At 41.9% G+C, this 59,647-nt stretch overlaps 1 protein-coding gene across 15 annotated transcripts; it reads right to left on the bottom strand.

The window, feature by feature from the left end:
- Positions 1-1,666: 1,666 nt before the first annotated feature.
- LOC138835113 (protein FAM114A2-like) lies at positions 1,667-53,855 on the bottom strand. 15 transcript variants are annotated; one of them, XM_070033780.1, is made up of 12 exons: positions 53,627-53,855; positions 48,612-48,765; positions 45,614-45,778; positions 39,360-39,439; positions 38,199-38,664; positions 36,541-36,683; positions 30,859-31,054; positions 12,973-13,107; positions 12,295-12,449; positions 10,218-10,339; positions 8,682-8,720; positions 1,667-1,982 (listed from the first exon to the last, which is right to left on the bottom strand). In XM_070033780.1, the coding sequence occupies exons 7-9, from the start codon at positions 30,976-30,978 to the stop codon at positions 12,438-12,440; spliced, it is 267 nt and encodes an 88-aa protein (XP_069889881.1). In that variant the 5' UTR covers positions 30,979-31,054; positions 36,541-36,683; positions 38,199-38,664; positions 39,360-39,439; positions 45,614-45,778; positions 48,612-48,765; positions 53,627-53,855; the 3' UTR covers positions 1,667-1,982; positions 8,682-8,720; positions 10,218-10,339; positions 12,295-12,437. The 15 variants fall into 15 exon arrangements, 14 of the variants coding, with proteins under 14 accessions (XP_069889881.1, XP_069889880.1, XP_069889879.1 ...); XM_070033779.1 differs by lacking the exons at positions 48,612-48,765; positions 53,627-53,855 and adding an exon at positions 39,912-39,979 and having other exon boundaries at positions 45,614-48,160; XM_070033778.1 differs by lacking the exons at positions 48,612-48,765; positions 53,627-53,855 and adding an exon at positions 4,219-4,334 and having other exon boundaries at positions 45,614-48,160.
- Positions 53,856-59,647: the final 5,792 nt, after the last annotated feature.

Here is a 59,647-nt window from a genome sequence, read left to right as displayed (position 1 = left end):
CTAGTCCAGCTCAACCTATGTCCCCCTGGGAGCTTTGGCATCCCAGAAAATCCACAGTCCCCCAGACCCCAGTTAAATTAGACAGAATCCAGCATTGCCTTTAGTCATGTGGTGGGCAGAGCAGAAAGCATCCACCACGTGTGCTACCCAACACCTCTAATCCACACCAGTGCCACTTCCATACTCCTAGCCACATGAGCAGCATTGTGTCACCGTCGCTTGCACTGGCATAGGCTTCCGTGGTCATCAGGACAGATGTCCTGAGAGTTATTTCATCTGCATAAGGTGACATTTCCTGGGTCCAGGTATATTGCTGATCTGGGAAATCACTGGCATTGGAGCAAGCCAGGGCTGCTGCAACCGCACTGTAGGATGCATCTCTCTGCAGCAAAACCTGAGGCCCTTCCTTCCTAGACACAATGGAGATCCTAGAAAATTCCCTGCTTGTCCCTAGATAAGTCCATGAATATATCTACAGCCCTCATCTGTCAGAAATGAACAAAGAGTACAGAATTGTTCAAGTCATTTTCCTTCTTCACAGAAGGGTGCACTATCATCCTGGCCCCCCAGAGCGAGACAGCACACCAAATGGGGGGATCCACTTGGTTTTCATCCCAACCTAGGAATGATATTGTCCCTTCTCATGTTGCTAAGGTGTCAGGATCACATCTTTGTAAACAATCGGTTACCAGGGTAATAGGGTCATAGAAGGAAGACAAGTCATTCTAACCATCAGTGGACCATCCCTAGTCAGGAGGCAGTGTACTTTGGGAGGCTATTGCTCCAAAACAAACATCCTTTTTACCTGTTAATGAAACTGCAACTCCACTGCACCTCACCTTTGTCATTACAACAACAACAACAAAAAGAAAAAGAAAAGGGTGTTTTGGATTTTCTTGTCAGGACTGGCTTGAAACCACAATCCTCAGATTTCAACCTCCTGAGTAGTGCCAAGGTTTTTTATGAGACAATTCTCTCAAATTAACCACCAAGAAAGAAGCAAAAAGGAATAAAGTCCAGGACTTGAGCTGAGGCTCAACTGGAAGATCATGGACAGCACCCATGCCCTGATTTCAAACCTATGACCAGCACATCATCATCATCATCATCATCATCATCATCATGTGAATAAAAAGACTGTAAGAGCCTATTAAGAATATTAAAATTGAGGGCTGGGATGGTGGCTCAGTGGTAGAGCTCTTGCCTTGCATGCATGAGGCCCTGGGTTTGATTCCTCAGCACCATATAGCAAAAAAGAAAAAAGCCGGAAGTGGCGCTGTGGCTCAAGTGGTACAGCACTAGCCTTGAGCTGAAGAGCTGAGGGATAGCGCCCAGGCCCAGAGTTCAAGCCCCATGACCAACCAAAAAAAAAATATTAAAATTGAGTGAGCCAGGCACTTTTTGGTGGCTGACATGTAATGCCAGTTAGGAGCATGAAATCTCAGGATGGTGGTTAAAAGCCCACCTGGGCAGGAAATTCCATGAGGCTCTGATCTCCAACTAACCAGCAAAAATGCCAGAAGTAGAGCTGTGGATCAAGTGGTAAAGCAACAGCCTTGAATGAAAAAGCAAAATAACAGTGACCAGGCCCAGGTAGGACTACTACTAATTAATCAATTAAATACAAATACACAAATAAAAATCAGAGTGGAAGATGAGCACAAAAGCCAAGAGAATTGCTGGTTTATACCTGGAGCTCAAGCTACACAAAAGACAGAACTTGAAGATCTGGGTTCCAAGGCAACCCAGGCAGAAAAGTCCCTTAGGAATTTGTGAGTATGTATCAGGTGTGGGTGTTGAACCCAGGGGTTGAAATAGAATTTTTTTTTCTTAAAGGTAGCATTCTACCACTTCCTTTCTTTGGGGGATGAAATGGAGATAAGTTTTATGGACTTACCTGCCTGGGCTTTCAACCCCAATCCTCAGATTTCAGGTGCTGATACAGTACTCTTATCTTCTATGAGATTTTTATCTTCCATGAACTGCCAAAAAAGTAAAAGAAGCCAGAAGTTGATCTGTGTGGCTCAAGCCACAGAGACTGCTTGCTTTGAGGGAAAATGAACAACAAAATCCCTCATACACAGTGGCCCTGCCCTGGTTTCAAACCCAGGAAGTGACCAGGCCCTATGTTCAAGCCCTAGGACCACCACCACCAGCAACAAAAGAATGACTCAGGGACAAGGACTAGGCCCTGAATACAAAGCCTAGAAACAGCATTAAAAATAAAAGAAAAACAAATTCAGAGACTGTGGCTAGGCTCCAGAGTTCAAGGGTCTAGAACCAGCACCAGGACGGACACACACACACACACACACACACACACACACACACACACACACACACACACACACAAAGAAGAAGAAGAAGAGAGAAGTCAATGAAATATTTTTAAGTAGTGGCTCATGCCTATAATCCTAGCTACTGTGGAAGCTGAAATTTTAGGATTGTGGTTCATAGTCAACATGGGCAGGAAGCTCCATGACACTTGGTTTTATGTGTGCTAGTCCTGGGGCCTGAACTTGTGCTGTTTTGCACAAGACTAGAACTATTCTACTTCCAAGCTCTTGGTGATTAATTGGAGATGAGAGTCTCAACAACTTTCCTGCCCTGGCTGGCTTTGAACCACCATCCTCTGATTTTAGAGCCTGGCTAATGTCCCTGTCTTCCCATGAGAATCTTTCTTTTTTTGGGGTTGGTCATGGGGCTTGAACTCGGCCTGCACACTGTCCCTAAGCTCTTCAGCTCAAGGCTAGTGCTCTACCACTTGAGCCACAGGGCCACTTCTGGTTTTCTGGTGATTTAGTGGAGATAATTGTCTCATGGACTTTCCTTCCCAGTCTGGCTTTGAACTGCAATCCTCAGATCTCACCCTCCTGAGTAGCTAGGATTACAGGCGTAAGCCACTGGCACTCAGCTTTTTTTTTCTTTTCTTTTTTCTGTTTTATGGGTTGTGGGGCCTGAACTCCAGCTCTGGATGGTGTCCCTTAGCTCTTCAGCTCAAGGCAAGCACTTTACCACTGAGCCATTTCCCAGCTCCTCCATAAGAAACTTATCCCTTATGAATCACCAAATTTGTTTTACAAAGCCAGATGTTAAAATGTGGCTTAAGTTTTAGAGCCTGCCAGCCTTGCTCAGGACATGGGAGAGACTCCAGCACAGTGACCTTGCCCTGATTTCAGGTTTAGGAACAGTCACCACTTCCTGTGTTCCAGCCCTAGGACCAGAACCAAATAAATAAATAACTCCCCCATTTTCACTGTATTTGATGTTGGTGTAATTTGTGAAGGTGAAGGGAAAAAACAAATTGTTTAAATAGGGATACAGCTAGACCTATTGCAACAATGAGATGTACAAGAAATTATTTCAAAAAATGAACTTTACAACTTTTGCCTGGTGGGGGTGGTAGAGAACATTATATAAACAAAGCCATTCATGCAGCTGTTGCTCAAGCTGTTAAAGTATGCTAGCCTTGAGAACAAACAATACAAAAAATGCTTCATTCACAGTGGCCCTGCCCTGACTTCAAGCCTCAGAAGAGTGGCCATGTCATGAGTTGAAGCCCTAGCAACAAAAATGAAAATAAATAAATAAATAAAGCCAGAACTTTATCTGTGGCTCAAGCCATAGAGACTGCTAGTCTTGAGAAAGAAAAGGGAAAAACCTCAGACACAGTGGCTCTGCCCTGATTTTATGACTAGCAAAAGTTCAGGCCCTATGTTCAAGCCCTTGGACCAGCAATGAAGAAAAAAAAATACAGCAACAACAAAAACTCGGCAAAAATGCCCAAGTCCTGAGTACAAGCCATAAGAGCATCACCTAAAATAAATGCAGAAAGAAAGAAAAATACATAAAGAGCCACAATTTGAACTGTCTTGAGGTGGGAAGCCTACTAGTCTTGAGAAAAAATTAGGAATAATGACCAGGCCTGGAGTTCAAGTACTATAAAAAGCTCAAAAAAAAAGAATCTGTTGGGAGCCAAAAGGAGTCTCTCAACATGAAGATAGGCTTGACTATCTCACTGGAACATCTTGTGGCTGAGTTTACAGAACCACTCTCAGAAATCCGACCCTTTCATCCTGCCTTATGCAAATATCCTGCAGCTGCTAATGACCACCCTTTCACCCTGCCCTACGCAAACATCCTGCAGCTGCTATGGCCAATGAAAAAGCTTCCTTAATGGCCAATTTAAAAGCTTCCTTATTCCAAGCATATAAATACCCCTGTGTGAAAAATAAAAATTTGCAGCTTGATCAGAATCCCTGTCTTGCTGTCATTCTTCATGTCTCTTGTCCCTTCATTCCTTCTCGTTTAGGTTCATCGCCCTCGTTGACATCCTGCAGGTTGGGACAAAAATCCACAAAAAAACTTCAAAACAAAAACCCAGAAAGAGTGGCCAGCCCTAATAATAAGCTGGATGACCCAAACTTGTGAAAAAGAGAAAAAGAATAATAAATTAAGTGAAAAGAAGGACAAAAATATTAGAGCCAATTCAAGATTTTAAAAATATGGTTCACACCTATAATCCTACCTCCTCAAATAGCTGAAATCTGAGCATTTGTGGTTTGAATCCAGCCTGGGCAGGAAAGTAAATGAGAATTCTTTTCATTTATGCTGCTCCTGGGCTAAAACTTGAGTTTTACTCAAGGGTAGAGCTCTACTGCTTCCTACCTGTTGCTGGTTAATTGGTGAAAAACGTCTCATTGATTTTCATGCCTAGGATGGCTTTGAACCTTGGCTCTCAACTTTCTTTTTTTTTTCTTTCTTTCTTTCTTTTATTTTATTTTTATTTTTTGTGAACACACTGTACAGAGGGGTTACAATTACATGGGCAGGTTAATGCGTACATTTCTTATCAAGCATTGCAGCCTCCTCTTTGTTTACATTACACATCCCTTCCCAGCCTCCCCCCGCAACCGCCCACCCAATCCTCCCGGCTTGCCCCCCCACCAACATTGTAAAGCTCATTTTCCACATGACAACTTGTACTTCTCATTGTTGCAACAGGTCTACCTGTATCCTTAAACGACTTGTTTTTTCCCATCTCCTACACAAGTTATACTGACATCAAATATAGTGAAAGCAGGGTTATACTGTGGGGGAGGGACATACAAAGCTACAAAGAGATAATCTTATAAATGCGTTAGAAACACATGCATGAAAGAAACGAAAACATTAAAATACATATCTAAGGATTCATTTTCATAACATCACATTATCTGACCTATTCCGCTTGACTCATATATATATACTAGATATTGCAAATAAGGGAAACCATGGGACCTATGTTTCTTTGGGCCTGGCTTACTTCACTTAATATAATGTTTTCCACGTTTTTCCATTTCCTAACAAATGGGGCAATGTCATCTTTCTGATGGAGGCATAGAATTCCATTGTGTATATATACCACATTTTCTTGATCCATTCATCTACTGAGGGGCATCTGGCTTGGTTCCATATCTTAGCTATGGTAAATAATGCTGCAATAAACATAGTTGTGCTGGTAGCTTTAGTGTGGTCTTGTTTGTAAACATTTGGGTAAATGCCCAAAAATGGGATTGCTGGGTCATAGGGGAGTTCTATCTGAAGTCTTTTGAGGAACCTCCATACTGCTTTCCAAAGTGGTTGAACAAGTTTACATTCCCACCAACAATGAAGTAAGGTTCCTTTCTGTCCACATCCCCTCCAGCATCTGTTGTTGTTAGAGTTCTTGATTTTTGCCATTCTAACTGGAGTGAGGTGGTATCTCAATGTTATTTTGGTTTGCAATTCTTTTATGGCTAGGGAGGCTGAGCATTTCTTCATGTGTCTGTTGGCCATCCTTCTTTCTTCTTCAGAGAAGTTTCTCTTTAAGTCTTTAGCCCACTTGTTTATTGGGCAGTTTTTTCTTTGCAGATTTGTTGTTGGGGGATTTAATTTTTTGAGTTCCAAGTATATTTTAGATATGAGACCCTTGTCTGTTCAATGGCTAGTGAAGATCTTCTCCCAATCCGTGGGCTTTCTATTGATCTTGCTAGCTATGTCCTTTGCCATGCAGAAGCTCTGCAATTTCATGCAATCCCATTTGTCCCACCTTTCTTTGATTTGTTGTGTTTCCGGGTCTCTATTCAGAAAATTTCGGCCTGAGCCAAGGAGACCTAGGGTTTCTCCTATTCCATCCTGTAATGTTTTCAAAGTGTCTGCTTTGACTTCGAGGTCTTTGACCCATTTGGAGTTGATTCTGGTGCAAGGTGATATATAAGGATCTAGCTTTAGTTTTCTACAAGTAGTTAACCAATTTTACCAGCACCATTTACTGAAGAGGCTGTCGTTCTTCCATTCTATTGTTTTAGCTTCCTTATCGAAGATTAGATGGCTATAGGTCTGTAGGTTCATTTCTGGGATTTCAATTCTATTCCATTGGTCCTGATGTCTGTTCTTATGCCAATACCAAGCTGTCTGGATAGTCATCTTGGCTTCCGGTAGTACTTTTTTCCTTTCTGTATTTTTTGACAGTTGTGGGGCTTGAACTCAGGACTTGTGTGCTGTCCCTGGGCCTCTTGTACTCAAGCCTTGTGCTCTACCATTTGTGCCATAGCACCACTTCTGGGTTTTGAGTGGTTAATTGGACATAAGAGTCTCACAAGGACTTTTCTGTCTGGGCTGGCTTCCAACTGAGGTCCTCAGATCTCAGCCTCCTGAGTAGTTACAGCCATAGGACACTTATCTCACTTGTTAGGTTTTAAAAAAAGAGATAGCCTAGTAAGAACAGCACCATGCACGTGCTATTCAGGTAAGGGATAGTAGACCTGCTGGGACCAGGCAAGGTTGGAACTCCACATGGCTGGGAAAGGCCTTGGAATGAGAGAGAGCTGGGAAAGAGAGGAAAGAGAGAGGAAAGAGCTAGAAAAGAGCAGAGAGAGCAGAGAGAGAGCAGAGAGAGAGTGTCTGGGCCTGGGCTAGGCCTTATCTAGGGTACGGGCAGAGAAAGGTGTGGCCACATCAAATTCAGATATGACCTCAGTGGATGCAAATGTGACTTCTTCCAGGTGTCCCAGTTGCCTAGGTAATGCAGTTACTGGGTGGAGACTTTGCTGTGAGGAGGGTGGAGTCTGCTCGCCATCCAGGAGCAGACCTTACAATATTAACCAACAACAACAACAAAAAAAAAATCAAATGAGGTTTAGAGATATCAGTGGCAAGCACACTGACAGTTCAAAGAAGTAAACAGAGAGCCATCTTTAAAAGCACTAATATTTGGAAAATTTTCATCTGGCAGCTCTCAAACATGCTAGTCTCAGGACCTCTTAATACTCTTAAATTTTGAGAGCTCCCAAAGAGCTAATTAAAAAGGTAAGGTGGCTCAGTGGTAGAGTGCTTGCCTTGCATACATGAGGTCCTGGGTTCGATTCCTCGGCACCACATAAGTAGAAAAAGCCAGAGGTGGCACTGTGGCTCAAGTGATAGAGCGCTAGCCTTGAGCTGAAGAGCTGAGGGACAGTGCCCAGACCCAGAGTTTAGGCCCCACAACCGACAAAAAAAAATGTTAGTAGAGCCAGGAACTGGTGGCTGTCACCAGTAATCCTAGCTACACACTCAGGAGACTGAGATCTATAGATTGCTATTAAAAGCTAGCTGGAGCAGGAAAGTCAATGAGATTCTTATCTCCAATAAACTACTTAGAAAACAAAACAAAACAAAACAAAAAAAACCCAGAAGTAAAACTATAACTCAAGTGGTAGACTACAGCTCAGGATCAATGCCTAAGTGCTGAATTCAAGCCCCAGGACTGGCACAAAAATAAATAAATTAAATAAAAAATAGGGGATACACATGCATTTGCATGTGCACGCACACACACACACGAGAGAAACAGACAGATATGTTAAAAAGTAGAACTCAGCTAATGAGCAAAGCATCAGGTATTGAGTCCTAGTTTCACAACCCAAACAAAAGAAAATTTAGAACTCAAGTGCTTATGGTAGTTTTGTAAACTTAAGAACAAAAACACTGGGGATGGGAAGGTGGCTTAGTGGTAGAGTGTCTTGTATGCATGAGGCCTTGAGTTCAATTACTGAGCACCACATAAGCAGAAAAAGTTGTAAGTGGTGCTGTGGCTCAAGTGGTAGGATACTAGCACTGAGCTAAAGAGCTGAGGGTCAGCACCCAAGCCCAAAGTTTACTCCATACAACTCACCAAAAAGAAAAAAAAAGAAAGAAAAGAAACACTACTTATTAATATACACTTATTGAAAAAAAACTGTATTTTCCAAAAAAGGTAAAATTTCAGCAGAATAGTCCCATTGTTTTACATCTTTAATAAATCTCTTCATCCTTTAGCCTAATGAAAGACACCTGTATTCTCTCATCTGCTTTTATACTGTCTGTTGGGTTATGTTGTTTCAAGTATATGCAGAAAATCTACCTTACAAAGTCACTTAGTTAGAAAAGGAAGAAGTATTTTAGTTGCCTTCTCAGATTATCAATAAAGCTAATGCTGGCATACTCCTTAATATTACACTAAAACTCAACTAGTGGTCATCTCTTAAAATTTAGTTGTAATGAGATACATAGCAATGAGCCTGAAGCTATACCATAAGATTTTCTGCTTGGATGTATTAAATTAAAATCAGTTAGTCTTTTCTTTTCTTTTGCCTGTACATGATTTGCTAACATCACACATTAAATAATGGGAAAATACTCACACTGAGTCACACAAATCTTCCAAATGCTGACCAACTGTCCTGAAATCAATGAATATAGCTGTTATTATCAACACAGATTTCATCAGCATAGTCTGTAAACAGCACTGGGAAGCTACAAAGCTCAACAGAGCAATAAATACATTCTACAAAATTGAAACTTAGTTTCAATGTGTATCATGACTCATACATCGTTGCTTTTCTCGTGGTAAAGGCTCATTTCATTCACTTTTAAGAAATGTTCACCAAATAAAATTCTAGTCTCTATGACCACTTGTATACTTCAGAGTGAAAATGTCATTCCATGGCAAAGTAAATAGTTCATTTAAACACTACAAATGGGCTAGGCACTGGTGGCTCATGCTTGTAATCCTAGCTACTCAGGAAATTAAGATCTAAGGATCATGGTTCAAAGCCAGCCCAGGCAGAAAAGTCTGTGAGATTCTTATCTCCAATGAACTATTCAGAAGAAGCCAGAAGTGGTGCAGTGGTTCAAGTGGTAGAGCACTACCCATGAGCAAAAAAGCTTAGGGCAACATCCAAGCCCTGAGTTCAAGTCCTAGGACCAGCTTAAAAAAATAAGACAAAACTGAATTCATTGGATTCCACTTTCTTAAAATAGCCAATTAGCAGATAATATGTCTTAGAAATATATCTAATTAAATGTTAAAATAAAACAACCTTAAGATTCATTTGTCCAGAAATTACATTTTATACTAACTGCCACATTACCTAATTACTATAAAAAATGAGCAGCTTCAACATTCATATTTTCTAAGAGATACAGGCTTTAAATTGTGGAGGCAGGGAGGGGGAAGATTGTCACTCATGTTTTAGGTACTACCACCTTTTCTGCCTCAATTCAAGATGGGATTAAGGATCCCACAAGTCACAAGGCACAGATGAAGTATCCAGAGATATAAAGAAACATCAGCCAAACTGAGGACAAACTCTGAAAAGAGCAATCTTTAACTGTAATCACTGGCAGGGGTGTATGAACAATATCAGTATGAGGGATGCTAAGAGGAGTCTGACAGGGAACAAAAAAAGAAGACATAAGCAAGAGGCTGACGTGTCTGAACACCTAGATGGGGGAAAGTTGCAAAAAGAATTCTACATGAAAATTCTCACTGCAAAAAAGAGAGAGATGCAGGGTGCCAGTGGCTATCCTTGTCAGACTGCTACTCAGGCAGCTGAGATCTCGGGATCACAGTTGGAAGCCAGCCTAGGAAGAAAACTCCATGAGACTCCTATCTCTAATCACAAAAAATAAGCTGGAAGTAGAGGTGTGGCTCAAGTCCTTAAAGGTCTAACTTTAAGCAAAGAAGGTCAGGGACAGCAAGCAGACCTTGAGTTCAAGCCCCAGGACCAGCACAGGCATTGTGCGTGCACACACACAAACACACAAATTACTCTAGTAATAATAAATAATCTAGTAATAATATTAATAATAATAATAAATACCCTAGTAATAATAAATACTCTAGTAATAATAAATACATTGCATCTTCCCACTCCGATTCTGAATTTTCATATTACCTTTTTTCTCTTCTTCCTCTTCCTCATAAAATTCTGCTAGGGAAAATGCTTCTGAGTTGTTCTAATTCAAATATTAGAGCCTCTAATTCTTCTCCACTCAGAGAATTAAGGAAAGATTTCACCTGAATGAAAATAATAAAATATTGTGTAAATATTAATGAAAAAAATCTCATAAGGAGAAAAGACTGAAGAGCTCATGCCAGCACAGCTCTGTGTGTGTGTGTGTGTGTGTGTGTGTGTGTGTGTGTGTGTGTGTGTGTGTGTGTGTTTGTGTTGGTCCTAGGGCTTGAACTCAAGGCCTGGGGGCGTAGCTTTTGTGCTCAAGTCTAGCACTGCATTATTTGAACCACAGCACAACTTCCAGCTTTTTGGTGGTTAATTGGAGATAAAAGTCTCACAGACACTCTTATCTGAGCTGGCTTCCCACCATAATCATCAGATTTCATTCTCCTAAATAGCTAGGATTGCAGTACCCAGTAGTAATTTTTTTTTTTTTCAGATCCTGGAGCTTGACCCGGGAGCTATCCCTGAGGCTCTTTGTTCTCAAGGATAGCGGATATACACTTGGAGCTACAGCACTACTTCCAGCTTTCTGAGTTGTTTATCAAAAATAACCTGTCTGGTGTGGCTTTCAATTAACCTCAGATCTCAGCCTCCTGAGCTAGGATTAGAGCCAGAACTAATTTTTTTAATAACCGTAACACTAAAGGGTAGATATTATAGGAAAATAGACAGAATTTGTATTTCCAAAAGTAATATAGGCCAAAAGATAAATGAAAATTATCAGTGCTTAAGCATGACTTCGAAGCCCAGGCAGGAAAAGCCATGAAACTCTTATCTCCAATAAACCACCAGAATAAATACTGAAAGTGTTGCTGTGGCTCAAGTGGTAAGTGCCTGCCTTGGGCTGAAGAGCTGAGGCACAGCACTCAGGGCCAGAGTATAAGCCCCAAGACCAACGAAGAAGAAGGAGAAGAAGGAGAAGAAGGAGAAGAAGGAGAAGGAGAAGGAGGAGGAGGAGGAGGAGGAGGAGGAGGAGGAGGAGGAGGAGGAGGAGGAGGAGGAGGAGGAGGAGGAGGAGGAGGAGGAGAAGGAGGAGAAGGAGGAGAAGGAGGAGAAGGAGGAGAAGGAGAAGAAGGAGAAGAAGGAGAAGGAGAAGAAGAAGGAGAAGGAGGAGAAGAAGGAGAAGAAGGAGAAGAAGGAGAAGAAGGAGAAGGAGAAGAAGGAGGAGAAGAAGAAGAAGGAGAAGAAGAAGGAGAAGGAGAAGGAGAAGGAGAAGGAGAAGGAGAAGGAGAAGGAGGAGAAGGAGAAGGAGGAGAAGGAGAAGGAGAAGGAGAAGGAGAAGAAGGAGAAGGAGAAGAAGGAGAAGAAGGAGAAGAAGGAGAAGAAGGAGAAGAAGGAGAAGGAGAAGAAGAAGAAGAAGAAGAAGAAGAAGAAGAAGAAGAAGAAGAAGAAGAAGAAGAAGAAGAAGAAGAAGAAGAAGAAGAAGAAGAAGAAGAAGAAGAAGAAGAAGAAGAAGAAGAAGAAGAAGAAGAAGAAGAAGAAGAAGAAGAAGAAGAAGAAGAAGAAGAAGAAGAAGAAGAAGAAGAAGAAGAAGAAGAAAGATTGTCTTAGATTATCAGAGGAGATGAACTAACAGGAAATTATATACAAATTAGCAGCTATAACAGGCTTTTTGACACCTAAAAACCCATGACACTGGAGAAAAAACAGAAAATGAAAGACTAAAGTGAAAGAAAAGGATATCTTATACTAAGACCTCTGTTCTTTTTCTTTTTGCTTATGTGGTGCTGAGGAATCGAACCCAGGGCCTCAGGCATGCAAGGCAAGCGCTCTACCACTGAGCCACCTTCCCAGCCCTGTTCTTTTTCTATAATTTTAAGAGAAATATTTGACTTATTCACTATTTCTAACAATTAAACAGTAGGGGATATTTTTCTTCTATTATAATATTTCCAGCAACCCACATCTCCTTCAGAGACACATTTCATCTTCCAAATATACAAAGTGAAAAGAAACCATGCAACGTTTTTTCTTTGAAGACTCTTTTCAGCTGGGAGTTTGGGATTGGAATTACCTTTATTTCACTTTCTTGGGAAAGCATCGCCAGAACTTCTAGATGTTCTTGAAGTTCATCAAAGGGTAGCTCACAATGAGTTTTCTTGTCTATTTCCATGGCTACCTCATTGGAGGTCTTAGCTCTTCTTTTTCCTTGGCCTCTTACTGTAAAACCTAAAAAGAGATGGAAGCATAGATGCAGCAAATAATAAGAGCTCAAGGGAAAGTTTTTAAGAGTGGAAAGAAGCAAAGCTAAGTTCTAGTATAAGTTCTAGTATAAAGTACTACCCTTCATTCAGCAAGTCAAATTCACTAAGGATCAGGAGCTGCATAGAAATAAAAAAGAAGCTAAACAAAATTTGATGCTAGACAGCAGCACCTAAGGAGCCACATGCATTTCCAAAAGTGGTTTCAACAGTAACCTAATAAGTAATCTTGACAGTGCTCAGGATTTTGTACTGCACTGACAGAGGCGACTGCAGAAAGAAAAGAGCTGGCTGTTTGTCTAAGCATTAGACAAACCCATAAAAAAAATCCAGCCCATAAAAAATGCCTTAATTTTATAATGCATTGATAATTCTTTACAAGAAAACACACTAACAAAGTCCCAAGGTAACAAAGGGAAAAATTCAAATTAAAAAAAAAAAAACACACAAACAACAGAAAACAGCAATCAAACCAGTAAAGGTAACAGTACCTGAGACAGTGCAGAATTCCGGTTCATCAAACCCTTAGTCATTTTAAATACAGGATCCCGTTCTGCTATTACATCCATTGTCTTCTTCCCAATGAATTCTAAGGCATCTAAACCCCCGCTAATAATGTCCTTTCCCTAGATAGCAACATCAATGTCATTACTACTATACTGGGAAAATACATTTGCATATATTGTGGGGGGTTTGTAGCAGTCCAGGGACTTAAAACTCAGGGCCTAGGTGATGTCTATGAGCTGTTTTCCTCAAGGATAGTACTCTACCACTTGGGGAACAGCTCCACTTCCTACTTTGTTTGCTGGTTCATTAGAGAGAAGAGTCTTGCAGATTTTCCTGCCTGGGCTGTCTTTGAACCACAACCCCAGGTCTCAACTTCCTGAAGAGCTAGGTTTACAAGCATGAACCACCAGTGCCCAACCATTTATATGTTTCAATTCTTTAAGAGTGACTTACAATACTAAGTACTGGGAAGAATGTGGAACAGCAAGGGAAATAAATACACACCGCATGTGGAACCATAGTAGGTTCTCCTCTTTGGAAAACTGGCCAGTATCTACTATGCTACATATGTGTAGTGGTTCATCAGAAGACAGCTTAATTGTACAGTGCTTGCCTAGCATGCATGAATCCCTGAGAACAATTCCTCAGTACAACAGGAAATAGCACTGTGACTCAAGTGGTAGAGTGATAGCCTTGAGCAAAAGAAGCTCAGGGACAGTGCCTGGGCCCTGAGTTCAAGCCCCAGTATTGGCCAAAAAAAAGACATAAACAAAAATATTCAGAGCAGCCGTATTTGTGATAGCTACAACACGGAAACTATTTCAATGCTTAACAACTGTGGGATAAATAAAATATAACATAGTGACAAAATGGAATACCACATCCAAAATACAACATGGTCAAATAATACAAAAATGTTGTGGAAGAAGCTAGATACAAAATGTACTATAAGTATGTAAAGTATAAAAGCAAACAAAATTAATCTAAGATAAAAGTCAGGACTATAGTTATCTTCCTAGAAGGGGCATACAGTCTCTTAAAGATTCTGAACAATGCTGGGCGCTGGTGGCTCACACCTGTAATCCTAGCTACTCAGGAGGCCGAGATCTGAGGATCGCGGTTCAAAGCCAGCCCAGGCAGGAAAGACCGATAGACTCCTATCTCCAATAAACCACGAGAAAACCGGAAGTGGCGCTGTACCTCAAGTGGTAGAGCGCTCGCCTTGAGCTGAAGAGCTGAGGGACAAAGCCCAGGCCTAGAGTTCAAGCCCCATGACCGACAAAAAAAAAAAAAAAAAAAGATTCTGAACAAGTTCACATTATGAAAATTCACTGTTTTAATTTTCAGTATGAAAATTAAGAAAAAATATAAAGCATAAAGCTAAAGTATAACCAAATATTGTAGTGTAGTGCATGCCTATAATGCCAATACTCTAGAGACTAAGATATGAGTATTGTGAGTCTGAGGCGAGCCTAAGCTACATTCATATCCATTCAAGGATGCTCGGGCTACAGAGTGAAAAGAATAAAAAGAGAATCCAAAGACACAGTGTATGCCTATAATCACAGCTGCTTACAAAGTAGAGGCAGAATTGTAGTCCAAAGCCAGCACAAGCAAAACCGATGATCAGAACCAAAAACAAACTAGCTATTTCTGCTTTCTAGTTGCCATCGTATGATTGATTCTGCTTTGCCATGCCCTCCCTGCCATTTTGAACTGACATCTCTGAGAATATAGAGCAAAATAATAACTACTCCCTGTAGATAGATAGATGGATAGATAGATAGATAGATAGATAGATAGACAGACAGACAGACAGACAGACAGACAGACAGACAGACAGACAGACAGACAGACAGACAGACAGATAGATAGATAGATAGATAGATAGATAGATAGATAGATAGATAGATAGATAGATAGATAGATAGACAGACAGACAGATAGATAGACAGGTAAATAGGTAGATAGATAGAGGCATGCAGAAGAAAGGACTAAGGATGTGGCTCAAGTGGTACTTCATATTGCCAAAAGAAAGAAAGAAAGGTTCCAATAGCCAGGCAATGGTGGTCTGCTGACTCGTGCCTGCAATCTTAGCTTCTCAGCTACTCTGAAGACTGAGAGCTGAAGATCATATTCGAAGCCACCCAGACAGGAAAGTCCATGAGATTCTTATTTTCAAATGACTTCTCAAAAAATTTAGGAAATAGTGCTGTGGCTCAAGTGGTAGAGTGCTAGCCTTAAGTACAGAAAGGGTCAGGGACAACACTCAAATCCTGAGTTCAAGCCCCAGGACTGGCAAAAGAAAAAAAAATATTGATCTGCACATAGTAAACATTTTTCTAAACAAGGGGAAACTATAGTCAGAAACAGATCAATGGTTGGCAAATGCTGTGAACAGACAGAAAGGTGTGGCTACAAACTGGCATGAAGGAACTCCCTCAGATAATGAAAATATTCTTATATCTCAGTGAGCCATACAAATACAGAAAATATTCTGTATCTGTGCATCACAATATACTGTGATTATACAGTATTAACATAACCATTATTTCTCAACACAAAGGCATATTGCAGAAAAAAAGTTTTACTGTATGAAAATTATAGCTCAACTTTGTCCTAAAAGACTATGCTGATTCTTAGTATGGGAATCAATATACATTACAAAGATGAGTATGTTTCAAGAATAATTAGTTCTGTTTACCTTTAAAAATCTTATACTAGATCAACTAGTACACCAAGTAAGTTTACTATATTATATCAAACACTCTATTATGGAGAGAACTTTTGCTTTCAAGTTCTACACTTGCCTTCCTATACAGCAACTAGAAAACCAGACAAAATAGAAGAAAGAACTATGTTTAGATACTACACAAAAAGACAAAAAAAAACCACTTTGGTCCAGGAGAAAAGAGAAACAAAGTCAACCCCACAGCTGGGCTTTCTGCCTAGAGAAAAGTTCCAAACCCCAACACACAGAGGAGAACCTACAGACAACAGAACACTCACAGGCAATGTAAGTCAGGGATAAAGTCTGGTATCAGGTAAGGCTGAAGCAGCTACCACTTTAAAGTCAAAAAACTTCAGAGGATACAGCTATATAAGTAAAATTTTCCAAGAATCTACAGATGTGCTGATTTGTCTTTATCTGAGTAATACACTGTTCAAACACTAGGTAACGTCACACAGTTGGGAGAAGAACTAGCATAAGTAGTAAGCAACACAATCCCCATAGCTCAAGCTATGCTGAAACATCTGGTTTTTAAACAACCAAAGTGAACAGATTTCACTGAAAACCTGAGGAATAAGAGTGAATTCAGAGGAATCAGGGCGCAGCAGTAAAGATAAACTAGTCCTTAAGATTGAAGGCTAAAAGGCATACAATGGAAGAAACAAAGCCTCTTCAACCACTGGTGTTGGGAAAAGTGGGCGGCCACATGCAGAAAAGTAAAAGTGGACCCCAGCCTATCACCATGCACCAACATCAACTCAAAATGAATTAAAGATCTTAACATTAAACCTGAATCTCTGAAACTACTGCAGGACAGAGTAGGAGAGACACTTGAACTTATAGGCACAAGAAGAAACTTCCTGAACAGAGTCCCAGAGTCACAACAAATTAGGAGAGTGACTCGACAAATGGGACTACCTTAAAATAAAAAGCTTCTGCACAGCTAAAGCTATCGCAACCAAGCTAAAAAGACAACCAACTAATTGGGAAAAATATTTACCAGCAATATATCAAACAAGGGGTTAATATCCAGTATATACAGGGAACTCAAGAAACTAATCCCAGGGGAAGGGGAAAAACAAGTCGTTTAAATGAGGATACAGGAGGACCCGTTGCAACAATGAGAAGTACAAATTGTTATGTCAAAAAAGAACTTTACAACTTGGGGGGGGGCGGGGAGATTTGGTGATGGGGCCGGGGGGAGGATGGGAAGGGATGGGTAGGGGAAACAAAGGAGGAGGCTACAATGCTTGATAAGAAATGTACTCATTATCTTGCCCATGTAATTTTAACCCCTCTGTACAGTATTTTCACAATAAAAAATAAATTAAAAAAAAAAAGAAACTAATCCCTCTCAAACCTAACAAACCAATTACTAAATGGACAAGGGAATTAAAGAGAGACTTCTCAGATGAAGAGATAAAAAATGGCAAAGAAACACATGAGGGAATGTTCACCATCCCTGGTGGTGAAGGAAATGCAAATAAAGACAACCATGAGATACCACCTTACCCCAGTCAGAATGTCCCACATCCACAAATCAGCCAATGACAAATGCTGAAGGGGACGTGGAGAAAGAGGAACCCTATTACACTGCTGGTGGGAATGTACACTTATACAACCACTTTGGAAAGCAGTCTGGAGGGTCCTCAAAAAGCTAAATATTGACCTCCCTTATGACCCAGTCATACCACTTCTAGGCATCTATCCTGAACAACAGGAACCAGTATACAAGGACACATGCACCTCCACTTTACTGCAGCACTGTTCACAATAGCTAGGATATGGAAACAAACCAGATGCCCCACCACAGATGAATGGATCCAAAAATTGTGGTATCTATACACAATGGCATATTATGTAGCCATTAGAAATGACAAAATAATGACATTTGCAGGGAAATGGATGGAGCTAGAAGAAATCATGTTGAGCGAGGTAAGCCAAAAGCAAAGAGACAAATGGTGTATGGTGTCCCTGATAAGTGGATGTTAAATCCAAAATGTTAGGTGATACAACAAAATTAACAAGACTTAAGAAACAAAGAACTGGAGAGGTTCCGGGAAGATGGCGGAGGAAAAGCTGGAATCTGAACAAGCTCTTGCATAGAAAGCAGTTTTAGAGTTCCAGTGAACAGGACTAAGCCAGAGAATCACACCAAGTGTGCCATCACAGGACAGAGAGTTAGACAACAGAGGGGAAGCCAAGGAAACACATCAGCTGCAGCTGCGGCGGCAGGGTCGCGGCGGCGACCACTGCTGCGGGGTCATACCTGAGACACAGAGAGTCCGGGACGAAGGAGCCGGACGCAGCGGACGAGCAGATTCTACTCAACACCAACAAGAACCGACAAGGAGCGGACATCTTCATCCTGCTGTTTGCAGACCAGAGACGACCCAGGATCCAAGACTCGGCGTGAGTACAAGCCCGACGTCCTCACTCCTTCTCAGGGAGCAGAGGAGGGAAGGCCACCCCTCCCCCCCCCCAGCACCGGTGATCTCCATCTTGGATACCGACAAAGCTCGGAGGAGCTGCTAGCTCCAGCTCAGGCCTTGGAATAAAACGAGTCATTTAGCAGGTCACAAGAACTTAACGGCGAAGTGACCTGCCAGACTCAGCTCCATCCAGGGAAAAGTCACCCAGCTCAGGCGCCAGCCATTGGAGTGCCTTGACTCACAGGGTAACCAGAGCCAGAGGCTGCCCCTCCCTCTAGCAGCCACCACAATCAATTGAAAAACAGAAACCCTGAGAATGGCTCCAGGCTGGGCGCTGTGAGCTTTATCACAAAATAGCCCCAGGGAAAAGCTACTGTGTGTTGAAAGGCCTCAACTCTACCCAGAACCTAGCCTCATCACCACATCCCCCTCTTTTGTGATTCTCAAAGCAGATCACCCTCCCAGAAAACTAACCTGGGAGGGGGATCTCAAAATCTTGGGTAAAGCAGAGCATTTTTCTGCCTCTTCCAACCAACCGACTTAAGAAACCAATCAAGCCACAGGACCTCAAGCTGACCAGAGACTCCAACAAGAGACTGGTTACAGACAAAAGGGAGATACAGGATTCTTCCCACTCCTCCCCCCCCCAAAAAAAAAAATCAAAAGACTTTTTTTTCTTTTTTTCTTTTTTTTTCTTCTTCTTCTTTTCTTTTTTTTGCTTGTTTTTTGTTTTTTGTTACCATATATATATTTTTTTTTTCCCTTCTAAAACTTTTATTAATCTTTAATTTTTGCCTCTTCTGAAAAAATAATTGTTTTCCAGTAACTTTTTTTTTCTCATCTTATAATTTTTATTTTAGGAATATGTGAATGAGCGTTTTCCTTTCTTTTCTGTCTTCTTTCTCTTTTTCTTTCTTTCTTAATTATCTTTTTGTTTTTTGTCTAGCTCTACTGAACTTCTGATCTTTTCTTCTCCCTTTCCCATCCTTAAAGTTTTTCACATCTCCTCTATGTCCCTCCCCTTCTCTGAACATATTCACATTCCTCTCTAAATAGACGGTTTTTAACCTCTATAATAACATTAATTTTTATGTTTCTATTTTTTTCTGGTCTCTCTTCATTCCCCTTTCCATCTCTTCTTTTTCTCTCTCTCTCTACTTGCATCCTACCCAACCCATTTCCTGCATTGTGATTAGGACATAGTTAACTCTCCCTGTGCCTCCCCACACCAATCTATTCCTATTTTTTACCCACATCTCTCCCTAATCCTAATAATTTCTGGTTTTCCAAATTCTTTTCTGTGGTTCGAAGTCTAACATATAGTTGTTTGATGTTGAATAGAATGTACCTGTAGACTATTGACTGTACAAAGGCAAACTTTGGTTGATGGTTGCCTTAAGATAGTGTTCTAGCACAAAACTGGTGCAATCTTCATCTCAAATGGGCCGAGTAAGCCGGAAAAACACAAGAAAAATGGCAAATTCGGGTATCTCAATTCCCAATCTTGATAATCAGGGATTAGAACAGATAAAGAATAATCCAGAGGAGAGTTCCCAAATAGCTCTACAAACACTAATAGCAAACATGATAAATGAGAAGTTTGACAATGTACAAAGGACTCTGTATGAGCGTGATAGGGAGAGAGAGGAGGCATCCCAGAAGTTTATACAGGAATATCATAAGCGTGAGGATGGTACTCAAAAACTGATACAGGATTTGCGTGAACAACTTGAGAATACTCAAAGAGAAAGGGAGGAATGGCATGAGCAGGCAGAGAACACTCAAAGAGAACTGCAGGAATCCCACGAATGGGAGGAAAGAGAACTGCAGGAATCCCACAGACGGGAGGAAGCTAATCAAAGAGTAATTCAGGAATTGAGAGACCAGGTAGAGAATACACAAAGATCACTAAAGGCATTCATGGAATCCATTAACAAAGAGCTGAAGGAAGTCACGGAGACCACAAAGGGAATGCTGAATGGAACCCAACAGAAGGAATGGGAGTCCAAAGAAACCATAACCAATCAACTAAGTGATTTGAGAACAAACACTGAACACCAAATTAAGGAAGTAAAGAAATTCATACAAGACCTAAAACAGAGCTTCAACAAAGAACTTGAAGCCATCATAGCTGACCAATTAGAAGGAAAAGAGATAAAAAACAAAGTAGAGAGTCTTGACAGCAGGTTAGACCATGCAGAAGATCGAATCTCAGGGATTGAAGACAGCCTAGATATTATAGAGAAAGAACATACAACCATCCAAGACAAGTCCAAGAAATATGATAGGTCTATCCAACACCTGGAAGACACCATCAGAAGGCCCAATCTAAGGATAATGGGTGTAGAGGAGCACCTAGAAACAGAAGTTAATGGTCTAGGAAATTTGTTTATCAGGATCCTAGCAGAGAACTTCCCAAATATACAAAAAGATAGGCCTATTCAGATACAAGAAGCTTTTAGAACCCCAAATAGACCAGACCAGAATAGGACATCCCACCGTCACATTATAATCCACACAGGATCAACCCAGACCAAGGAAAAGATCCTTAAAGCTGTCAAGGAGAAAAGGGTAATCACCTATAAAGGGAAACCAATTAGAATCACCTCAGATTTCTCAGCAGAGACAATCAAAGCAAGAAGAGCCTGGAATGACGTATGCCATGCCCTAAAAACAAACAACTATCAACCAAGAATACTGTACCCAGCTAAACTCTCCTTCATAACTGAAGGCCAAATAAAAACCTTCCAGAGCAAAGAAAAATTGAAACAATACATCTCCACCAAACCAACCCTACAAAAGATTCTTAAAGATGTCCTACACATAGAAAACCAACAAGACCTCAACAAAGGCCAAGAAACTGCACCCAAACTGAGAATCCAAGAACCTTAGGAAGAACCCAGTTTTCGCAGCCCCCAAGAAGGTGGATAACATGGCAGGAACTCCCAAATACCTCTCAGTCCTATCTCTTAACGTTAACGGACTGAACTCTCCAATTAAGTGACATAGACTGTCTAGTTGGATTAAAAAACAAGACCCTTCTATCTGCTGCCTGCAGGAGTCACATCTTGCCCGTAAAAACAAACACATTTTCAATGTTAAAGGCTGGAACAAAATCTACCAAGCAAACGGCCCTCATAAACAGGCGGGAGTTGCAATCCTAATATCAGATAAAATAGACTTCAAATTAAAATTCGTGAGAAGAGATAAAGAAGGTCGCTACATACTAATTAAAGGATCTCTCCTTCAGGAGGATATTACAATTCTAAATATCTATTCGCCAAACAATGGAGCACCCAAATTTATCAAAGAAACACTACTTTCCCTCAAATCCCATATAGATCCAAAGACATTAATTGTTGGGGATTTTAACACACCACTCTCCCCACTAGATAGATCAACTCGGCAAAAACTCAACAGAGAAACCGCAGATCTAAACAGCTGCATAGATCAACTAGACTTAACAGACATTTATCGAACATTTCACCCAGCAGCATCAGAATACACGTTCTTCTCAGCAGCACATGGAACGTTTTCTAAAATAGACCACATTTTAGGCCACAAAGCAAACGTCTAAATTCAGAAACATTGAAGTTATACCTTGCATTCTCTCTGACCACAAGGGAATAAAATTAGAACTCAACACCAAAAGCCACCAAAGAAAGTCCGGTATCACATGGAGGCTGAACAACACACTGCTGAATCATGAGTGGGTCATGGAAGAGATTAGAAAGGAAAATCAAATGTTCATGCTATTCAACAAAAATGAACACACAAATTACCAGCTCCTCTGGGACACAGAAAAGGCAGTACTCAGAGGCAAGTTTATAGCTCTGAGCTCCTACATCAACAAATTGGAGAGATCTGAAACTAACAATTTAATGACACATCTAAACCTCCTTGAAAAAGAGCAGCAAGATAAACCCCAATCCAGTAGACGGAAAGAAATAATCAAAATTAAATCAGAATTAAATGAATTAGAATCCAAAAAAACTATAGAAAGAATCAACAAAACAAAGAGTTGGTTCTTCGAAAAACTTAACAAAATTGACAGACCCTTAGCAAACCTTATCAGAAAAAGGAGAGAACACACCCAAATTAATAAACTCAGAGATGAGAATGGAAACATCACCACGGAAACAACCAAGATTCAGAACATTATAAGGGAATAATTCTCAAAACTTTATGCTAATAAGTTTGAGAACTTGACAGAAATGGACCTTTTGCTAGCAAATATTGACATGCCAAAACTGAACCAAGATGAGTTAAACCAGCTTAACAGGCCCATATCAAGCATTGAAATAGAAAGAGCAATAAGAGACCTCCCAACTAAGAAAAGTCCAGGACCAGATGGTTTTACAGCGGAATTTTACAAGGCCTTCAAAGCAGAGCTCACACCAATACTCCTCCAACTCTTCAATGAAATTGAAAGAGAAAGCTCACTACCGAACACATTCTATGAAGCCATCATAACCCTCATCCCAAAACCAGGCAGGGACTCATCAAAGAAAGAGAACTATAGACCCATTTCTTTGATGAACATTGATGCAAAACTTCTCAACAAAATTTTGGCCAATCGACTTCAACAATTCATCCAAAAAATCATACACCATGATCAAATAGGATTCATTTCAGGGATGCAAAGCTGGTACAATATACGCAAATCAATTAATATTATTCATCACATCAACAGGAGCAAGAATAAGAACCACATGGTTATCTCAATAGATGCAGAAAAAGCATTTGACAAGATCCAACACCCCTTTATGATGAAGGTTCTGGAAAAATTAGGAATCCATGGATCATTCCTCAATACAATAAAGGCTGTATATGACAAACCTACAGCCAGCATTATACTCAATGGTGAAAAACTAAAGCCATTTCCTCTTAACTCAGGAACAAGACAAGGATGCCCACTCTCTCCACTTCTCTTCAATCTAGTATTAGAATGCCTAGCTACAGCAATAAGACAAGATGCAGACATAAAGGGGATCCAAATAGGGAAAGAAGAAATAAAACTCTCCCTCTTTGCAGATGACATGATCTTGTATTTAAAGAATCCCATAGACTCCACTCCCAAATTACTCAAGCTGATTCAAAACTTTGGCAAAGTAGCAGAGTATATAATTAACCCCCAAAAATCAATGGCTTTTCTATATGCCAACAATGAGAAAAGTGTGGCTGAAATTAGGAAAGCAACTCCATTTGTAATAGCCCCACAAAAAATAAAATACCTAGGAATTAACTTAACCAAAGAAGTGAAAGACCTCTATGATGAAAACTTTAAAATCTTGAAAAAGGAAATCAACACAGAACTTAAAAAATGGCAAAACCTCCCATGCTCCTGGATTGGCAAGATTAACATCGTGAAAATGGCAATACTTCCCAAGGCTATCTACAAATTCAACGCAATACCTATCAAAATTCCACCCTCATTCTTCAAGGAAATAGAAGAGGCAATCCAAAAATTCATATGGAACAATAAAAGACCCCGAATAGCAAAAACGCTCCTCAACGGAAAGAACACTGCTGGAGGAATATCAATACCAAATTTCAAACTCTACTATAAAGCCATAGTAATCAAAACAGCTTGGTATTGGCATAAGAACAGACCTCAGGACCAATGGAATAGAATTGAAAACCCAGAAATGAACCTACAGACCTATAGCCATCTAATCTTCGATAAGGAAGGTAAAACAATAGAATGGAAGAAAGACAGCCTCTTCAGTAAATGGTGCTGGCAAAATTGGTTAACTACATGTAGAAAACTAAAGCTAGATCCTTATATATCACCCTGCACCAGAATCAACTCCAAATGGATCAAAGACCTTGAACTCAAAGCAGACACTCTGAAAACATTACAGGATGGAATAGGAGAAACCCTAGGACTCCTTGGCTCAGGCCGAAATTTTCTGAATAGAGACCCGGAAGCACAACAAATCAAAGAAAGGTTGGACAAATGGGATTGCATAAGGTTGCAGAGCTTCTGCAGTGCAAATGACATAGCTAGCAAGATCAATAGAAAGCCCACCGATTGGGAGAAGATCTTTACTAGCCATACAACAGACAAGGGTCTCATATCTAAAATATACTTGGAACTCAAAAAATTAAACCACCCAACAACAAATCCTCAAAGAAATAACTGCCCAATAAATAAGTGGGTGAAAGACTTAAAGAGAAGCTTCTCTGAAGAAGAAAGAAGGATGGCCAATAGACACATGAAGAAATGTTCAACATCCCTAGCCATCAAAGAAATGCAAATCAAAACAACATTGAGATATCACCTCACACCAGTTAGAAAAGCAAAAATCAAGAACTATAACAACAACAGATGCTGGAGGGGATGTGGACAGAAAGGAACCTTACTTCATTGTTGGTGGGAATGTAAACTTGTTCAACCACTTTGGAAAGCAGTATGGAGGTTCCTCAAAAGACTTCACATAGATCTCCCCTATGATCCAGCAATCCCACTTTTGGGCATTTACCCAAATGTATACAAACAAGACCACACTAAAGCTACCAGCACAACTATGTTTATTGCAGCATTATTTACCATAGCTAAGATATGGAACCAAGCCAGATGCCCCTCAGTAGATGAATGGATCGAGAAAATGTGCTATATATACACAAAGGAATTCTATGCCTCCATCAGAAAGAATGACATTTCCCCATTTGTTAGGAAATGGAAAGGTTTGGAAAAAATTATATTAAGTGAAGTAAGCCAGGCCCAAAGAAGCATAGGTCCCATGGTTTCCCTTATTTGCAATATCTAGTATAGGTATGAGTCAAGCGGAAAAGGTCAGATAATGTGATATTAGGAAAATGAACCCTTAAATATGTATTTTAATGTTTTCGTTTCTTTCATGCATGTGTTTCTAATGCATTTATAAGATTATTTCTTTGTTGCTTTGTATGTCCCTCCCCCACAGTGTAACCCCCGCTTTCACTATATTTGATGTCAATATAACATGTGGAGGAGATGGGGATAAACAAGTCGTTTAAGGATTCAGGTGGACCTGTTGCAACAATGAGAAGTACAAAATGTCATGTCAAAACCAACTTTACAATGTCGGTGTGGGGGGGGCGGGGGGTATCATTGGGGGGGGAGGGGGGAGGCTGGGAAGGGAGGTGAAGGGTAAACAAAGGAGGAGGCTGCAATGCTTGGTAAGAAATGTATGCATTATCCTGCCCATGTAATTGTAGCCCCTCTGTACAGTATGTTCTCAAATAAAATAAAATTAAATTAAAAAAAAAAAAGAAACAAAGAACTTCCACTCATCTGGTCAAACCACTACTAAATAACTCCATGCTGCTGATCACATGTATGGTATATATGTGTACACCAGAGGAGAACCAGGAAGATGACACAGAACTAGAGGGAATCAGGGAAAAACATACAACAGCGGGACCCATCAGCTGCACAGGACATTGACCAAAATGAACTAAGCAACTTAATGGCAATTATGGGAGGGTGGGAACAAATGGGAAAGAGGGAACAGCTGATACTATGCAAAACAAAAGAAATGTACATACCACCCAATGCGGAAGAAATGACTGTATCACAAAGCTCATAGAACTCATAAATGTTATACCGTAATAGACGATTTGTTCCAGGAAAGTTAGAATGTGTTTGTGACTTTAACAGCATCACTATCCCACAATACTGTGAAATTGGGGAAATTATGTAATCAATCACAATAAAAAAATAAAAACTAAAAAAAAAGATTGAAGTCCACACTAGACTCCCTCTAAACAAGCCTAACAGAGAAGGAAATGGTGACACTGTCCAAAAAGAAATGTACTCTTAGCAGGGCACCAGTGGCTCACACCTGTAATCCTAGCTACTCAGGAAGCTGAGATCCGAGGATTGTGCTTCAATGCCAGTCTGTGAGACTCTTATCTCCAATAAACCATCAGAAAACTACAAGTGGCATTGTGGCTCAAGTAGTAGAGCACTAACTAGCCTTGAGCTCTAGAGGTGAGAGGCAGCGCCCAGGCCCAGAGTTCATGTCCATGACTGATAAAAAAGAAATGAACTCTTTACCCACCTTATATAACTGTAACCCGTATCTTTTAGTAACAGTTAAAAAGTTTTTAAGTATGAATCTGAATTGGGAAAGCAGGACAGGGTCACTGGTGACTCATGCCTATGGTCCTAGCTACTCTGGGCTAAGATCTAAAGATCACAATGGAAAGCCACCAGGGCAGAAGAGTCTGTGAGACTTTCATCTCCATTTATTTATCCGGCAAAAACGAGAGGCAGGGTTCAAGTGCCAGCTGTGGAGGAGGGAGACAAGGTAGACTGTGAAGACGGAATTCAAGCTCCAGTGCCAGAACATACACATTAAAAAAGAAAGAGGCTGGGCACCGGTAGCTCACAACCATAATCCTAGCTCACAACCATAATCCTAGCTACTCAGCCTTGAGCAAAAAGGTCAGGAACAGCACCCAGGCCCTGACTTCAAGCTCCAGGAACATCACACACACAGACACACACACACAGACACAGACACACACACACACACACACACACACACACACACACACACACACACACACACACACACACACACACACACACACACACACACACACAGCAGAAGACAACATCCTTAAAGGAACATGACAAAATTGCAAAAAAGATACCAAGTGATTTCATTGGTATCTTTTATCTCAAACTTCTAAAAAAAACCCATCTCCGGTATACTTTCTTTCACAGTGAAATTAATGCTTAGAAATTTTAGATGGGAAAGACGTTAGGATGAAAAAGCCACCCATTCTATTCTGGTACACTTAATATTCAACTAAAATCTAAGTCCATAAAACTTCCACTGAGTAGTGGGAGTTCTCTACTCATGAGACACAAGTAAACACAACCTAAATTCTGTTCTCCATGCTAGTCTTCAAAGGTATAAAAAAAGGTGTATTCTCCCTATCTCCTTTCCTTAGATTTTCATATTCATGATCCATTAACTCTCTAACTTTTTAAGACATTAATACTAGCCACTCTTCCCAGGGTTCTCCATGATTTTTATTCCCCTTCTAAAACATGGCTCTGAATGACAAATATCCTTCAAGTCTTATGAAATCACTGCTGTTTACTATCCAAACATACTTCTAACTCCTGTTTTCCTTGTCCACTAAAAGCAATTCCTGATAAAAATTTCTGAAAATGCCAACACTTTAATCTTCCAACATCTCAAAGCATCAGAGTTAGACATTAAACCATTCTAGCTGCTGGGAGCATGAGGAGAAATGAAACTTCCTGTCTCTGTAACTCCTGAATTTGAGCTTATCTGTTTGAGAATACCATACCTGCACTCACAGCATGATCTGACAACAATTACAAAATCATAAAGAACCCAACAAATAAAAGTGAAGATACCAGGCCCCTACATTCGCCAAAATAACATGCAATACTCTATTTGTAGAGTTCTTCAGGGAGAAAAATAAATTCATTTTTAAACACATAGTGTGTTAGTCACAGACAAAGTAGCCTCACTTATGCAAGCATCATTAAGAACAGTGCCTCATATATGGAGTAATTTGCCATGTCCCATGAAGTTATCTCTCCATTCTACTGACCCATGCACTATGGACCCGAAAGTAGGTCAATCCAGTTCTCTCTTAGGTATTCACAAGTAGTGATAGTGGAACCTATTAGTATCTGATAGGTATGTATGCCAAGACACAATATAACTCTGAAGATGGAGAAAGACAGGTAGAATAAATCTCCTTCCAGAGAAAAATGATAGAGATGAGCACAGAGTATTAAATGAGAAACAATAAGGGCTATGAGAGATGAAGAAAACAAACTGGTTTTTCAAAACTTTTCCATATGGATTAGAAGTGCAGGTTTCCTTTTGATCAATACAAACTTTCAAGACTAAACCTTGGCACAGGCCAAATTTTTCTTAAAAGAGACCCAGAAACACAACAAATCAAAGAAAGATTGGACAAAAGGGATTGCATGAAATTGCAGAGCTTCTTGCATGGCAAAGGACATAGTTAGCAAGATCAATAGAAAGCCCATGGATGGGGAGAAGTACTTCACTAGCCATACAACAGACAAGGGTCTCATATCTAAAATATACCTGGAACTCAAAAAATCAAATCCTCCAAAAATAAATCCTCAAAGAAACAACTACCCAATAAATAAGTGGGTTAAAGACTTAAAGAGAAACTTCTCTGAAGAGGAAATAAGAATGGCCAATAGACACATCAAGAAATGCTCAACCACCCTAGCCATAAAAAAATGGCAAATCAAAACAACATTGAGATACCACCTCACCCCAGTTAGAATGGCTAGAATCAAGAACTCTAATAACAACAGATGCTGGAGGGGATATGTACAGAACCCTACTGCATTTTAGTGGGAGTGTAAACTTGTTCAACCACTTTGGAAAGTAGTATAGAGGTTCCTCAAAAGACTACATAGAGCTCCCCTATTACCCAGCAATCCTATTTTTGGACATATACCCAAATGATCACAAACAAGACCATCCTAAAGCTATCAGCACAACTATGTTTACTGCAGCATTATTTACCATAGCTAAGATATGGAACCAACTCAGATGCCCCTCAGTAGATCAAGAAAATGCAAAAAAGAAAATAGAAAAAAGGCTAGAATGTACCTCAGCTCAATGGCAAAACCTTGTCTAGCTAGTGCAACAACGTGGGTTCAATGCCCAGTTATCAAAAAACAAAAGGCAGAAAAACAATCAAACAAACAAAGAACAAAAGGCAAAAAAATAGCCCTAAATGAACAAAAATACTTTTTGGTCCTGACAGATTTAAATTCACCTAGCCCTGGTTGCCAAACAAAGTGCTAAGCAATTCTTATATTCAACATATATGACGATATAATTTTAATACATAGAAGTCCTTGAAATTACTTCAGAGGCAGAGTAGAGGGATATGAGCAGTTCCAAGACACAGATCTCTAACTGGCAGCTGGATTCACAAGACAACACACCACACCAGTAGAATGTCCCCATGTCCTTAGTATCAAAATTGCACAAGCTAGCTACTGAATCCAAAGTATCCTAGGACTTAATGTTTCCATATATAGACCTCCAGCATGTTTGACTTCAGCTGAAATCTCACTGGAACTAGGGATCCCAAGGGAAGTCTCTGCCTTTTCAATGATATTTGAAGTATCTTGTCCTAAAGAAAAATCAAAATGTGTTGCTCTTTATTACCCAAACTAAACAAACTAAATTTCAAAAATGTAATATCAAAGTCCATGTGTCTAAAATCATGATAGCTATAAGACAGTTTATTTTTAACAATTAGGGTTATTAATCCTTGGAAATATCTCCTTAGTATAACATTTTTTATACAAAAACTCTGATACAACATCACTAAAGAACAGACATTTATAGCAATTCCTAGACTTCATTCTAATAAGAAAATGCTAACAATTCTACATGCGATGTCTATCATCTATCTCATGATCACTTGTCTTCAAACAATAAATCCCTTGAACAAATGTAGAAGGAGATTTATTAACAAAGTCCCTTGTAACAATGTAAACGAACACAGACAGTCATGAAGTGACTGATGATCTTACACACAGTGGCTAATGTAGCTGAGCCTGAGGAGAGCAAGGACTTGTTCCAGGTGCCCCAATATCCCCATCTGGCCTGGGATATATCTTTGGAAAGTTTCCTACTGTCCCAGTAAATGATCGGGGGAGGGAAGACACTAGAAAGTATGAAAGGGCTGGGAAGGTGGCTCAGTGGTAGAGCGCTTGCCTTGCATGCCTGAGGCCCTGGGTTCGATTCCTCAGCACCACATAAGCAAAAAGGAAAAAACTGGAAGTGGCGCTGTGGCTCAAGTGGTAGACCGCTAGCCTTGAGCTGAAGAGCTGAGGGACAGCGCCCAGGCCCAAGAGTTCAGGCCCCACGACCGGACCCAAAAAAAAAAAAAAAAAAAAGAAAGTATGAAAAATTAGAGAGCAATAGTATAATATACGTAAGTTATCTAATTATTAGCCAAAGTATGGGGAACCAAATAATATTTGCTTAATGCACTGCTTGACTGACAGACACTTGCATGTTTTCATCATGTAGGCACCATGCAGCAAAGGTAATTACTGCTGATGGCATTTATAGAACTGAAAAACTATTATTTATGGTTGTAAAAACAAGTAAAGAAGTTCAATCCTAAATTAGCATTGAGCTCGAGTCTCTTAACCCCAACTTCTTTTTCCTTGTACCAGGGCCTCACACGTTTGGTTTGCTTGCTCGTGACTGGCACTCTACCACTTGAGCCATACCTCTAGTGTAGCATTTTGCTGAAATTTAGTTGGAAATTGAATCTGCATTTCATCTGGACCTAAGCATCCTCAGGAGCTAGGATTACTGGTGTGAGCCAGGGGTACCAGGTTAACCCCAATATTTTTAAATCCCAATATTTTATAGAGATTCTAGCTGGGCACCAGAGGCTCACACCTGTTTTCCTAGCTACTCAGGAGGCTGAGTATCTGAGATCTGAAGATCACAGTTCAAAGCCAGCCCAGGCAGGAAAGTTCATGAGACTCTTATCTCCAATAAACCATTAGAAAACCAGAAGTGGTGCTGTGGTTTAAGTGGTAGAGTGCTCACCTTAAGTTGAAAAGCACAGGGACAGCGCCCAAGCGCAGAGCTCAAAGCCCCATGACCCACAAAAAAATAGAGATTCTAGTCAGTGGCTGTCTGTAATACCTGAAAAGGGAGAACTTCTGAAGTCTCAGGGTCCCTGGAAGACCCAACATCTGGTCTTTTCAACTGGGCACTACAGCTTCCATTAACTTTCTTGATTGGCATGTTGGTCAACAGATTCATTAGTCTTCACAGACTCAGAATTCTCCACTGACTCCCAGTTTCCATCTTCAGTTATCACTGGAGTCTCAAGGATCATCTTTATCAGAAAGCCCAAGGGAAAAAAGTGATTGAGGTCAGCTTTTTTAGTATACATTATTTGTCTAAATCTTTTGACACTTTCACAGAGTCACAGGCAGGAACATTAGTAAATTAATACAGACAAGATCCCACAGATCTTCCCCCACGTTCTCCTAATAACAGCTTCCATAACTGAAGCATAATTCATTGTGGCAGAATCCACCAATCTTCAGATTTCAACAGATTTCAACTGAAACTCTTTCACTTCAAGAAGTATAGATGAAATTACATAGCATGCCACTTGTTAAGAATTTTTTACACAGCATTTAAGTCCCTCCAGACCAACTTCTATTGTATTAAGACTTTTTTTATTGTTTCTGAATAGTCCATGCTATAAATGTACTTTGGGACTATCACAGAAATAAGATGATTCAGAAACCTTATGTATAGGTGTTTATGGGAACCAAAGCTTTCTCTTGGGCTACTCAGTTTAGTTTTAAATGTTACTGTTAGGCTGGGCATGTGCCTTAGCAGTAGAAAGCTTGCCTAGCATGCATGAAGCCCTGGGTTTGATTCCTCAGTAACATATGAACAGAAACTGGCACTGTGGGTCAAGTGGTAGAGCACTAGACTTGAGCAAAATGCTCAGGGATAGTGCCATGGCACTGAGCTCAATCCACAGTACTGTCTCAAAACAAGGTATTTTTCTATTCTTTTCCCAAGTAAACTATCACTTCATTTTCCTAGTGGCAATGTATGAATAATCAAGTTCCCCTGAATTCTGATCAACCTTGTGTTGTCACTATTTTGATTGAACCATTCAAATAGGTATGTAGTGGTACCTCACTGAGCCTTTTAAATTGCATTCCTCTAATGGCTGGGACAAAGGCATCCTTTTATGTGCTTATTTGCTGAATATATATTCTTCAGTGAAACATTTATTTGTATCTTTTGGTCATTATCCAATCATTGTGTTTTGGTTTTTATCATTATGTACTACAGAGACTTGAGAACACTGTTTATTAGAGATTTAATTCCTCTACTATATGGCTTGCAAATATTTCACGCTAGTTTATAGTTTATCTTTTTCCTTTCTTCCTAGAGTCTTTCCCTGAGCAAGTTTTTCATTGTGAGGAGGTTCATTATCTATTTTCCCTTTTACTGACTATCCTTTAAAATCTTTAGTAATCACTTCCTACTAAAACTCTTCCAGAGATTTAATCTATCCAAAAATATTTCTGTCAGAACAGTTTTTTAGGGTTTTGTTTCCTATTTATGTGGTGGCCCTAGGGAACAAAAGATGTCCCTAATCCTTTTGCTTTTGTTTTTTAGATAGGGTTTCCCAAACTTGTCTAGGCAAGCCTCAGACCATGAATTTCTTACCTCTGCCTCTCAAGTACCTGAGATTACAGGCATACACTACCATGCTTGCTATCTCTGAAACACTAACTTTTTGTTTGGTCTGCTCTTAAACCTTAATCCTCCTATCTCCTTCTCTGGAGTGTCTAGGATTATAAGTATAAAACACTATTCTGGGCCTTTTGCTATTATTAAAAATATTCATCATAAATATACCAAAATTCTGTTAGTATTGGAACATTTGATGTGACAAAAGAGATGACGATTGACTTATATTTTACACTTACTTTTTTTTTTACAGTGCTAGTGATAGAACTTAAGACCCCACACATACCAGGGAAGAGCTCCACCATTTGGCTATATCCATTGAATTCCTACTTTAACATTTTTTTTGCCAGTCCTGGAACTGGAACTCAAGGCCTAGGCACTGTCCTGGAGCTTTGTTTGCTCAAGGCTAGCACTCTAACCCTTGAGAGACAGCCTCACTTCTGGATTTTTCTGTGTATGTAGTATTGAGGAACTGAACAACGGGCTTCATGCATGGTAGGCAAGCACTATTACTAAACCACATTCCCTGCACCTCAGATCAACTTTTAAGCAACAATTCAATTACCCAATCTAATTCCTTCCAGAAGAAGAGAAGGAGAATCAAATACCATGAGAGAATAAATGTATTTCCTCCTCTTTCCTTCACTCTTCTCTTGTGCTCTCTCTCTTTCTCTTTCACCCTCCTTCACCCATACACACAGGTATGTATAAACTATTTTATAGAGAGATGGATTACATGTAGGAAAGAGCCAATATATGACAACAAATGTTTCAAACAGATTTAAAAAACTTATTAACAACTAAGGCAGAAAGACCAGCACACTACTATAATTAAGATACATACCAAAAATGCTAACAGAAAGGAAAACACCCATTTGAATCAGGAGACATGATTCATACACAAAGAACCAAACACAAGTCTAGAGCTTGGAGTGTCAAATCTAGCCTAGAGATGTTTTTAATTTATCTATATAGTGCCTAAACTTTTAAATGAGTTCCATGTTTAAAAACCAGTCTTCATACAAAAGTGCAAGTGTCCAATTTCCCTTGAAAACTGAAAGATCTAGCAACAAAGGCTATATAGTGACTGGTTAATAACTACTTCATGCCAAATAGCTACTGGTCCTTTTAGGCAATGCTCCTGCACCTCAAAATTGGCACTCGAATTCAATTCACTCATTTATGTTAACTGATTAGCCCTATAGTCATCTGCAAATACCTGCCATGAGACATACATCAGACTGTGACAGGTGAAAATGCCAGAGAGAGTGTTCAAAGGTATAAAAACAATCCATGAGAAAGCTCAAAGGTATACATGATACCAGTTGCCTGGAGCCATTAAAATACCAGAGAGAAAAAGAATCACGAGGCATGAAATCAGAAGGCAACTTTAAGATACCTTGGAGCTAAGCTGTAGGTGTGTGTGTGTGTGTGTGTGTGTGTGTGTGTGTGTGTTTGTGTGTGTGTGTGTGTGTTGTATACTATGTGTAATGCATGCACTATATGTAATACAAAATATATCATTGTAGAAATGTAATTCATTTAACTTCATATGATATTAAGACATACTCTGAAATAGGAAACAATGGAAATCTCTATACTTTGGTCATCACCATCTAAATTTGAATCTACATGATTAAAAATCATTTAGAGGGGCTGGCCAGGTGGCTCAGTGGTACAGTACTTGCCTTGCATGCATGAGGCCCTGGGTTCAATTCCTCAGTACCACGTAAGCAGAAAAAGCCCGAAGTGGCACTGTGGTTCAAGTGGTAGAGTGCTAGCCCTAAGCTGAAGACTTGAGGGACAGCACCCAAGACCAGAGTTCAGGCCCCAGGACCAACCAAAAAAGAAAATAAAAGATCATCTAGAATGTGTTAGGATGGAAGACAAAGAGTTTATATTGTTTATACTGTTAATATTATTAGTAGAAGGAATGTAGATACTCTACTCTCAATAAATTCATCATCTCTCAGCAAACATAAATAAATAACAGGTAGGTGAAAGTGCAATTGCATTATTTAATGGTTTCCTAAGTTTTCTGGGTATTTTATGATGAATTGGAAAAGAGAAATATGCCAGTAAATTAAGAAAAAATAAGCCAAAAGGATTCATATTTTTAAGGAACCAAAATGCATATGCTTTGTGTCTCTCACTCCTACCATCAGGCTGCCTTTTCCCTCCTTTACCCTTCTCAGCAATCAAGGCTTACCAGCAACTTGCTCCTGCCAACCTCAACTTGGGGAGTACCATGCACCCAGCCAGCACATAGCCACTCCTGATGCCTACAAAGTGTGCTCCCAATGCCTGGGAAATACTTCCCCCTGTGGGGTGGGTCTGGCCAGGTATACTTCTGGGTCCGGGTTTTTCTTTGGTCTGAAGTGGCTGGGCTCTGGTTCATTGAGTTTGGGCACCAACTGGGTGGTTTAAAGTTTGGCTGACCATAGTCACTGGAGTGATGTCAGCTGGGAAAAGGAGACTGGGGGTGTCCATCTGCATTTGTGTTTTTGAAGATCTGACCCTCCAACAGGTACTGAGCGCTAAGTAGCCTCCCAACTATCCCGAGGTCAGGGATTACCCAAGCCACTGATTGGCAAGGCCCAAATGGGCAGAACAGGGCTGTCCAGGCCAGTAGCAAAGTGTTTGCAAGGACGTTTAGTTATATGAATTGGGCAGGAGAAGGTGAGGGAGGACTAACTAGCAAATGCAAAGGCCTTAACAAATTTTAATAATCCAAGAAAAGAAAAACAAAAAAATGCTGCAAAAAAACGGGTCAAGGGGATTGTAATGTGGCTTAGTGATAGAGGCTTTCCTGGCATGCATGAAGCCCTGGGTTCAATCCCTCAGTACCACATCCACAGAAAAGGCCAGAAGTGATGCTGTGGCTCAAATTGTAGAGCACTAATCTTGAGCAAAAGAAGCACAACGTCAGTGCCCAGATGCTGAGTTTAAGCCCTAGGACTGGCACAAAAAAATGAGGGGGAGGAGGTTTGCAAAAAGGAGGTCTGGGACTTGAACACCTGGCTCGTCGAGCTTATGAGATGGGATAAAGTTGTTTCTCTCTCTCTCTCTCTCTCTCTCTCTCTCTCTCTCTCTCTCTCTCTCTCTCTCTCTCTCTCTCTCTCTCTCTGTGTGTGTGTGTGTGTGTGTGTGTGTGCGTGGTTAATTGGAGATGAATCTCAGATTTTCTGGCCCCCAAAACATTAGACTCCTGAGTAGCTAGGATTACAGGCATTAGCCACCTATGCCCAGCTCAGGATAGTTTTAACTCTTAATATGGAACTTAATGGGAAAAGGCAGTAGGTTTCTAAGCAGACTAGTAAGATGCTTTGATTTGTGGTTTTTAAGATGAGTCCCCCTTCCCTCATTAAAAAAGATGCATCTCATTATTTATCCTTCAGTAGTGTAAATGTGTGAAGTCTGGAGTTGTGGAGCTAGAAAGGTATAAGTTTATAAATATAAGGAAAATGGAACTTTTCAGAGGTAAAGAGATTGGATTTTTTTTTTTTGGCAGTCTTGAGGCTTGAACTCTGGGGCTGGGCACTGTCCCTGAGCAATTCAGCTCAAGGCTAGCACTCTACCATTTGAGCTACAGCGCCACTTGCGGTTTTCTGGTGGTTTATTGGAGATAAGAGTTTTACAGGTTTTCCTGCCAGGGCTGGCTTTGAACCCTGATTCTTGGATCTCAGCTTCTTGAGTAGCTAGGATTACAGGCATGAGCCACCGGCACCTGGAGAGAATTGGATTATGTAAAAATCCAAACATGTGGCTGGGTATCAAACACAGTGGTTAGATGTCTAGCCTAGCATGTGCTAGGAGAGAAAGGAAGCAGAGAGAAAGAAGAAAAGAAGAACAAGAATAAGGGAGACAGGAGAGAAAAAAAGAGAATCTATGTTTTCTACTGCTTCAGTGGTTTCAGTAGAGCCATCATTCTAAATAAACCTTCCCCAGATAAGTCTCCGATTTGTCTGCCTGGGCTGGCTTCAAATCTGGATCCTCAGATCTCAACTTCCTTAGGTAGTTATAATCGTAGGCTTGAGCCACTCTAGCTCTGGCCTCTTAACCTTCTGTTTTATCTAGTAGCTGCTAATTTCCTCTTACCTCATTTCTGGGGCTTGAACCCAAGGCCTGGGCATTGCTCTTGAGCTTTTTTGTTCTAACCTAGGGCCTAGCCACTTGAACCACAGCTCCACTTCCAGATTTTTTTTGGTGTTTCACTGAAGATGAGTGTCACAGGTGAAAATCTATTTAAAGAGAACAGTAAAAACAATGTAGTTAAACAATTGTGTCAGAACAGGAGCTCAAAGGATCATACTTTGAAGAAAAGGTGCTGGATTCATGGACACAGACTATGACTTTCACCGTCCTTAGATTTAACATAGTAGTAGATACACAGAGACACTAAATAAATGCTGCTTGATACCAGTTCCATTTTGTGTTGCTTATATTAAACCTAACTCACTTTGTGAATGTCAGTTTGGAAGGAAACTATCTTGCAGAAAAGCTTATAGGCAAATCTCCAACATCAGGCTAGGTTCTCAAACAGAACTTGAGGCACTTCACAAGCTGGGCCATTTAGAGATGAGGCAGAAGATCTTGCTGGAATACCAACCTGGCCCATGTCCATCTCAAGCAAAGCATCTGGTTCCCATCTGTTTCCTAAGCTAAACCTGCACAGAGATACTCTTTGAAGAAAATCTCTTTACAATTGAACTATAGACTCATGTTATTTGCCAATTATCATGTAAGAAACAATGGCCTCATCCTGAAAAATACTGGCAAGGATCACCTTAAGTAGATGACCAAAGATACATCCAGGCAATGAGACACCAGAAATTGATATGACATAACTGAGCTTTCTCATTCAGTTATAAAATTGGGCACAAACAAACAAGGAAACCAATATATGCCTAGCTGGGTTCCAGTGGCTCACCCATGGAATTCTAGCCAATAAGGAGGCTCAGATCTGAGGATGTTGGTCCAAAGCCAGCCCAGAGAGAAAAGTCTGTGACATTCATATCTTCAGTGAACACCAGAAAACTGGAAGTGGGTGCTGTAGCTCCAAGTGGTAGAGTGATAGCCTATAACTAGCTCAAAGAGAGCACCCAGGCCCCGAGTTCAAGCCCCAGGACCAGCCAAAGTAAAAAAACACCCACCCAAGTCACACTGGGAGGCTTCCCACAGGATCAGTAGCTGCCCTTTTCAAAAGTGTCAAGCTCATACTAAAGAAAAGACAGTGGAAATGTCACAGACTGGAGGAGGCAGAGGAGGTCTGACAGATCAAGGGAAAGCAGGATCCTGGATGGATCCTGAGTGGGAGTGCCAGTTCTGAGGCTTGAACTCAAGACCTGGACACTGTCTCTTAGCTGTTTTGCTCAAGGCTGGCACTCTACCACTTGAGCCACCACTTTACTTCAGGCTTTTTGATGGTTTGTTGGAGAGAAGAGGCTCACAGACTTTCCTGCCCAAGCTAGCTTTGAAACTTAATCCTAAAATCTCAGCCTGCTGATGAGTTAGGATTACAAGTGCCAGCTATATTTTCTGTTTTATCTTGCAATAAAAATAAAAAGATTGGGGGGGAGGGGGGAGGCTGGGAAGGGATGTGAAGGGTAAACAAAGGAGGAGGCTGCAATGCTTGGTAAGAAATGTATGCATTATCCTGCCCACGTAATTGTAACTCCTCTGTACAGTATGTTCACAAATAAAATTAAATTAAATTAAAAAAAATAAAATAAAAAGATTGTTTTCAAAATACATACTTGGGAGGGAACAAGGGAGAGGCTCTGCTAGTACTGTTGACTCTAGCCGTTTTTGTCTTATGCTACAGCTGCAGGGCAGGCCACATGGGCAGGGTGTGGTTCAGGCACAGGCTCAGCCTGCCTAGAACAAGGAGGTAAAAATGAGGTGTACATAGTTCTGACAATAGCTAGTGGTCTTGTTTGGCCTTCTAGTGTAGAGAGCAGAAGGAAATAAAATGAGGAAATAATAGTTGAGGGCACAGTATGTAATCTCATTATGCCATGACAAGATATTTGTTCTTAACCTGTCAAGCAAAAGAGAAAAGGTATATGTTTCTCATCAAGGATAGATACCACCTCAGTGGTCACTTCTCAGTCCTCTTTGCAAACAAATCCCAATTTTGTCTCATCATCCATTCTGTTGGTTTCTGTGTTTACATGGGATGTCTGGTGCTGCAACAGCCAACTTGGGATGATGAGCTTTAGCCTGTGGAGAATATACCCAGTATGGTCAATTCAAAAGATGGTAGGAATATAAATATAAGAAGACAGACTAGGTGCCAGTGGCTCAGGCCTGTAATCCTATCTACTCAGGAAGCTGAGATCTGAGGATCATGGTTCAAAGCCAGCCCAGGCAGGAAAACCTGCGAAACTCTTATCTCCAATAAACCACCAGAAAATCAGAAGTGGCCCTGTGGCTAAAGTGGTAGAGTGCTAGCCTTGAGCTGAGTTGCTCAGGGACAAAGCCCAGGCCCAGAGTTCAAGCCCCATGGCTCACAAAACAAAAGACAAAAAAAGAAGACAGTACTGAGCCACTGAATTAATGAATTCTACCGTCTCCCTTGTGCTATGGTTATTATTTTTTTCTTTTTTTTTCCAGGGCTGAGGACTGAACCCAGGGCCTTGCACACGTGCCAGGCGTGCGCCCTTCCCCTGGATAACCCCCCAGCCCCACTGTGGTTATTATTATGTGAAATAATAAATCTTCCTCTCACTGAAATGAGTTAGGCCTTCTATAATTACACCTAAAAGCAACCAAAATTATGCTTGAGTCCTAAGGGAAAATAAAAGGCATCTAGAAGTAATACAAGAAAAAAAATATAGGTGAAAAATAAAAATAAAGGCTAAAATGCATTAGGTGCATAGGGCTCTGAAAAATCTCCCAGGCCTGAAGAAACTCACCTGGAGTTTCAGAAGCCAGCTCCAATTTACATTTAACCATCTAAGTCTAGTTGCTATCAAGTTCTTATAGGCAGTGATCCCTGAGAAGAGGAAGAAAAATGAAAGGGAAATAAAATTAAACAACTGCCAGTGGAGAAACCAGCTTTACATGATCAATTTCCTTCCAGGGAATCTCTATTTGTCTGAAGAGAATTTCTTCATCAGATCCCTGGCCCCAAGTCAGAGACAGGTATATGAGGAGGAGACAGGACAGGGCAGCCTAAGATGGACAGTGACTCATCTGGAATGGAAGAAAGAGCTAGCATGTGGCAGAGACTGAGCCCAAAGCTAAGCCTGACTCGATCCAGAACCTTCCCAATGCACTGTCATGCCAGAAATGAAAGCCAAGCTGCAAAGCCACCAAGAGCTGCTTCTAAGCCATTCTGAAAAGTGCCCACATTCACCCAGGCGTCTCACCAGAGACCCCAGGTATAGTCCAGCAGAGCACTTGAAAGCAGAAACCCAAGAAGCAAAGCAGGTGGCCTGCATCCAAATTCAAGAAATGTAACTCACTCAATTGTCACTGTGGCCAGGCCTGAGATTTCCAGTCAGTCCCCTACACTCTAGCCTGAGGACAGTACCTATTAGGATGAGACCATATAATAAGACACGGATGAAGGCCCTGTCTGACTGCCACTGCCATTAAGAACAGCATTATAGATGGGTGCCCATGGCGCATGCCTGTAATCCTAATCAGGATGCTGAGATCTGAGGACCATGCTTTGAAGCCATCCTAGGCAGAAAAGTCAATGAGGTTCCTTATCTCCAATAAAGCAACAAAAAAGCCAGAAGTGGAGCTATGACTCAAGTAGCAGAGTGCTAACCTTGAGCAAAAAGCTGAGGGACAACTTCTAGGATGGTGGTGTGGGGAAAGACTAATACCACAAGCCCCTTTAGGACAGGTGCTCTCACTTATGCCCATTTCCTTCAGAGCATTGCATAGCCCTCACCTTACTGACTTGCCTCTCCCTGTTTTAACACAGGATATTCACTTGGCCAGTCTATCTTGCAGCATCCCTAGCAAAGCAGCTTTTTCTCTGGGGTTTAACCAAGGAGCCAATACTGTCTGTGATTGGTTAACTGTGCACAGTCCAGAATCAATGATACCTGGGGTCCATCTGGCTTGGCCATCTACTGTTGTAGCTTACAGCATATTGTTCAACACTTCTGTTTTCTTATAATAGTTCTTGCTCATGGGTCCTAACGGTCACAATAGAATAACTAATAGGGTTACTTGTGTACACACACACACACACACCACTGCAACAGTACTACAAGGGAAACAAGGCAACTCAACAGGGAGCTTCAGGATTCAAACATCTACCACATCCTAAGTATTTCCTGTTCCTTCTTAAGTAATTATTAATATTATTCCTATTTTGGTGCAAGTACTGGAGAGTGAACTCAGAGCTGGGACACTGAGCCCCACTCAACTGGGGACTGAACTATCCCTAAGCTTTTTTGTTTTTGTTTTTTGTTTTGGGTCTGGTCATGGGGCCTGAACTCTGGGCCTGTGCACTGTCCCTTAGCTCTTCAGATCAAGGCTAGCACTCTACCACTTGAGCCACAGCACCACTTCTGGCTTTTTTTTTTATTACTTATGTGGTGCTGAGGAATGGAACTAGGGCCTCATGCATGCAAGACAAGCGCTCTACCACTGAGCCACCTTCCTAGCCCTTCCTTAAGCTTTTTCTGCTCGAGGCTAGTGCTATACCATTTGAGCCATACCTCCAGTTCTGGCTTTTTGCAGGTTAATTGGAGATAAAGAGCCTCACAGACTTTTCTTTCCAGGTTGGCTTCAAACCAGGACCCTCAGATCTCAGACTCTTGAATTGCTAGGATTACAGTGGTGAGCCACCCGCACCTGGGTACAATCTGTTTTTTTAATGTTTTTTTGAATGTTTTTTATATCTATTAGATATGGAGATTAGGAATCTCTGCTGCTCTCTTTTTTTCTTAGCTGTATTTTCTTTTTCTTAGCCCCTTCCTTAAATGATTCTTTATTTTTTATTTATTTATTTATTTTTATTTATTTATTTTTTGGTCAGGGGTCCTGAACTCTGAGCTTGGGCACTATCCCGCAGCTCTTCAGCTCAAGGCAAGTGCTCTACTGCTTGAGTCACAGTGCCACTTCTGGGTTTCTAGTGGTTTATTGGAGATGAGAGCATCATGGACTTTCCTTCCTGGGCTGGCTTTGAACCATGATCCTCAGATCTCAGCCTCCTGAGTAGCTAGGATTACAGGTATGAGCCACTGGCGCCCAGCCCTTAAACAATTGATTCCCTATCTGGTAAGAGGAACAATGATTTCACCTCCTAATGAGTAGGTTGTCACAGATAGCAGTCTGTGAGCATGAGACCTGTCATATAATAACTACTTACTGAAACAGGCATGACCTGTAAGGGCAGAAAGAAAAGGAGCTAATGAAGGGGACTCCAGGAGGACAAGGCAGCTCTTCTCTGATAACACTAAGAGCTCCCAGAGGTCAGGGATAGTATCCTCAGATCTATGACCCCACATGGACAATAGGCTGATTCTCTACATATCTGATGTCACAGCAATCTTAGTACCAAGAGTGGCTCCTTTGTGCCAGGACAGGAAGGAAGGAAGAGGACAGGGGGGCCCATAGACAGGCAGCTCCTGAAACAGATCACCAGGTGACAAAATGAAGACAAGAGTATAATCAGGAGACCATCACATCCTCTGCAAGCTTCTCCACCAGAGGCCAGCAGCAGAGGAAGACAGACAGCCCACTGTGGGTGAACATGAGCACCACACTGGGAAGGCCCAGAATGGTGAACCAAAGAAATATAGGAAGGGGAGAGCTTTGGAGATGTATATCAGCTCTGACTTTTACCAATCTTGAGATTGCTCCTCATGGTCCTCAATTTCCTTATCTGTACAAGGTGGAAAATTATCATCTTGATCAAATACAAGGACAGGGGAGCCCTTGTTCCAAAGAGAGACATAAATGGTAGTCATGTTATGGAGATTTTTTTTCTGAAGGTAAAAACTAACCTCCTAGCCAGATACTAGTGGCTAATACCTGAAATCCTAGCTACTCAGGAGGCTAAGATCTGAGGATCATGGTTTTCAGCCAGCTCAGAAAGAAAGGTAAGTCTTTGAGACACATAGCTCCAAATAACCACCAAAAAGCCAGATGTGGAGCTGGGACTCAAGTGGTAGAACACCAGCCTTGAGGAAAAACAAACAAAAAACAAACAAACAAAATCTCCTGGCCTTGCATTTAAGACCTAGCCCTGCATTCAAGCCCTAGGATCCGCAAGAAGGAAAAAAGGAGGAAAAAAAAAAACTCTCCTCAAACAAGAATACAAGCTAAGAGGTTTTCAGCTGAATGCAACTAAAATAAAAATGGGAGAGCCCGTTGTTTCCTGAGGATGACTATTTATGAGGCCAATTTCATTTTCAAGTGCTAATGAGTCCCCAAAGCAGACCCATGTACAGCCTGGAGTCCAGAAGAGTGGGAAGACACCCAACCCAAACTTTGTGGAAGCTCCAAGGACACTTGTGGCGCTCAATCAGAGTGTAATGATCAGAGCAATAATCTAAATAATGAACAAGATAAAGTGTGGTGGAGGGGAGGAGAGAGAAGATACAGGTGGAAAGGAATAGTACTTAAGTTTTTTGTATTTCCTCAAGACAAACTTCTGTCTGGAATAGATTAATTCCATCTATATATTAATGTGGATTACTAATTAATGAGTTAAAAATGCTTTCAACACAAGAAGTGCTAAGAAAATGCTTAAAAATAATGAGTCTCTGGGTATGTCTCCAAAAGAAATATGCTAGCTTCTGTAATTTTCTCTCTCTCTTGTAACATTTAAAATGTTATGGTTTGCCAGGCATTGGTGGCTCCTGCCTGTAATCCCAGCTACTCAGGAGGCTGAGATCTGAGAACCGAGGTTCAAAGCCATCCCAGGAAGGAAAGTCCGTGTGACTACTATCTCCAATAAACCACTAGAAAACCAGAAGTGGCACTGTGGCTCAAGCAGTAGATTTCTCGCCTTGAGCTGAAGAGCACAAGGACAGTGTCCCAGCCCAGAGTTCAAGCCCCACAACCAACCAAAAAAAAATATTATGGTTTGAAGGAAATGGAAGGGAATCATGGAAATTCATTTAAAGCACAAAATCAGGAAATTGGAAAGCCTGGTCAGGTAACTAACTTCCTTGAAGTCCTATGAACACTATCAATGCACATTCCCCAGTGCGCTGAGAGCGCTGTTGCACACATCTGAGCTGCAGTTCATTCTTGGGATACTTGAGCACAGATGATGTCTTGAGTGTCTTCATAGCCCTGCCACACAACACTTTACCAGGTGCACAGCAAACAGTCAATAATATGTTACATCACCAGGTCTTCTCAAAAGAGATGGGCATGCCTAACTATGCAGGAAGCTGAGATCTAAGGATAGAAGTTCAAATCCAACACAAACAGAAACATCAAAGAGACCCTTACCTCTAATTCATCAGCAAAACCCTAAATTGGAGGTATGGCTTAAGTGGTAGAGTACCAGCCTTGAATGAAAAAGCTAAAGGACAGCACCCAGGCATTGAGTTTAAGCTCTAGTACTGACACAGAAAGAGATAGATTGGGAGGTGGGGGGGGGAGTAAAGTTTAAAAAAGGAAGAAAAAGATTTTTGGCATTGGAGAACTATGAAGGCCCACGGACTAGGTGATCAAGGTCAAATTGACAGTGAAAATACATCAACTTTGTGCTAAGAATGGCATTTACTTCTCTGGTTTTCTCCTCCCAAATCCATGAACTTCAATCTAAAATCAAAAACACATGAGATGAATCCCAACAGATTCTAAAGCATGTCTGACTAGGGCTCCTCAAAACCATCCAAGCTGCCCCCAAACAAGGGCAGTGTCAGAAGCTGTCACAGCCAAGAGGAGCCCAAGAAGCCATAGCAACTCAATGTGAAGAGGTTTCCTGGAAGGATTTTACAGAAGTAGAAACAAGCCTGAGAAGACCCAGAGCCCAGCTAAAGTCTCACAGACACAGTAGGAACCCCAACCTTCCCTCATATCCACTTGGTGAAAAGATTCTCACTGACAAGCTGATGATGCTTTCTTTACATGTACAGTGACAAGACCTTTGTAAATTTGTCACTGAAATGCAATGCTCAGAAGTGGTGCTGTGGCTCAAGAGGTAGAGCGCTGACCTTAAGTTGAAGAGCACAGGGACAGCGCTCAGGCAAAGAGTTTAAGCCTCACGACCACCACCAAAACAACAAAAAAACAACTAATAATCCTAAAATGCAATTCTCCTTCTCTGGAAACCCCAACTTCTCTTGAACACAAGTCCTGTATAATTTGGCACTGAAGCACCTCATGGACCTCAGAGCATCATGTAGCGAGAGTCAAAACTGAGGCCCAAAGTGGGAGCCAGTGTTTTCCCAATTTCTAGTTTAGGATCTGGTGCTCTACTTGGGCTGATGCTTCAACACTGGCCAGATCCAAAACTCTCCCTTCTATCCTGCACACACCAAGAACCAGTTTAGGACTCTGGGATAAATTCAAAGACCAGCTTCTGGTCTTTGCTACCATTGTGGCTGGTGTGGTGCAAGGACATATGTGTGGAAAGTGGTTTGGTATTTAGCTACATGTCCTTTTGCCATGGGACACTATGCCAGAGCCACACAGAAAGTCCATCCCTGGCAGGGTAAGGATCCAGACATAAACACACAGCTTTCAAGGGGCTAGGAAGGTGGCTCAGTAATAGAGTGCTTGCCTCACATGCATGAGAACTTGGGTTCAATTCCTCAGCACCACATAAACAGAAAAAGCTGGAAGCAGCAAGTGGTAGAGTGCTGGCCTTGAGCTGAAGAGCTAAGGGATAGCACCCAGGTCCAGGGTTCAAATACCAAGACTGGAAAAAAAACACAAAAACAAACAACCACCACCACAACAAACAAAAACAGCTTCCAACTAGGGTGTGTGGAAAAGGCAAAGTTCTGCAGGCTGGCGAGGTGGCTGCATTTCCTTCCCCTGTGTGGGCCCCATCCATCAGCCTCCCTGAGGGATCTCAGCTACTTGTAGGGCACATTTTCTAAATGTGAACCTGTTTTTCTTATGAGAATCAAAGTGCTCCAACTAACTGCAAGATCATAAATACTCAAAAGTGACTGTTAATAGCAGTGGCAGTTTGCAAAATACCAAATGGCAGCAAGAAGTGGATATCATAACTTACCTTCTTTGCTTTCCCATGTTCACAGAGGTGTTATGCAGGGTGTTTTTTTTTTTCCTGGTGGTTCTCTTTTTTGTTTTGTTTTTTAGTGATGAGATCTTCTTTCAAGTAGGTTCACAGGGGCTCCCTGGGACTTCAGGCAGTACCTTGAAAATTACTTAACAGATACTAAAAAGAAAACCAAAGAAGCCTACAATTCCAAGCCTAAAAGCTAATTTTAAAAATATGCCTAATATCCCAATGCTAGTGGCTCATACCTGTAATCCTAGCTACTCAGGAGGCTAAGATCATTAAATTATGGTTCATGGCCAATGCAGGCAGGAAAATCTATGAGACTCTTATCTCTAATTAACTAGAAAGAAATGTAGGAAGTAGAGGTAAAGCTTTCGTGGTATAGCACCAGCCCTGCATGAAAGAAGCTAAGTTTACCATTCTTTTACACATGAAAAAAATCAGGTCCCAAAAGGTCATTTGTCCAGGCCACTCAGCTACAGGACAAATTGGGAGATGTGAACAGAAGGTATCTAACTTTAGAACTCAGGGCTTGGCTCTCACCCTGCTACATTCCCAGTCAAAGCAGACCAGAGAAGGATGGAGGACCTCAGCAAAAACCATCCCTGTGGCCATGTATTGTGGTACTCAGGAAACAGAGGCAAGAAGAACACTAAGAGTATGAGGTAAACATGGGCTACATGGACAGATCCTGTCTTAGAAAAACAATCCTTGTGCACAGGAGCAGCCTAGGGACTATGTGAGTATCACATTATGGGAACCTGTCATTATTAGCTCAATGAACAAAAGGATAAACTTTTAGAAAATAGCCAAGATCCCTATATGAAATGGTGGACATAGAGGCCTAGTTTTGCCACCCACTGTCTTTTTGGCCTTTGTTCCTTTATCACTTAAATGGTGCAAATACCACCTTCTCATTGTTAAGACAATTTTGGTGAGCTCACATATGTGAAAAGTTCTTTGAAAAACACAAAGTGCTGTATAAATTGTGTTATTAATGAAAATCTCTAAAAATTGAGTCAAGTTGCTAAAATTCATTCTCTCAGATCCCTTTTCCAGAGGCAGAAAGTGAGGGGAAAAGAGATGAAAATAACTTGCCTAAAGTTCCAACATTGAGAAGGAATGTCACATACATGGCAGGAGGTCTGGAGTGTCATTTGTTCTTCCTGCCCTCCAGTCCATCCTGTTTACCAATGCACACACACATGCAAATACACACACACACACACACTCCCCTCTTTAGCAAACAAAGGTGCTGGGCAAGTAATTGCTAGGCCTCAGAAGGAGGACACTAGCACTTCTAGTGTCACTGCTGTGACCTTTGACCAAGAGGAGAACTTTCAGCACTAGAACAGAGCTTCTCCCATACAGATAACATTGGGGAGAGCAGAGGGTCAGCAGCCCAGTACTACTGCCAACAGTAAGGAAATAACTCCAAGTTCCTCGTACTTGCAGAATCCTACACACTAGACCATTTTCCTCGGTCCTCATCTCCTCTATTTTCTGACATTCAGTAACATTGTAGAAGGATAAGTTACAGAATCCTACAATCAGGGTTCATAGGAACTCAGATCCTAAGGATTGCCTACTCTAACTCCTCCCATCTGGCATTCCAATTTCCTCCAGTTTCAACTTTGAATTCTTCCAAGGATGGGGAGCTCACTACTTCAGGACCAGCTGACACTCCCCCACACTTACCGAGATTCCATGATAGAGCAAGCACACAATGTAGCAGGGATGAGGCACATGAACCTTCCTCAGGACTAGCCACAGGGTAGAGGGGCCCAGTACAAAGTGACAACACAGCACCTTTTGTTCAAATATTAATACTTTCCAGATAGCAACAGGAGAAGGTTAAACTAAGAATAAGCCTTTTTCTGCGTCAGCCCTAGAAATTGAACTCAGGGCCTGGCACTGCCCTGGAACTTATTTTGCTCTAGGCTAGCACCCTACCATTGAACCATAGCACCACTTCTAGTGTTTTGTTGTTGTTGGTTGTGGGGCTTGAACTCTGGGCCTGGGCACTATCCCTCAGCTCTTCCGCTCAAGGCAAGCACTCTACCATTTAAGCTACTGTGCCACTTCTGGTTTTCCAGTGGCTTACTGGAGATAGGAGTCTCATGGCCTCTCCTGTCCAGGCTCACTTTGAACCTTGATCCTCAGATGCAGCCTCCTGAGTAGGTAGGATTACAAGTGTGAGCCACCAGCACTTGGCCACTTCCAGCTTTTCCTTGGCTAACTGGAAATAAATGTCTCATGGACTTTCCTGCCTGGGCTGGCTTCAAAACAATGATCTTCAGATCTCAGTCTCCTCAACAGCTAAGATTACAGGCATGAGAGACTAGCGCCCACCCTAATTACAAGCCTCTGTGCCTCTGCATTGCTTCTGATATTAAATTCAGTGGGCCTGAATTCATCTATTGGCTAATACTACTAGTCATTTACTTAGTTGAGGTAATGATATCAATTTCTGGGGCATAAATAAGTTAACTATTTAGGAATCTTAGAATTCAGAGTAAACACCATTTTTGTGCCTCAATGTGCAATGAGGGGATGGGAAGGTGGCTCAGTGGTAGAGTGCTGGTTTTGCATGCATAAGGCCCTGGGTTTGATCCTCAGCACCACATAAGAGAAAAAGCCAAAAGGGGCACTGTGGCTCAAATGGCAGAGCACTAGCCTTGAGATGAAGATCTGAGGGATAAGGAGATGTGAGGGGAGGGATGGGAGGGGAAAAACAAAGGAGGAGGCAACAATACTTGATAAGAAATGTACTTATTACCTTGCTCATGTAATTCTAACCCCTCTGTACGGTATTTTCACAATAAAAAATTATTTAAAAAAAAAAAAAAAAAAGCAGAGGGATAGTGCCCAGGCCCAGAATTCAGGTTCCATGTCCAAAAAAAAAAAAAAAAAAGTGCACTGAAATGCATGCTAAAGTTACACACTTAGGTACAGAAAGAGTTTGAGGAGTAAGTAATCTGTACATCACCTCATTCAAAGCTGCAGACTGCTCTTCAGCTGCTGGCTCCTGACACCTCTGCAGACCATGAAGGCACCAGGCAAGAAGAATCACAGCCATCACTGAGGCTGGAGCCAGTTTTGTGGGATCCAGTGTTGAGTTGCTGGAAGGCAGGGAGAGGCTCCTTAAAAAATATGAAATTAAGGCACTGTCAGAATACATCAGTAGCCGGGCGCTGGTGGCTCACGCCTGTAATCCTAGCTACTCAGGAGGCTGAGATCTGAGGATCGCGGTTCAAAGCCAGCCCGGGCAGGAGAGACCGTGAGACTCCTATCTCCAATAAAACCACCAGAAAACCGGAAGTGGCGCTGTAGCTCAAGTGGTAGAGCGCTCGCCTTGAGCTGAAGAGCTAAGGGACAGCGCCCAGGCCCAGAGTTCAGGCCCCACGACCGACAAAAAAAAAAAAAGAATACATCAGTAAGTGATGACATGTCACCCCATCTGGACTGTCCCATTGCAAGATCCCCAGCACCACCGAAGAGGAGGATCCACCAATATATCAGATGGCCAACTGTTAAGAGATTCTCAGAGTGGAAGGAAGGGGGCTCAGGCCTATGGTGAATATGACACTGGCCACCACCCAAACTCAGTGTGTTAAAAGTTATGGATTAGATTGAATTGGTAAAGAAAGTAGAGCTAGATTGGTACTGGTGACTCACACCTGTCATCCAAGCTAGTCAGGAGGCTGAAGGCTGACAATCATGATTTAAAGGCAGTTTCTTCAGAAAAGTCCATGAGCCTCTTATCTCCAATGAAACAGAAAAAAAGCTGGAAGTGCAGGTGTGGCTCAAGTGGGAGAACATCAGCCTTGAGAAAAAAAGCTTGGTTGACAAAGTGATGCCTGGAGTTCTAGTCTCAACTCCTGAAGGGGAAAAAAAGGAAGGAAGGAAATGGGAAGGGGAGAGGGGGCAAGGGGATGAGGGAAGAGGAGGGAAAGAAGGAAGGAAGGAAGGAAGGGAGGAAGGGAGGAAGGGAGGAAGGGAGGAAGGGAGGAAGGGAGGAAGGGAGGAAGGGAGGAAGGGAAGAAGGGAGGAAGGGAGGAAGGGAGGAAGGGAGGAAGGGAAGAAGGGAGGGAGTGAGGGAAGAGGAATCCAGGACACAAGAACTATCCTGGGATATGGAAGGGGCTAGTGTGGATATGAGACATTGAAGAGTTAAAAGTGGCTTCGTTTAGAAGCAGTAACCCTTCTGCTGCTCATATTAACCTTGGGCCCACCTGAATTTCAGAAACCGTCTTGTTTGTGCTGAAACTGCTAAACCATAGATTACTTGAACAAAGCTACTTTGAAGTCAGGCCCCACTTTGTACTATAGCTGGCCTTGGGTCCCCACAAACTTCAGGAGATGACCAAGCTGGCCCAAGATAAACAGACCCTGTGAACAAACCCAGACCACCAATTATCCCAGCTACAGCTTATCAGAACCCAACTAGCCAGGAAACTCCCTGCTAAGCTTTAACTGCTCTGGAATGCCCTTTAAGACCCAGCCAGTTTGATAACTCCCTACAACCCCTTATTGCCTTGGAATGCCCTGCTGACACCTCTTGTTGCCTTAAATTTGTCAGTCTGTGATTTCTTTTTTTTCTTCTCCTTTTATCCCTTTGTAGTTTTTGCCTTTATAAACACTGTGAAATTTCAGCTCGGGGCTTCCTCCTAAGTTCTGCTGAGTCAGTGTGTGGGACAAAGCCGGAGCTGCAGCCCACCTGAATAAAGCCTTGCTTTTGAAGTGATCTTCTTGGTGGGGGTCCTGCAACAGGCGTACAACCACATGAGTTTGAGTTCCAGCCAAGCCTGGGTGGGAGAAGCTACTCTGCCTGCAACCTTTTTCTCACCAATGCCCCAAGCACTATTGCTTCTCCATATATTTGCTTATACTTGCTTTCTCTAGTTCTGAAGACAGAAATCAAACCCAACTCAGCTTAGCACCTGCTAGCTAGGAGCTTCAATTGTATTCTCCCCAATGTATCCTGGGGAGTATTTCCATCAGGTCTTGCCATTCTGGTCCACTGTAACAGCCCAGCCTTGATGCCTAGCCCTGAGGGCAGAGATGGGGGAACACCCTGACATCTTGATTGTCCTTTTCAGAAACATGGCAGGCACTTGACCAGTCACAGATTGATGAGTGACTGCTACACAATGCCAGAGGTGAAGAAGGGCTGGGGTACAAAGACTGACTGGAGTAGCATTCTGAAAAAGCCATAATCTCTGGGAAGTAGAAGTGTGGCTCCAGTAGGAGAGAACTAGTAATGTGCAAAAAGCTAAGTGGGAAGCCCTGAGTTCAAGCCCCAGTACCAGCACCAATCAATCAATGAGAAAAGAGCTACAATGTGCTCTCAGTGCCATTGGTGATGTGCAGGATAACCCAGCACCAGGGCTTTGGTGCCACACACTGTCTCTAAAAAGCCAGCAGAGATAGCAGACACCATGTCCTTTTTGCTGAGCTTCCTGTAACACAGACTCTTGCAGGAGCAGCCTAAATTCATTTCTTTTTCATTTCCTTGGAACACCACTGCTGCTAAACTAGGACAAATCCTAGAACAGGCCACCCACCTGCCCACCCACCTGTAAGGCAACATGGATTTAACCTGACACCAGGAGATCTCATCTGAGAGCATCCAATTATCAAAGCCAATTATCAAAGCCAAAAAAAGTTAAAAAAAAAAAAAAAAAAAGCCCAGGACACAAAGGATAAATCTGGAGTGAAGATGTGCTCCTTCTTGCCAGGCCCAAAGAAACATAGGTCCCATGGTTTCCTTACTTACAATAACTAGTATATGTCAGGGACAAGCAGAAAAGGTCAAAAGCTATGTACATATGACCAAATAAGATGATGTCAAGCGAAATGAACCCCAAGATAGGGACACAAGTTTTGTCTTTTTCTTTCTTGCTATGGTTTCTAACATATTTATAATGTACCATGTGATTTTTTTTTTGTTTCTTTGTATGTTCTTCCCCCAAGGTATACCCCCTGTTTTCACTGTATTTGATGTCAATGCCCTGTATCTTGTATATACAGTTTTCTAATTTGGGGAGGGAAAGGGAAAAAACAAAATATTTAAATAGGGATACAGGTTGATCCATTGTAACAATGAGATGTACAAGACACTATGTTGAAAAATGAACTTTACAATTTAGGCATGGGTAGGGGGTGTGGGGGTTATGGAGCGTATTTGTGGAGGTGGGAAGGAAGGGATGGTAGGGGAAAAGCAAAAGAGGAGGCAGCAATGCTTGATAAGAAATGTACGCATTACCTTACTCATGTAACTCAACCCCTCTGTACAGCATTTGTACAATAAAAAATGTATTAAAAAAAAGATGTGCTCCTTCTCATCAATAATGCTCTTAAGCATTTAGGTGTTTTCATATCTATTACTTCAACTATTCTTATAAAATTTTCCTGAAAATACTCCAAATTATAGAGCTCAGAGATAATTGTCCTCATTTTACAGATAAGGGCATTGAGGTTCAGAAAGGCTCAGAAAGTGGGCTGGTGCAGGGTTCAAGTAGTAGAGCAACTGAATAGTAAGCAGCAGGCTCTGACTTCAAATGCTAGTACAACCAAAAAAGAGACAGAGGAAGGAAGGCATGGAGGGAAGGGGAGGGAAGGAGGGAAGGGGTCAGGGCTGACATGAAAGGAGGGTAATGAATGATCCCACACTCTAACCACTCTACAATATTCTCTATTCTGCATTCTAAAGAAGTTTGAAAGAGGGGCTGGGAAGATGGCTCAGTGGTAGAGTGCTTGCCTTGCATGCCTGAGGCCCTGGGTTCGATTCCTCAGCACCACATAAGCAAAAAGAAAAAAGCCAGAAGTGGTGCTGTGGCTCAAGTGGTAGAGTGCTAGCCTTGAGCTGAAGAGCTGAGGGACAGCGCCCAGGCCCAGAGTTCAGGCCCCACAACCGGACCCAAAAAAAAAAGAAGTTTGAAAGAATGGTTTGATAGTACCTACTACAGTTTCAACTGTCAAGGGCCTTTGTTTGCTAGGCTGGTACTCTACCAAAGACTGGTACACTACCTCTTGAACCATACTTCCAATACTGCCTTTTCCTGTTTTTTTCAAGACAGGAGTCTATTCACATCTTTTTTTAAAAAAAATTGATACTGGTACTTGGGCTTGGACTTAAGGCCTTGTGCTCTCACTTGTCATTTTTCCTCAACTCTGCTGTTCTTGAACCACACCTCCACTTCTGGCTTTTTAATAGTTAAACAGAGAGAAAAGTCTCACAGATTTTTCTGCCTGGGCTGGTTTCACACTGTGATCCTCAGATCTCAGCCTCCACATTAGCTAAGATTATAGGCATGAGCTACCAATGTCCACCTTTTATCTATTTTTCTAGAGCAGCTCCAGGGACTCCTTGAGATTTATCTGCCAAGTAAGAAAGTTTTATTCCTAGGAAAATTCTGTCCCCATGTTCTCAGAGCCTGTCACTACCTCCCCCACAGCCTATGGGAACCTTGTCCCAGACTCCCTATGTTAGCAAAATGAGCTCCCTCCCCATAGTTTAATACACTCCTTTTCCTCTCCACAGCTGAGCATGCTCCCTTCTTAGGCAACACTAGGCCCATTTAAAAACACAGTAAATAATCAGCCTCCACAAACTTAAGATGGCATTTCTCTGGAGCAGCTACAACCATATAAGGCAACAAGAGCCCCTTAGTGTGACCTTCAGGTCTGGGCAGATGCAGGGCCTCTTATCTATTATTTGGACAGCAGCCTAGTCTGCCATGATGAAGCCCCTGGCCCTCACCAGGGTCACTACCTCCTAGTCACTTGTATCACCTCTTAATCCTCCTAGGTTATACAGGTCACCTCAGAAAATACCAGATGATTCTTCTCACTGCTACCCTGTGAGAAGGGGTCTTGCCAGCCCCCCTCCCAGCAATAAACCTACCTTTGTTCTCTGTACCTACCTGTCTCGTGGTTCTCTGACAAAGTGCAAATACTGCTCTTTTTACCTAAAAATCATTTACCATCCCTCTAAATTACCTATACTCCCCAACTCCATGGTGCAGAGCATAGGTGAAGTGATTTCTGTTTTTAAATCTCACTGGATTGTGGGTTGATCACCTCCTATGGTTCTTCCAACTACAAAATAGGATGAATATATCTTTGTCTCCAGTTGGTTGATCTCAGCAGACTTAAACCTTTGGAAAGAAAAAGGGTTTCTCTTCACCTTATGTGCTTTTCAGAGACCACTTACTATCAGTCTGTTTAGTTCCTTAACAGTATTCTTAATTGTTGGGTGCCAGTGGTTCACACCTGGAATCCTAGCTACTCAGGAGGCTGAGATGTGAGGATGGCAGTTTGAAAACAACCTGAGACGTCTGTGAGACCTTACCTCCAATTAACCACCAAAAGTCAGAAATAGAGATGGGCCTCAAATGGTAGAGCATCAACCTTTAAGCAGAACTAAGCAAAAATACTCTGGCTCTGTGATCACACCCCAGTACTGGCACAAAACAACAACAACAAAAAGTCCGCAGCTGGGCGCTGGTGGCTCACGCCTGTAATCCTAGCTACTCAGGAGGCTGAGATCTGAGGATCGTGGTTCAAAGCCAGCCCGGGCAGGAGAGACCGTGAGACTCCTATCTCCAATAAAACCACCAGAAAACCGGAAGTGGTGCTGTAGCTAAAGTGGTAGAGCGCTTGCTTTGAGCTGAAGAGCTGAGGGACAGCGCCCAGGCCCAGAGTTCAAGCCCCACGACCGACAAAAAAAAACAAAAAACAAAAAGTCCACAGTTCCAATAACCACTGTCATATTTATTAATTTGCTTGTTTACCACCTAGGTGTCTCTTCCACAAGAATGTAAGGCACATATCTTGCTGGTTACATAGTTGGTACAACAATAAATGTACTGAATGAATGAATGAATGAATGAATGAATGAATGAATGACTCGATCCATCAAACAACCAATGAATCAATCTTATTTGCATTTGACCACTGTCTAAAGCCCACAATATCTCAATTGCAATAACCAAATTAGGTACAATAGTCAAATAACCTCATGAAGTAGGATAGATAATAGCTTTCTATTTTTCTTCAGCATAAAAATAAAATTAGTGCACAGAAATGGAGGGACAAAGGATGAACAAAAAGCAATGGTAAGCCTGACACCAGTGGTTCACACCTGTAAGCCTAGCTATTCAGAAGGCTGAGATCTGAGGATCACGTTTCAAAGCCAGCCCGGCCAGAAAAGTCCATGAGACTCTGATCTCCAATAAACCATTAGAAAACTGGAAGTGGTGCTGTGGCTCTAGCTGCAGAATGCTTGCCTTTATCTGAAGAGCACAGGGATAGCGCCCAGGTCCAGAGTTCAAGCCTCACACCGACAAAAAATAAATAAATAAATAAAACAGAGGAGAAAGCTGCAAATACATGAAGGCAGGAGCCAGCTCCTCCCTAGAGCCTCCCTCTGCTACCATCCATTCTGCTTTCCACTTTTTCAGACCTCTCTAAGAAGTCTGTCTCCCTTCTCATGATCAGTCATGGAGCAGAGCATAACTTTTCTGGCAGATGTAAACTTCTAGAGTGTACATCAGGGGCTGCACCTTGGATCCCTTGTGCCATTCATGATGTCAAGCACACAACAGGCTCTCAAATGGCCTCCAATTCTGTCACACTCCTCCCCTGAAGAGCTGGAGTCTGGTTCTCTTCCTGTACAGAGGCAGCATTTCAGATATTATTTCTAACTTAATGAATAGAGCTTCTGCCCCGGCCCGCGGGGTCGGTCAACAAGGGCTCGAAGAGGAACTGACCTGAATGAGAGACAAACCAGACACGAGGAAGGAGACCAAGACAGGGTTCTGATCAAGGTCTCAAACTTTATTTTTTACACAGCAGTATATATAGCACGCTGAGCAGGGTAATTAGCATCAGCAGGTCAATAGGGTTGCTAGGCACCAAAACTGCAAAGTATATCTTGCAAAAGGTCATAGGTGGGGAATCTTCAGAAGGTGCCAATCAATGTTGTCATAGGTAAGTTTTAAGGCTTAGTGGCTCTTCTTTTTTTGGGTCCAGTCGTGGGGCCTGAACTCTGGGCCTGGGCGCTGTCCCTTAGCTCTTCATCTCAAGGCTAGTGCTCTACCACTTGAGCCACAGCGCCACTTCTGGCTTTTTTCTTTTTGCTTATGTGGTGCTGAGGAATCAAACCCAGGGCCTCAGGCATGCAAGGCAAGCGCTCTACCACTGAGCCACCTTCCCAGCCCAAGGCTTAGTGGCTCTTATGTAAAGTGGTGGAGGTTCTTATGCAAAGTGGTCGTGCCAAGCAATGTTTTCAAACAGGGTATCAATAGGCTCCAAGGCTTAACAGCTCTTATCAAAGGTAGTAGCTGTGTTTTCTAGCAAACAGCACTTGGTTCCCAGCAAGCTTCAAGTATCATGGACATGTTCAGAGACTACATTTAGGTCAAAGAGGGAATAGAGCTGTCAGCTTGATCTTTTCCTCCTTCCTGAATCATTTGGTCTAGGGAAATCAAGCTACAACACAACACTGTGAGCAGACCACCCAGTTCCAGTTGAGACCCCAGAAGGGTGAAGAGCTAGATATCATGACTACAATCTCACACGAACCAGACCACTTCATACAGCAAAGTGCAAATCCCTGACCCACAGAAACTATGAGGTGTTTGTTCTATAAGTCACCAGATTCTAGAATTTGTTAGGAAAAGTGAGGAGAGGAGCAGAAGGGAGGGAAGGGAGGGAAGGGGAGAGAAGGGAAGAGGGAGGGAAGTGGGGGAGGCCTCTAGCAAAGGCTAAATCACACAGCCCAGACATACTCTGCTCCAGCCAACTCTGCTGGAAACTAGTTTCACCTCTTGCTCTTTCTTTTCCAGCCCCAAAGCCCCTGGCAACCACACAGCCCTCCTGGAACTATGCTCTTCCTGCCCTTTTACATTTGCTTTTTCCTGGGGGAGTGAGGAACGGGGAGGGTCCTTTTGCTCTTCCTAACATCCCTTTTCCATTTTATTTGTTCTATTCAATGCATTTTAAATTTTGTATTTTTCACAGCCTTTATATATATTGGCTGTGACCATTCCCCACATTCATTTGATCATTCCCTCCCCCCACCCCGCCTCATCTATCTACATTTAATGTTTTGAACCATATGGACCAATTCGAAGTTTGTACGTGGGCTGGGAATATGGCTTAGTGGTTGAGTGCTTGCCTAGCACACATGAAGCCCTGGGTTCAATTCCCCTGTACCACATAAACAGAAAAATAAGAAGTTTGTGTATATATGTGTGTGTGTGAGTGTATATGAAAGAGACAGAGACACTGACAGAGAGAGAGACAGAGGGGGAGAACAAGCATTCCATGTAGTAAGAGGCAGGTGGTTTTCATGCAGTCAATGTGGCTGGGAACAGAGGTGGGGAAGACAGGAGAGGAGGGGACCAGGAGTAGTTTCCTACAGGAGAGCCAGGGGCATTATTCACATTTCCAGAGATCACTATGACTGATGAGTAGAGAAAGTCATAAAAATACCACAGGTCAAGCACATCTTTGCCTCAATTTCAAAATCTAAAACATTAATAACTTCTTAACTCATTTAGCAACAAAATCTGATCTAAAAAGACACGTGTATTAATAGTCTTTATTTATCCAATTCATGTGTTGTCTGAATACATTTTGGCCATGGGGGGAGGGAGGTGCCTGATCACAGGGAACCAATTGCACTGTGCCAACATTCCTAATTTTAAGAACACTTGTGTGGATGTTGCAGACTGACTGCTTGGGTCCCTTCTGCCAAATTCACCAATGTGCCAGAATTTGGGGTGATTATTTCATGAGGAGGGAGCCCCAAGAGTGGGATTAGTGTCTTCATGAGAAGAAACAGGAGCTCTCCCCTGAACACTGTCTTCACCCCTAATTGTTAATTGCAAAAAAAGCAATTAGCTATAAACTAGCACCTTGACCATGACCTTGACTCTGGCAGCCTTGAGCTCAGACTTTCAGTTTCCCCAACATGAGAAATACAAGATTCTGTAAATCCTCTGTTCAAGTTCTGTTCTCTCAGCTCACACTGACAAAGACCACCAATTATCAATATTTTAATTCTCTGCTGCAACACAACCATCATTGCCCACTATGCAGAATGCGATACAGCCATTCCAGATGTTGACCTTCCAACTACCACAGTGGTGTGAGACCCTTCAGGGGGAGGATGGTGGCCAGGCATGGCCTCTCCAGGTCCAGCTCCTGGCAGAACAACTGCTCTATTTAGCTGTGCACAGGATGGAGATCAACATCATCCAACACCAACATCTCACACCACCAATTTCCTTCCCTATGCCTTAGCAGAGCTTTCAGTAAGTTCTCCGCCACTAGGTAAATAGCATGGCTTTCCCCTCTCCAAGTCCCACTCGGACTCTTTCTTGAGAACTCTGCCACGGCCCTGAGCAGAAGGTGTTTGGAACCACTTCCTCAGCCATGTGATGGCAACTCAGATAGTGGCTGCTCCTACAGCTGATATTCCTATGTCCTTTACAGTTTTTTTTTTAATTTTGGTGCCAGTCCTGGGGGTTTGAACTGAGGACCTGGGTGCTGTCCCTGAGCTTCTTTGGCTCAAGGCTAACACTCTACCACTTCAGCCATAGCTCTATTTCTGCTGCCCAGACTGTCTTCCAATTGCCATCCTCAAATCTCAGCCTCCTGAGCAGCTAGGATACAGGCTTGAACAACTGGCTCATTAGCAAATCTCTCATTAGTCTATTCTCTTGTTTTATAGTTAAAAAATCCTCTGTATTAACCTGGTTGAAGCCTGACTCTGAATTCTAAAGTGTGTCCACTACAGAGGGTCTAGGTTAAGAGAACCCACACTGGGCATAACAATGGCATCACTATCACAGTTATTAAGCACCAGGTACTATTCAAAGTGGTGTGTGTGTGTGTGTGTGTGTGTGTGTGTGTGTGTGTGTGTGTGTGTGTGTGTGTAAACTCATTTAATCCTAAAACCTATCCCCTGAAGCACTAAGTAGTATAATTATGTCCATTTTATTGGGGAGGGTCAGTGCTAATCAGCCGGGACAGGAAAATCTGTGAGATTCTTTTTTTTTTTATTTGTCTGTCACGGGGCTTGAACTCTGGGCTTGGGCATTGTCCTTGTGCTCTTCAGCTCAAGGCGAGTGCTCTACCACTTGAGCCAAGGTGCCACTTCCAGTTTTCTAGTGGTTTATTGGAGATAAGAGTCTCATGAAAGGTGAGCGCCCCCGTGGCTCACGCCTGTAATCCTAGCTACTCAGGAGGCTGAGATCTGAGGATCCCAGTTCAAAGCCAAGAAAGTCCGTGAAACTCTTATCTCCAATAAACACTCAGAAAACCAGAAGTGGCACTGTAGCTCAAGTGGTAGAGAGCTCGCCTTGAGCTGAAGAGCTGAGGGACAGCACTCAGGCCCAGAGTTCATGTCCTATAATCGACAAAAAAAAAAAAAAAAAAAAAAGAGTCTCAAGAACTTTTCTGCGCGGATTGACTTGGAACCATGATTCTCAGATCTCAGATTCCTGAATAGCTAGGATTACAGACTTGAGCCATCAGCCCCCAGTGTCTGTGAGATTCTTATCTCTAATTAACTACCAAAAGAGCCAGAAGTGGAGCTGTGACTCAAGTGGTAGAGCACTAGCCTTGAGCAAAAGAGGTTAGGGACAACACCCAAGCACAAAGCTCAAGTCCCAGGAGAACGTCTCCACTCTCCCTCCCCCCAAAAAATTAAAGAAATGACAAAAGAAAGAGATTAAGAAATGTATTCAGGCTGGGCAGTGATGGCTCACACCTGTTATCTTAGCTATTCAGAAGGCTGAGATCTGAGGATCATGCTTTAAAGCCAGCTTGGGCAGGAAAGACCATGCTAGATTATTAGACTTTCCCAGAAAACCTCACAGACATCCAGGTACAGAGAATAAAGAAAAGTTTATTGCCAGGAAAGGACCCGGCAAGAAACCTTCTCACAGGGGAGAAGTGAGAAGCAGCACCAGCTATGTCTAAGGTGACCTATATAACCTAGGAGGTTTA

This window comes from Dipodomys merriami, unplaced genomic scaffold, assembly GCF_024711535.1.
Source record: "Dipodomys merriami isolate MVZ:Mamm:240054 unplaced genomic scaffold, mDipMer1.0.p SCAF_2290, whole genome shotgun sequence".
NCBI classification, from domain to species: domain Eukaryota; kingdom Metazoa; phylum Chordata; class Mammalia; order Rodentia; family Heteromyidae; genus Dipodomys; species Dipodomys merriami.
This window is presented reverse-complemented; position numbering and strand designations above follow the sequence as displayed.

Bases quoted from the DNA above. Each gene is read 5' to 3' on its own strand.
- LOC138835113 (XM_070033780.1), bottom strand. From the start codon at position 30,978: ATGAATCTGTTGACCAACATGCCAATCAAGAAAGTTAATGGAAGCTGT. The intron at 13,108-30,858 runs GTATTACAGACA...GTTGCTATCTAG, and splicing joins CAGAAGTTCTCCCTTTTCAG to GGAAAGGACATTATTAGCGG.